This window comes from Toxorhynchites rutilus, chromosome 2 (genome assembly GCF_029784135.1).
Source record: "Toxorhynchites rutilus septentrionalis strain SRP chromosome 2, ASM2978413v1, whole genome shotgun sequence".
Classification (NCBI taxonomy): domain Eukaryota; kingdom Metazoa; phylum Arthropoda; class Insecta; order Diptera; family Culicidae; genus Toxorhynchites; species Toxorhynchites rutilus.
The window spans coordinates 267,720,035-267,792,123 of NC_073745.1; the positions used below are offsets into that span (position 1 = coordinate 267,720,035).

The window sequence follows — 72,089 nt, forward strand, 5'->3', positions numbered from 1 at the left end:
TCCTCGAGTCGAGAAAGACGCACCACGCTAGATATGGGGTACAGACTAGGGGGGCGTTGCTGATTAATGGTCAGCTGCATCCCAATAGGAAGTATCCCGTGTCGGGCACACGTACAGAGCATCGAAGACTGCGACATACCAATTATGAGAACACTTGTAATACTAACCTCGAGTCAACCGCGAGTAATCGGTTACATATTACTAACATAGTCTAAGCAAACATTGTCAAAATATTGAACTCCCGGCCCCGTTATGCTGACGCCATATGAGCCTTAATAAAATATATATTTTGGATAAAAAAAAAATAGAATATAGAGGTTTTATGGATCGATAAACGTTTCTATGGTAGTTCTACACTCCTCCCCCCTTTCTAAAGGGGGACTTTCATACAAATTAAACACAAACTTCTGCATAACTCGAGATATATAAATAAAATTGATCGCCGAATGTGTTGATGAGAGCAAAACTCGAGAAATAAACTGTCCGATTTAGGACTATCTTCATTTTATGATATTTTCTGTATAAAACATTTATTCCATGTAACGGAGAAACATGTTATTTGCAAGTGAAAAGTGAAAAAGATGAAACATCTTGATCGACCCACATGCCAAATAATCTGATATTATAATGACGAGTTTTGGTAGAAGTACTGAAATTTTATAGTAATACATAAGGGTAGATTGAAGATCAATTTATGAACAGTTCTGCGATTGGACCCATGAACGTGCGCTTAGTAAGAAAACGTGGATGTGATAACGAAAAATAAATTTTGGGCGGGACGAAGTTTGCCGGGTCAGCTAGTGGAAAATAAATGTTGATAGAAAGATCCAGGGGTTATTGCCGAACACCAAACCAACCAATTATACGAAATCTGTTCTGCTTTATTAAGGTTTAGATAAATTAGATTAAGTAGTTTGGATTATATTTTGATAATGAAAATAAACAAAACGTATTGGAACGTATTATTTTTGTATGCTTGGTAATGGTGGAAGATATGCAACAGTGCGCTTCGTGAATTGGCCATCAAACCTCATGCTTTCAGCTGCTTTCACAAAACCACGCAAAATATGTCACGAATCATTTATCCTGAGAAACACGTACCTTTTTGTACTCTTGATACGATTTGCGATTTAATGCTCCTCTAATTTACTCCAAACTTTGAAAAATCGGCTAGAAAAAATGGCTAAATGTATCAAATATACAAATATACTGGGCTAAAAATTTGCTTGCGTTATTAACAGAATCACAACAGATCTTGTAATGCACTATAAAAATCCTGTTTTTAGAACACTTTTGAAATCGACGCAAAAAAATAAATCAATTTTGTTCGTCGTAACAAATTATCCTTGTGCAAAATTTATTGCAGTTTTCAAAACTTTCGATTTACGGTGCAATGATTATTTATTGAATTATCCATCATCAAAGACGAAGGGGTAAGTTTTGATTCAAACTGAAATATCCTTGTATGGAAAGGTCCTACAGGAACATATAAGCAACCAGATGAAAGCTGGTTGATAAGGTTAATTGGATTCGCTGTTGAGCTGGTTGGCAAAAAATTGTATTAGTCCACAAAATCTTTGAAAAAACAGGAAAAAACGATTTTTTATTTCTTCCCGGCATTGTTGTTGTTGTAGCTTTAAAATGATGTACATTCCATCGATATGCGTTAGTTTTTCACGAAATTACAGCATGTCTAAAATCGCCTTTAATTTCCGACTTCGCACTTCGACTTCGTTCATCTAATTTTTTTTGTCGAGTGAATGTTATACAAATTCTGTACTAGTATGAAAGGATAGCACATTTTTTGTTATTTTTAAGCTCTTTTAATGTTATAAATTTCCAATTGAATTTTCTCAGTGTAATACAAATGGGTTGCAATTTTTTTTGGTAACAAATTTTTACTTTCCGTTTGCAACCGAAGGAAATAGCTCTCACCTCTAAAAAATACCTCATTCACTTCCGGCTTGGGATTCGCTGCACTTTACGCCACTTTTAACCCACTTTTAAAAACCACTTTTAAGTCAACTGTAAACCCAAAACATTTATAAATTGACACAAGAACTCTCGGGGCAAAAAAAAATATTACAATGTATTTGTTTTTTTTTTATTATTATGTAAGTTTGCTTTAGATATTACGAATATTCTATTAGAACACATCAAACTTTTCTTTTTTTGATTGTGTATTTTTTTGATTTTTGAGTTTATGCTTCTGGAAATGATTAATGCACTTTTGTTCTCGGCGATTATATTTTGTCCTTCCAGCACCATTACTCCACATTGCACAATGGTCCAGGAGATGTATTTAAGTGAAAATTAGCATTTAGAACTCGACGGTTATTTTCTAGACAAAAACTGTCTTCGACAAAGTTGTAACATACGATAGAGCGCTCATTTTTATGTTATCAAAAATAGTGTCGAACTATGTTTATCTCTACCTATAAAGACAAGAAAGCTAGATTTTTTATTTCATCGTAAATTTTGGTTACCCTATTTTGATAACATAAAAATGATTGCGCTATTGTATGTAACAACTTTGTCGAAGACAGTTTTTCTCTAGAGAATAAATGTCGAGCTCTAAATGCTAATTTCCACTTAAATGCATCTCCTGGACCATTGTGCATTGTGATTGGATGTCTCAATCATGTTCGTATCGCATCACTGTGTGTGTTGGATCGATAGCGGAGACTGGCGGCTTTTTTGACGACAGCGAAGTTGAAATTCGTTTGCTGCTGAAATTCTTTTCTCTGATGTTGCTGTTTTGCTATCGTACACTGTTTGTCCGAAGGTCAAATATTTGACACTGACGAATAAAGTTTGATTTGAAATTTATACAAACACTATTTTGTTTACCACACTTCAATCATCAATAGTGGCAAACAATGTCAAACATCGAACATGGAAAAAATTTACTGAAATATTGAAGGTAACCTAACCATGTACCGACAGGTTCGAAGAACAGACCGGAACAATATTCTAGGTATCCAATAATTGGATATTTGATTGTCGTGTTTTATGTCGAATATATTTGATCAGTACACGTTGAAATTTTATCTGTAAAAAACAGTCAGATATTTGGCTACGGTCAAACAGTGTACGAGGACCCTTAGGAATGACTTATGTCTGCTCGCTAGCTGGTGTGATACTGAGCCCGACAAGAGAGAGACCAAAATTTATATGGTATATAAATAAGTATGATCATATATGGTCTTCGTTTTCCTAATTTTCTTATTTAACTTAGACAGAATTATATGCACAGTGGATAGCTACGTTTGCTTTTGTAGTAGTATTTATGTATACTAATTATATTACACTGTTAGGCAAGGCGCAAATTGAGACGCATATAGCGCGAGTAACTTGGCGCGATATAGCGCCTGTTTTTGTGGCTAATGAAAACAGATAGAACTTCGCAAATTGGCCAGATGACGCGAGATGGTGGAGCGCTCGTGAGACACGACTCGCGCGACGCTGTGGCTGAACCACAGTTTCTCGTGCTGGTCATGCCAGATGTGGTAGTTGTGTTGGTGAACAATCATATAGCGCCGTTGGTTTGACACTGTATGGCTGTACTGGTCGGGTGATTGTGTTAGTAAATAAATATATCGCGCAACTCTGTGTTAATCAGTCATTGTATGCGAGTGGCATGTTATTTACACCAAACTGCGACTCAATATGCGCTCCACCACGCTACGTTTGTGGCACGTATGAGTCGTGTTGGTAGTCTCGCGTTCGCTTACGAGCGCTATACGCTTCTCAATTTGCGCCTAGCCTTACTCTAGTTGCGCTTTTTGTTCGGTAATTTCGCGCGCGCGCTTGTCACAACCACACTTACACACGCTCTCGCAGAATTTCTTCTCTTCTTTTGTACTGTAATGTACTCAAATCTAAAAAATTATTAGGCAAGTAGCAGTTAGCAGCTATCATACCACATCTTTCAAACAGTTCATTTGATACTGATATTGAGGGGGTGCAAAAAATACATACTCGACCATTTTGTGGTGGCGACCTTTTTGGATTTGTGTTGTCCATAATGTAGTGTGTTCTCCAAGTTAAGTCCATTCATAGTCCATTTTGAGACAGTATGAAACAGCCACTTTTTAGAGACAGCCAAATTAAATTTTCCAAGATCATGGAATATGCAGTTTTATAATAAAAGGAGAGAAAAAGATGTGTTCCGAACCCTACAGACTTACAAACATATACGAACCGTACAACATACCTTTCGAAAAAGAAAATCGTACAAACCATGCCTGAGAAAATATTATGAAATGGTAACCACAGCTTTTTTCATCTTTCTGACAACATTATCTAGTCAAAATAATTATTTTGGGTGCTCTAGTGGCAGTTTTTTTAGAATATAGGTTAATTGTTGTTCAGTTTATTATTAGTAATGTAAAAACAAAGCCAATTCATGTGAGTTCAAAATAAGAAAAAACAAATTCTCTTACATTTGAGACAAGATGTTAAAAAAAATAAAAAAACTCAAAAAAAGTACAGGGTCTGAAAGCTCACGCAACAAATTTTAATAACTCCTACAAAAGTGAACCGATTTTTATTTTAAAAAACCAAAATAAATCTTATTTTAGGACATTTTTTCGATAACGTGTTTGGAACGGTGAACAAAATTGTTCATGCACAACTCTTACATTACGACTTCGATGCTTTTGAAAATTTCTTGTTTAAGTTCCCCCAAATTTTGTGGTTTATTAACATAGCAACGGTTCTTCACGTACCCCCGGAGGAAGTAATCGACGACGAAATATGTTGAAATTCTTACCATAAGAGGAAAAAGTTTCATTAAGGCTTCGGTTGCTCGAGTTATACGATTTCACTAAAAATACACGTTCTTGTAAATTGTACATTTTGACACTAAAAACCATCCGATCAGACTGAACGAGTAGCCGCATATTATTGTCCCGAAGTGGGCAATGCAATGTTACCATCGACGGAGCGAAAACAACATTTTACATGGAGCTATTCGATTTTTTGCGTGAGCGTTTAACATGAAAGACCTTGTATATGCACCCCTCTGGCTTACATAGTTTTAATACTTCGTGTGATCACCTTCGGCATCGACTCAACAAGCTTGGCAGTTGTTTCCGGGGTGATTTTGTCCCTTTCAGTTGAGATTACCTACCGCAATTGCTGGATGCTTGTTGGTTTTTGCTCCTAATATTCAAGATTTACCAGAGATGCTCAATCGGATTAAACTCGGGAGACTATGCTGGCCACTTCAAAACCTTGATACTCTTTTCCTTGAACCACTGCGGAACAAGTTTTGAGGTGTGCTTCGGGTATCCGTCTTTTTGGGACGTATATCTGCGCCCCAACTTTAGCTTTTATGCAGACGCTGGTAGTTTTCGCTTCAAAATGTCCAAATAGACTTCTATGATCATGATTCCATCGATGAACTCAAGTTTTCCAACGCTGGATGTAGCTATGGATCCCCACACCATAACTCTACCTGCAGAAAAAAATCTAAGTCATGCTCAGTTGGTTGAATAATCGATGTTGGTAAAGTAACTCACCACCCCCATGCTTGACTGCAGGCCGCAAACACTAGATACTTTTCTAAACCTTCACCGGTTCGCCGCCATTTTTTTTGTGATACCATCAGACTCAAATAGCATTACTTTCGTCTCATCTGACCAAATTACCTTATTCCAGTCATCACTGGTGCATGAAATGTGGACCTGGGCTCACTTCAATCTTTTTTCGATATATTTTGCGGACAATCATGACTTCTTAAGTGCTACTCTGCCCTTAAGACCTTTCTTATGAAGGCGATTTCGTACGGATTGTGATGAAACTCTTTCAATCTGTTTCGGAGCTGATACTCCCTGGTCCAGCTCCGCTTTCTTCACGGTAGCTCTGTCAATTCGGCCTGTTGTCTCTGAAGGATGCCCCGATCGGTTAGCTGGTGAGATAGAACCACGCTTTTTGTACATCTGCACAATCCTAGCGATCATATCTGTGTGAAGCTGGACAATATCGGTAATATCACGGTTGCTTTTGCCAGTTTTGTGACGTTCAATAATCAAAGTTCGGATGTTGATCGAGATTTGTGGTTTTTTGGGCATTTTACAATTTTAAACCCGAAATGGGAATTTTGAGCACGAAAACTTCAACAGCACTAAATGACAGCTAGACACAATGTTTACACTTGAGAAAGTTGCAGAATACACACTAAAACTATGTAAATCACACTTAAACCGTAGTATCAGTTTGGGGGTGGATAATCTTTTTTTGTGTAATGTTTTACCCTTTTTCACAATTCATCACATAAAATCTCAAGAAAAGATATGTCGTATTTTCAATGACAATGTGATAAATAAACATAAATTTATAAATCATGGAGGAACACTCATCAAATTAACCTGATTTTCATCAGAAAAACAAAAAAAAATTAAATGGTAGGTGTGTGGATAAACTTTTTTTTGCGTACTGTATATAAAAGTGCTTCCGTGGCCGAGTGGTTAGCGTAGAAGAGTGCGTTTTATCACAATAAAATCATTTTACCCTTAAGAACGAAGATCAATTTCGTTAGCGCAAACATCAAATGAACTAACAACGCTTGTCAATATGTACTTGTAGAACATACGCGACTTCCATTTTTCGAATTTCCCCATTTTCCTTCAGAGTTTTCCGAAAATTTTCAATTGTCATGTTTTGTTGAAATATGTGTATTATTATTATGGGACCCCCTCTCCATTCCAGAGGAGGAAGGGGTGTTATACCATCAGAGAAACATTTCTCATACCCAAAAATCCTCACATCCCAAATTTGGCTCCATTTGCTTGATTAGTTCTCGAGTTATGCAGAAATTTGTGTTTCATTTGTATGACAGCACACCCCCCATCCCCCTCCTTAGAGAGGGGAGTGGAGTATCTAACCACCATAGAAACATTTATTACATCCTAAAACCTCCATATGCCAAATTTCGTTTCATTTGCTTGATTAATTCTCGAGTAATGCAGAAATTTGTGTTCCATTTGTATGGCAGCTCCCCCTTAGAGAGGGGGTGGAGTGTCTCATCACCATAAAATCATTTATTGTACCCCAAAACATCCACATGCTAAATTTGGTTAATTTTGCTTGATTTATTCTCGATTTATGCAGAAATTTGTGTTCGATTTGTATGGTTATGTTTGTACCAATTAGAATCATCAGCTGATCTAGAATTTTCGAGGCATTTTTGTTATCATACGCCGAAAACGCCAAAGAATTTTGAATCCTATAGTTTTGTTTACAAGTGTATCAATATGTGCTGCTGTTCATAAATATATTGCTACGTGCCGCTGTTCACAAATGTGCTGCCAGACTTTTGGCCTTCGTATTTATGAGTTTTTGTTTTGATTCTAAGTTTTGCATTATTCTTAATAATAGATGTATGTTAGTAGTCAGAAACATTAAAATAATTTTGTTCGTTCTGGTTCTTATTACATGATACAAAAAAAGATATGTGAAAATGGTTTCATGCTTTTCGGAAACCATCTGGGTATAAAACAATTGCAGAAAATATCTGAGTGAATTGGTAACACTGGAATTGACTAACTCTTTGTTAATCTCCATACTGGAGCCATGTGCCCCATTATGAGATGGATTATGAAAATGCATTTTGATATAAAAAAATTAATTTTCAACATTATTTTATTCAAACTCAATTGATAGCTCTGGTAACAATTGAGAATGTATTTTTTTGTTTTTTTTTTATCCAAAATATATATTTTTATTAAGGCTCATATGGCGTCAACCTGACGGGGCCGGGAGTTCAATATTTCGACAATGTTTGCCTTATAACTATGTTAGTAATATGTAACCGATTACTCGCGGTTGGCTCGAGGTTAGTATTACAAGTGTTTTCGTATTGAGAATTGTATTAGAGTTTGTATTAGAATGTATTAGAGTTTGTAAAATTTAAATATGTTTTTAATGCTCCAAATGTCTAATGACAGAAGCGGTCAAAGTTGCATGAAATTACGCAGTTTTTAATATATTATTATTTTATGAAGATAGACGTTGTTTTTGGTGCTACAATACATTTAATTGTATTTATAATGAATAAAGGAAGTTGGAGGCACAGCAAAATCCTGCCGATTACTGCGTTTTCCATGATTTTTCATGGTGGTGCGTTTCATCGACACGGTGCGTCTTACCCAAAGTTCCCCAATATTGATTTACCTCTTATGTTCATTGGCTGGCCGAACTTCTTAGGAATATCGCGAGCAGTGTTGCCACGCGTACAGATTTATCTGGAAAGGTACAGATTTTTTCGTTTTTTTTTTTTTCGTTACAGATTCTGTACGGTACAGAGTAGCGGTTTTCGTCAAAAAGTACAGATTGTTACAGATTTTTTCCGCGTGTGAAATTTCTCACATTTGAACAAAGCAACATTAAGGTACATGACAACTTTAACGCCACAGTATCGCATGGTGCTGCTGATCTTAAGAGCATTTACAATGCAATAATTGATCAGTTTCATAAGGACGAAATACATTGTGTTAGAGGCGTTTCCAGGGTTCTGCGAAGGGAATATACAAGATCTGGAGAATGAATTCCGTAGCATGAAGGTGAAATCATTCCGTAAGGAAATCACAGTTTCAGAAACTACGCCTCACTCCTCGGCAATTTTTTCTGAATGTAGTCAGAATAAAAATAAGTTTCGCAATCGGCTCAGCAACGATGCTGTTCATGTTTATGTTTATGTTTATGTTTATGGACAAGCCAAACCGCTCGAATAGGTCTATATAGCATACTCTTTCTAACGTATCATTCTTATCAGCCCATCGCAGCACCCGGTTATGATCTGCTGATCTTTTTCAAAGGCTTACGAACATTTTTCTATTTTGTTATCCACTCATCTTCTCGCTTTGCGATATAAAACCGATAGAAAAAGGCAAATCGATCTTAGTCTACATTGTAAAATCGAAAATACAACAACTATCCATCACTTCGAATATCGGTCTATTATACTCGAAGGAGAATAAAGTTGTGTCGTTCCAATCTCCTAATCAAAAGCACTGATTCCCAAGGTCCGGAAGGTGATCTCGTAAACAGGTGCGATAAACGTTATTTTGAGATCAAAAGATTTGATTAAGGGGGGACCCCATTCTGGAAAATCGAAAAAAAAAGAATTTTTGTTTTTTGCATTTTTGGGAAGCTTATGACCTTAGAAATGTTGTCGTAAAAGGATTTTTCGTTTCGTTCGTTTCGTTTTTTCGTTGGAAAGTTACAGCCGAAAGCAGGGCTCTGCATAGTCATAGTCAACTGAGGATAGTCAGCTGACTATCTGACTGACTATACCCGTATTCAGTTCGTAATGACTTTTGGCTTCTTACGCAGTTTCTCCGCCAAAACGACTAAACAGCCAGTCGGGCGTTCAGTCGCTATCTCCCTCTACCGACTCGACTATACCATTTCATTCTTCCCAGTCATATTGTCCTCATTGCATTTTGAAGTGACTTCCCCCAAAACGAATCCGTTTCTCTCTTTCTATCTCCCATGTACGTGGGCATGCATCGATGTTTGAGTTCAACGTGGTTTGACATACGCTACAAGTGAGCTAGATTGTTGTGTATCGTACACGAAAATTACTCACACGTATAAAATAGCGTGCAGTGTGTGCGCGCTATTTTGCACGCCTAATACTAACTAATACTAACACGAGGACCTTTATAGCATAGTTGATAAATGTCTGAGTTCGTTGGTTTGAGTTCACGATGGGTAAACAACAAACCGTCCATTGACGGGGTAACTTCTTTTTTGCATCAGAAATCATTCACGTTTCTTTGTTTTTAAGAGGCTTTAAACTTTGCAGTTCATTCGCCTCCAAAGCAGAAATCATGTTTTCGTTCCTCTTTATATGGACGTAAAATAATATTGCGTACGCGGGTATGAATTAGTGTCAGGGGGAAATGGAAGTGTGAATTGAAGTCAGTTGAATGAAGAGGTAGATTTGTATTCATTAGTCGAGTCAGTTAAAATAACCACTGACTGGACTAGTTCACCAGTCATCCTCGCTAGCCAACGCTAGTTCTTTTCATTTTCTAGTCAAGTCACTTTTTGTTTCCGGCGACTGCCGAAGCAGTTCTAGTCGAAGCGAAGCTACTGAGAGTAGAGTCGGTCCTCATTTTTCACCTTCGAAGATTTCGGGCCCTGGCCAAAAGTATGAAGTCACCTCAAGGGATATAGCATTGCTATACGAATTTTGAAACGCGCTTTTCTCGAAACCGTGTTTTTTCAACTGGTAGTATCGATATCTCAGGATCGATTTGGCTGAAGATTTTTATCAGCATGTAAAAATGGATAACCTAAGACGTTACATAGCCGTTTTTTGATATCTCATTTTTTCAATTTTTCATGAAACATATTTAATTTTTAACAAAAATGGCCGCCGTTTTGGCAATTTTTCGAATTTAAAAAAACGCTATGTAACGCTTTAGGTTTTGTTCTGAAGTTTCGAAATATTCATTGGAATTTGTTCTACGACACCCCGTTGCTTCAGAACCGATACCACCAGCAAGGTACCGATTTTCAGACAGCATCTACGCAACCAGCTGCCCACTCTACATTGTTGTGTCAGATTGGTCCCAACAAATGGTGTCGACGACGATGCCGATATCGTGCCATTTTGCAATGATTTTGTCGACCTACCCTTCGTATTCGACAACCAATTACGAGCCAACGATGTGCCAATCCGACACCACGTCGACCGATCGCAGCACTGCTTGAATCTTATTATAGCTTTGTTGGTGTTCAAGGAAATTGAAATGAAAAGTGCAAAAAAAGCGTTTTTTACAATCATTTTATTCTACTCATTAACAAAGAATAGATAAATACAAAATATTCTATATCTTTACATTCTATGACATTCGTAACGTTTGCTTCGTCACCAAAGATATCTCAACAAGTACCAAAAATATTCGTCGTAATATCCGCTTGAGATACAGCTTCTGCAGCGATTGGCTGATAGAATATGTGAAAATTGCGCTCCTCGCACTCTTATGTACCACTTTTCTTATCTCCAATATGTAGTTCAAAATGTTGCTACCCTCCTGTGCACCGGTGAAATTAAATGTCTTCGCACTCTACCCAGATATCTTCGTTGCATTCGTGCTTTAAACGACAACAGCAGCAGCTATCTTCGGGGGTAGAACCATCTGCTGACGATTGTGGTGAGATGAGCTTGTTGGTTTGGCTTTTTCAGCAATACATTCACCGATGTTGGATACGGAAGATATGGATCTAACAAGTACCACACTATCCGTGCTGAAACTTTCGCAGCTTCGACGATCGGCATGACAATTGAATGAGTACAGCGATGAATTGCTTAGCGATGGAAGAGGGATGATGGTTGATGTTTTTATCACATACTCTAGCCGAGATTTCCATACGTTATAATGCGGGAGAAAGAGCAGTAGCAACAGCTGAAATATAATAAATTTTAAAGGATAATATTCTATCGTCTTCGCCAGTAATACCATTCTGTTCATCCTCCTCAGCTTAGCCGTAATATATCGTTACTAATCGTTTCATCTTATGGACATCCCCGCTAATTAATTATTCAATCGCTGGTGTTTCAGCTGCATGTCCTCCAGGATGGATTTGGTGCATGAAATTTGTGCCGCAACAGCTGAAATAATATGAAGTTTACTTTTGAGAATAATGAAAATGTAAGCTTTCTGTGGTAGCAAGTCATTTGATTCGGAAAATTACTTTGTGCTGTTGTTACCACTCAAACACTGTTTCAATGTTTTGTTTTTACATGTAGCACTCGCTTTCGTATCTTGAATGACAGTTTAGCGAGAAAGAGAAAAAGCAAAGGTGCCGTGATGCCATTTCGCTCTGTTCAAGTTATCTTGTAGAATTATAGCTGAAACTATAGACATTGATGGCTGCGGGGGGCAAGACGAGGTCAGATTCCAGCAGTTTTGTAGCACTTTTCGTCGCACGGTCGACATGGTGTCCATAACCGCTCGAAAATGTATGAATCTGGGTGTCAACAGCGTCATAATCATTATTCGTGCACTCAAAAAATGGAAAATACACCTTCAAATATACCTTAAACAATAACCAAAATACACGAACACTTCACTTTATTCGTAATATCCGAAAAAAAATCCACGAAAATTCATTATTTTTTCGACCTTCTAAACAGAGGTCCCCTCTTAAGAATAGTGGTTATGTATAAGCATCATCAAACACACGAATGACATGCAAATGTAAATGTAGTGTTTGTGGTAAATAAATGAGTACTTTTTTGACGTAGGGTTACGTCTTTCGGGAACATATTGGGGTACAAATTAAAAATCAAAAATCGAGCACATCTTAAAAATTGTCCAATTTCAAACGCGTATTGCTCAGCCTATTCATGATGGATTGATACAATTTTTGCGTCAATCGATTTCGGCACTCCATAACAATTTTTTTATATTCAATAAAATAATATATGTCATGAAACTAACTATCGAACAATTGAAAAATCTCAACTCATATGCTAACGGAAGTACCCACATCTGATTGGTCGAAATTGACGACACATGCGGCGGTTCACTAACAGAGACATCAAAACCAAGCTGCCTGAGGGAAATCGGCATTGCTAATACATAAAAGTAGGGGGAGATTTTGTTCCCACCGAAATGTGTTCCCTAACAGAGACAGAGGTGCCCGAGAGAAATCGGCATTGCAAATATATGCACGTTGGGGGAATTTTGTATATTGCAAGTGAGTTGAGTGACACGATTTATTCTAGCAAATAAAAAAATTTGAAACTTTAATGTTAGTTGCATCGTGAAATTTCATATCAATGACCGATAGTGTATTGTGAAAAATTTAGCACAAGTGTAAGTGTAAAATTGTATATGGTAGCATTTGTGTTAAAAATGACTTGATATATGAAACGATTTACTTCATAAATAGAAACTAGGGTGTGTTCCCGCTCGAGAACTTGTCGTTTGGTTTAAGTTGTTTAAGCTGTTAAGTTGTGTTCATTTTCACCCAAGGAAAGTTCATACGGCGAGAAAAGTTGGAAAAGTAAAGAAATATCCGAAAAACTGACTTCCCATATGCTTTACATATAGTATTAGGTGTTGTTAGTCCAATTTAAATTCGCATTGGGTTGAATAAACACTTAGAAAGTAAAAATTTTAAAAGAAAATTACGTTTCCCATTTCAAATATGTTTTCTCTATATTGATGTAACATGTTTTTACTGATGAGAAAAATTGATAATTGTGTTCGGTATTGATAATTATCTTATATTACATTGGTGAGTTTTTTTTCTTTATTTCATCCATACATAACACAGGAGGCATCTCGTCTAGAGTCACAGAGGGCGGTTTTCATCATATCTCATTCCACTTCGGCACCTTCTATCTGATACACCCCATATAACGACTAATTATCATCCTTATGTCATCATTACTCGGTTGTAAACACTGGTGGAGTGAACAAACAATACCCAACAACCAAACAAAACGGCCCTTTTCGAGACCACCAAATCATTATCGAAGAGTTGATTTCTTCAAACATATCCAAAATAAAGAGATAGTCTAACGGAATCCTACTTCTATGCGGTCGTGTCTCAGACACAACCCTCCTGTGACTTTTTTTTCATTCTGATAAGATATAATTTTTCTACAACGAACATTTTCGATGGTACAGTTTTTTGGAAAAATAGTACAGATGAGAAAGATTTTTAACTCTTCTGTTCCAGATTAAAATGTGGCGACACTGATCACGAGTAATCCGATTTGTATTCATGAAAATTAGTTTTCTGTAACCTTATTTTGTCAAGTTTTTAAGTTTCTATGTTAATTTCTGGTAACTGTTAGAATAACAACTTATGTATACACGAAGGTATACGAAAAACTGCGAAAGTATGTGTCTTTTTCGCACTATTTTTGTCAAACAACTATACTGCCGTTCTATGCATAGATGTCCCATGTTACTTTTTGACAATTTACACTTTTCTTCATAAAACAATGCTTTGATGCCTAATCTTCCAGAAAAATACAAAACAGTTATAGTTCGTTCCCAGCTTTTAAAAAAAAACATCGAGCTTAATTGTCCCATGTTGATATTCTATTTGTAACTATCCCAAATACATATTTTGTGTAGATCCTTATCAAATAAATCGATTCAATCACAAGAATTTTATGTCACGCTTTCAGCAGGGCTAATTCACTCATTTCTGTTTGGAAGAACGAACTAATAATACAAAAAGTTTAACAGAACTCGTGCACACCTTGTTATTTATTTTTTTTATTCTTTTTTTCTTTCTTTATTAAAGAGATTTTCAGCTGAAGGCTGGTTCATTTTGGAACATGGGACAACTATGCGTAGAACGGCAGTATAGTTTCGTAAGGTGCCGAAATTCGTTCAGAATATAAAGTCAAATCTTCATCTTTATACAGCTGACTTGGCACCACTAAAAGCATTAATTTAGTTTCTTTTCATCACAACGGCCTCTCGCAAACAAATATCTAATCTACTCATAGGGAGGGGAAGGTGGTTATGGTGGTTATTTTGCATGCTCTTTAACCCTTAAAACGGCGTGTCTCAACGAATTTAGATTTATCGTTTTCCAAACTTTTCCAATATTCTATATATTTGCTTAGTCCCGTCATGAGAAGGCCCAAAATTGAAATGTTGGCAGGTTGCAATCAAGGTGCTTTGTTTTCCCGACGGGACATACTGCCTCTGCGGATGCTCGAGGAACCACTTTTTCCACTAGGTAGGATGTCCGACTGGCGACGGTGGCCCTGGAATGTTTTGGCTCTTGTCAGCCAAAATATTTGAACGTTAGCCACATTCAGGACCGGGCCAACGTGGTGCGATTTGTGTTGTTTTCTCCAAACCGAACCGAACCATCCGCTGTGAGATTTACGTTTTAACGTGTGAACATTAACTCCAAGGTCTGGCAAATTGTGTGTATGTCCGAGGAGACCCATTAGGCCCGTGGTTGTAAATCTCGATCCGATACCATGATAGAGAGAGAGGGAAAGGGAAAATACATTTGTAAGTGTAGAGGATAGGTGAGTGCAAAGGAATACACGATAAAACCATATCGTAAAAATATCATTTCTGGCTAAACGCAACAGCAACAACGTGACTCCTAGAGCCTGTAGCGAAAGAGACGATGGCAATGGAGGACATCCTGCTGGGAGTGTGGAAAGGAAATTTGCCTACAAAACACAATGTTGCACAGCGAGAAGGTTGAAGGTAATGGACGACCTTTTGAGGGTTCTCCTTCGATTAGTGTCGGTCGTGGTTTGGTAGATAAGAACTCTGTGGGTTGTGTCGTCTCCAGAGATAAGCATCCCGGATGGATAGATGGTGTGAAATGAATGACTTACTCAACTCCACGTATGATTCAGTCAATGGGTGAACTACTGGACAGCGAAAAATTCATTAAATAAGTTTCAATGATTCATACTTCACGGTTCGGAAAGCGCCGTCTGCTGCTAGCCTCTAGGTGCAATTATCCGCGCCAGGGTAGCCGTCATAAATAGTCGTGTAATCAAATCACTGCCTCAAACCCCGTCGGCTTTCGCGCTGTACAGTATTTATGCAAATGGCTTTATTACTCATCCCTCACCAAGGGAAGCTGTGGCTTGTGGCTTGGGAGGTGTTTGTATGGAAAAGGTGAGAGAATGATTCTCATCATGACTTCATAAAGTCGGCGTCGTTGGACCGCAACAAAGCAAAACGGCGGCGGCAACGGCAGCGGATTGGAGCTCACTCATAACGACTAATTTGCGCGGCACTTAGCGCACGAATCCACCTGTTGTCGGTGAGATTAGGAACCATGTGATCTTTTGCCGACTCGCGTTCACTGGTCACTAAATGGCAGGAAAATTCTAAGATTCACTTTTGGTTCTTTTTGGCCCTGAAAAATCAATGCTTCAGCTTCCTCTGCGATGCCGGCTTCGATTGAGGTATATATATTTCCACGCGAATCACGTGCGTTGATTACTCTCCCAAGTCATGCACGGATGTGACACACCTTCTTCAGGGAATCATTTTTCATCAAATGGCTACAATCTTACGCTCGCTGTATGCCGATATCATCTGCGACTCGGCGGAGGGACACATTCCCACCGCCTGACCGCAACCGAACGGACAAAAAAAATCACTACAGCCGTTCAGCTCCCTTGCGGCAAAATCGCTCGGTCCTCAAAGGATTCGCCAGAAACAAACACAGTGGACCGTGCGATAAATTTTAATTAAAAATTCATGCATTAAATAATTAAAAATTCATCAATGATTCGCTCGCTTCGAATCGGCGGATCGCTGTCCGTGTCCGAACTATTCCTGGCGGTATTTTTTCTACCTTTCTACCTACCTTTTATTTCCGAGAAATTGCACGTCAAATTTCTGCGGACTTTTAATTATGACTCGGGTCCTCCCCGGGACCCTTCGCGATGCTCGGGATGTTTGCAGCAGCTGCGACACCCCTCCCCGAACGGACCCCGAGGAGTCGGTAGGTAAACTTTGGTTGCCCTCCGGTACACGGTTCCGTGATTACGTGCCGAACTTTCAATTAGGACCTCAGCATTTGCGTTCGTCTGGAAGACAAATTGGGCTCTCCCTCCTCCGGCTGGGGGTAGGGACGGACGAGCATTCGCAGAGTTTTCATACAGAAAGAGACACATCTGTGTGAGGACCGAGCAAAAGGTTATAATAAAATTCAAGAATCCAGCCGAGAGGAAATCGTTTTCAAATTTTGAACGGAACACCCAAGTGGAGCTTGAGCTCCAATTGGAGAGGCTTCTTTCTTGTGGTGTTGTGATGTCTAACTTCTCAATATACGGTCACATTTCGATGTTTCTGGTGGAAAAATTGTGCAGATTTTGAACAATAATATCACTTCAAATAATGAATGGATTTTGGGTTCAAATATAAAAAATTACTAGGGATTTTTTTTTGTCCCATTTATTTATTTCAGGCTCATTGGCATTTTAGCTGTAACAGAGCCGAATTTTAATCGTGTACATGTCACATATTTATCATATCTATAATTAGCACATTACACAGTTGCCATTTTTCTGCGTTAGAGTATTCCCTTCTATACCATTCCATATGGTACACACATTTACACAGTAGCAGCCATTTAGGCGTAAGAGTTTTCTATCTGTTCTTCCATTATCCAGTTAGACCGGACAGCGGAGACAGTTGGTTGATCATTGTTGAGTTATTTATAGAACAGCAGCCCGATGTGTCTTGCAGAGCAGAGCAGTTGTATGGATGAATCGATCATATTTCGACCGTGGATCGATCTCCATCGCTGATGATTGTTGCGTGGACGTAGTTATTCTGTAACAACACAAAGATGGTCAATGAGGGCCCTGAGTTTCGAACTCACGATCGATCGCTTACTAAGCGAACGCGCAACCAATGTGGCTACGGAGGCCCCCTACTAGGGATATAATAATATAAATTTTTCACCTAACACACATTTTGTGAAATTAGTAAAACTTTCAGACTTTCAGATTTTACACGCACTCACATTCTCCCACAACGCAACATGCAGCATTTTCCATCCAACTCGAGCGTTACCTTACATGGTATGAATTCGTCCTTCGATGTCACGAGAGAGAAAGGGCATAAATTGTCCGCTCAGTGGTTTTCATTTTAAATGTAACTTAAGACAGCGATCAGCCGACACTATACATGTTTTAAAGTTGATAGTTTATTAGGAAATATTGCTGCTGTGCCGATTGCTCGTGCCGCATTCTGTGTTATGATATATGCGTTTGTTGAATATGTACACTAGGGTGGTAGCGAAAATTGTCATTTCAAATTTCAAAAACCGACTATGTACATTTTGTTTTTTTGGCCCGAAAAAATGACCTGTGCAATGTTTCAGCTCAAATGGACATAATTTAGGGGTGCCTCAAAGCGCTCAAAGTTTTGATTTTTTGATCCTCGAAAACCTTCCAAGGGAGAGTAAAGGAAATTTGGGAAATAGATTTTTTTTTCCGTTGCCAAACAACTTTAAAATGCATGAAACGCCGAGATCTGATGTTATCTCGAAAAAAAATTTTTGGGGCTGAATGTCCAAAAAATCAAAACTTTGAGTGCCTTGAGGCACCCCTAGATCATGTTCGATTGAGCTGAAATTTTGCACAGATAATTTTTTTGGCCAATAAACAAAGTGTTCATGGTTGGTACTTTAAATTCGATCATTATTTCTTCCCCATACTTTCATTGCCTCTCAGCATAAGTCCCAAAAGGTCGACTTTCGGTCAAATTTTTGAGCGCTTTGAAGTACCCCTAAACCATGTTCGATTGAGCTGAAACTTTGCACAGATAATTTTTTGGACCAATAAACAAAATGTTTTTGAAATTCGATGATGAAATTTTTTCCATACATCCATTGCCACCCTAATGCATATGTATCAATACTTTTGACCCTTACTGTGTATACCTAGTCTTTTGTCAAAATTGTAAATAAAAACATAAAAGTGATCTGCAAAGCACAGTTCGAAAATAAGGTTCTTATTGTTAACATTTTTATTTTTTTTGTATTTTTCGTTACGTGAGTGTTTTACCATCTATTGCCTTTCATTGTAACGAATCAGCGGTAAGTTTACTCATTTTTACCCCACAAATATAATATAAATAAATATAATATAATACTAATCAAGTCGGGTAAGACGAACACTCCACCGAAGGGATAGACGAACATTTTGATTTGAAAAAAAATTAATTATCTCCTCCTTCTTTCTGTTAACAGATGCCCACTAACTAAGTTTTCAAGAGCAACCGGAAGTCATGGACGAACCAGCGGATGGAAGAGGCTGTAAAAACTGTTAGGCAAGAGTCCCCCATGAACACAGCTGTGTTGAATTCCAATATTCCAAGATCAACACCCATAAGGCACCTCAAACAATCCAGTTTTTCACCACAGCTTTGACCTCTTTCTACAGTTTTCAGTCAGCAGCAGGAACATGAGCTAGTGCGACATTTCCTCGAACCAGAAAGGATATTCTACAGGGTAGCGCATAAGTCACGCAACCGATTTGCACAAAAAAAAATTTCGTATAAAAAAAATGTCTCACGATACAAAATCTTTATTCTCGAATAAAAACGATACAAAGTCGAGAACTGAACCGCTTTGGAACCAACACGCTCGATAGTTGCTGCGCGATCGTTATTTGTTTTCCTTCAGAGAGCGTTGCGTGACGCATGTGCCACCCTGTATAGGAAGTCCGTGATGGAAGTCATAAAATTGGCTTTCGAACTGGCGGATAAAACGGATTGAAGCAACAAACCAAATCAGATGGGTAAAAACTCTGGCTAGGCAGGTAATCCGTAACGTAATCCGAATCTGTCATTCCGGGTGTCGGAAGCTATTTTAGACATGAAGAAATAGTAGGCTCTTCTAGGTGATTCTAGTCGAGCTCTCTTGTTGAACAATTGTAAGGCCCATTTTAGGACCTTCAAGTATATCAACTTGAATTTCAAAATATAACTGTTCAATTAGTGTCCATTTTCCCCTTCATGTGTCCGTCTTAACGACCCTTTCTTACTTCTTCAAAGATGCCGGACATTGAATTTGCAAAATTTCTGCCTCGAAAACAATTTTTATTTCAGAAAAAGACTTAGGTTATCGATTCGCGGTACAACCATCTATATATCTTTTTTTAAATTCACGAAAAAATCCACTTTTACTTAAGTTGTCCGTGCTTACCGCCCTTCCCATATGTAAAAACTATACCTCATTATACCTCGCTCCTCGGTATAGAAACCACAGGTAACAGGTAACAGGGCACGTACCACAGAAATATACAGAACAAATTTGTGAAAAAATGGGTAGCTTCCAATTTTTGTTAATTCAAACCATTTATGAATTAGGGAATTGTAAAGCATAACATATCAAACAATTCTCAGAGAATTTCCAATTCGATTGGTATTCAAATCGTTGTCCGTTCATCCGTTGGCAGCAAAAATAGTTATCAACGTTAAAACTATTTCATAAAAATTTAACTTTTTTTTGATTTTGCATCCTTTATGAGGGACTAAATCATTATTGTAACGACGTAATTCACCAACTGGCTCGGCAACGTTAAGGATCAATGGGCCTTTTTTTGAGTAGTCAAAAGCCTCTGTGAGTAGAACTATGCAAATGTTCCATCTCAGAAAGGCATACAAACCCTTTCATCTTTTCAAAGAATGGTACAATATAAATGATTATTTAACAATTCATGATGAAATATCATTTATGCCTTTTTTTCGGATTTTTTGATAGAGAAAACTACCTCCTAGGAACTAAGGAATTGAGGATCGCGTGCATCTGAGTATTTTTGAGTTCTGAGGGAAATAGTTGAATAAAAATGAAAACCATAGATTTTTTACCAGCGTCAAACCAATATAGTTTCTCAGATTTTCGTAAAAAGTGACAGTTTCATTCCTCATCGCAAAATATTAGATCCGTATTTCTTCATTTTTTTTTTGTTAGGGTGCCTATCTCCATTTTAGGGTGGTTCGGGTGGTTTTTTACATAATAATCTCGAAATCAGAGAGGTGTTTTTTTTTCGTTTTTGTTTCGTTTCGGTCCGAAAAATTATTTTTTTGAAAAAAATAGTGCCCTTGGTCCCGAGACCATGAAAACCATAAAAACAAATACAATCAATAATAACGCAAACAAAATTCGAATTTTCCGGAGCTATATTATTTCTCCAGAGAAGACCAGCTAACTGTCTTTAATTTGATATGTCGATCGTCAGAATCGGTTCAGTAGTTCAAAAGTTATGAATTTTTGAAAAAAAATATTTGTCAAGATTTTTCGGACCACCCTAACATGGAAATGAGCACCCTAATGAAAAAATAAAAAATACGGGTTTAATATTTTGCTATAAAGAATAAATTTACCACTTTCCAGGAACAACTGAGAACCACTATATCGGTTTGACATGGAATGGCTGAATAATAAAATTAATCATTACAAAAAACAAAAATGTTGGAGATGTAAACAATAATTAAAAATAAATGTCGGAAAATTGAGTGGCATTCCCCTTTTGCGAGAATTTTCTATTAAAGATAACCTGTCATGTTGAAATTCAGAGCAAAAACACACAATGTGATAATATTGTGGTAACATATACCACAAATACATAGGTTACTATCACTAATATTAATTCGAAATAGTTGTACATTCGAGGGATAATGATTAAACATGAGTTTGCACACTACCCGTATGAAATCACGAGAACAATTATATCCTTTGAACCATGATTTGAGAGAAACTCTAGGAATGATAAAATATAGCCACCGACCTTAATCACTACCATTCCCACTTGTCTGCCAAGATTCATGTAGACGTTAACGAGGACAATGGAGATATTCATCAAAAGTAATAGGCCTATGAAATAAGAGTTCTTCCATAGCAAAAAAATCGGCTTTACCATTCCCTGGTATCGAACAATGAGAGGGAATCCATACAAAAGTGATTTTAAATGATCTATTCATTAAAACACTCAAAATCTGTTGGATTCCAGACAAGAAATATGAAGAATATCTAGACCTCAGTGCCTCTAAAGAGTTGGGAGAATCAGATAAAAAATAAAAAATGTTCGGGTGACAAGGTCTGAATATGCTGTAAGTAGTGTATATTGAAGCCAATTCCGCAACAAAAACCGAACAGGGTAAACTAGGCTTACGAAATGTGGAGAGGTAAATATTAAATACCCCAAAGCCTAAGGAAAAATTAAGGCTAGATTCATCAGTAAAAAAACATTTTGGTTGAGTCAATATGTTTGTAACTTGACAAGAATATTGCAGGCATAACTATTTGGCGGAAGTCACCTGGAATACAACTCACATAAACTTTAATTGAGCGGGCAAAACTAATGGAAGAATTGAACAAAATTAGTTAGCTAAAGTTAACATTCTTTCAAAGATTGCTTTCACTATAGAGTTGAGTGTTTCGTATCAAAAAACTGAATGATAACTCGAAAAAGCGTACAGAAAGAGAAAGTATGCCAGCTAGAATTTCTAGGCTCATTGTATGTGTTGACTGCATACAACCAAGAGCAGGGGTTCTTAAACTTTTTCGAACCAGGGACCATCTTTTCCAGAATGAAGAGATACCATCGACCCCTACAGCCAAATTTATTTAAATATTTGTCTTTAATTGGTTCATACAAAATACTTATCAATTCAAAAACTTTGCGGTTAGTTGGGTCAGAAAACTTGACATCATTTTCTCATCAATAAATAGACATAAGCTTCAGTAAATATCAAGTGTAATTCATAATTACTAAAACAAATTACAACAATAATACTTTGCACTAAAACATTAGCCATTCTTATAACAAGTCGATTTTTAGACAGCTTTGACCCCCAAAATCTGTTTTCCTTTATGTCGACCCATGGAAAACCAAGGGCCATTTTGAGAACCCCAGTCCTAGAGTAATAGGGGAACCGCGGGTAATACGGACAGTGGGGGTAATATGGACAGGTGGTTGATTTGCATAGTTACATTTTGAATTTCAGATTTCTGTTAATGAGAACACCTTCTACATGTTATTCTATAATATTTAAGTCACCCTAGGGCAATGAACACTGATCAAAAGTGGAGAAGGGACACAAAAACCGAAAATCATACATGATTCCGAGTGAGGATGTAATTTTAGCTGCTTCGATATTAAGCATTTTGAGTGGTTTAATTTCAAAATTAAAATCGTCGATGGTTATATTTCGGTTTGTGAGTTAACAGAGAAGCGATGTAAGGTATATTCTGAAAAATAAATTCATTTTTGAGTTAAAAAATTTAAATTATTGAAATAATTGTACTGGTGGGGTAAAACGGACAGTTGCCACTGGGAGGGGGATGACCTGTGAAAAGTCTGTTTAATCTGTTCCTAAGGAATTCCCTGCGTCTATGAATGGAAATCAAATCGCCAAATGTGGACTGTTTAGAAGCTGACTGGAACCAAGAGCAAAATAGTTGAGGGTCTGTCTGTTTATACTGCTGAAAAGCACGATATCACTTATAATGATAAAAAGGTGGATTAATTCGATTTTTTCATCATTTAACGGACATTCGTGATGAGTTCAGACCTTGGATGAATAAAATTATTCCTCTCGCGATCGATAAATCTCTACGCTTCATATATTACAAACCTGTCCATATTACCCCCACTACATGTCCATTATACCCGTACCAAAAAAATGTTGTACTTTTCGGTCTGTTTTAATTTCAGTAAAAAACATTGAAAAACACTTTTTTGTAAAATATTTGGCCAATTAGGTAGAGAAACAGCATATTGAATTGCAAGAAACTGCATCAATGTTTTGGGAAACATGAGTTTCCAAAGATATAATTGAAGTTCTTTTTAACAAGTCCGTTTTACTCCCACCTTCCCTACGTAAACAGCGATATTGAACTCTCTCCAGTTGCAGAATATGAGAACTGGCAGCGGACCTGTATGGAAGCAAAAACTTCCATACTCCATAACAGATAGAACGGTTGTTTTATACAACCCTATCAAATCGTCGGCATGGACCCCCCACCAAATCTCTGGTATGGGTCGGAGGAAATTTATTCTTTTTTGACATTTGTGTTTAACACATTGTCCGAACGAAGCCATGTTTCAGATAGAGGTACAAAACACTATTGATAGCTTTGAATTCTAACGAGTGGTTGCACTTTTTTCTAAATCATTGAAGCGTGGAAAAAAGATGTGGAAAATGGCATTACAGGTCGGACTCTATTATATACAATTTTGGACTCGATTATATACAGTTTGTTTACAAGATAAAGTGTCCGAAATTTGAATTCAATCTGTCCGAAATTTGATTTAGTGTCCGAAGTTTGATTCTTATTCGCTCCATTTGAAAAGCGTTTTATTCGATGATTTTATTATGTTTTCAATCAAATAGGTACCAAAGTAGAAAGCTTGAAAGCATATCGAACTAATTTATGAAAATATCTACCAAATAATACCTGTGCATAAAGTTTAGATCTGTTTTCTGCATCATATGCCTTAAGCGTCCGAAATATGATTCGGAACGGTATTTTTATTTAAAAAATGCATCCTTCGAACGTTAAGGTGGAATTGGGGTGGATGTTATATGTACAGTGGGGTAAAAATCGTGAAGATTTTGCTTGAATTTTCACCAGGAATTGTTTATATCGATATTGCAGCGAAACTAAGAAAGATAGAAGTTGGGTGTCAAAGAACAAATTGTAGAGCTAGAGCTTTAAGTTGATTGATATAAACAATCAAGTTTAATATATTTTTTTGGGATAAAATCAATAATTACACATTGAAAATTATCAACTGAAAAATATATGCATAAACACGAATATTTTTTTTTTCTTTTGACTCGATTATATACAGTGAAAAGAAATCGAAGACTGTACCGTTCTGAATCATATTTCGGACACTTTGTTCTAATATCTTGATGCTTAATTCACTGATGATATAACTATGAAATTAATATCACAATTGCTTCTTCAGAGTAATCCCTTGGTTTCACTATCACTTTATTTGAGAATTACATTTGAATTATTACATAGTAGGAAAAAATTCATCCAAAATCCAAAATCCACTTCTTATCGTTTGTATTTGATGTTTGCTTAGCGTGAGCACATATAATTTACCCGTTCATCAATTAAATTTCTCTCGTGTTTCATCAGTTCTCATCATCCTTATCAGGTTACTGTGATTGCTTGGTAAGTGTTTCGCAGTTGACTATAAAATATAATCAATTGTAATGCAATTTTCGTTCAAAAAATTACACAATAAAGTGTCCGAAATTTGATTTTTTTTATAAATAGTGTCCGAAGTTCGAATCTTATTCGCTTGATTTGAAAATCATTTTATTCAGCATATTATTTATTAAGCTTAAAAGCATATTGAATTAATATATTAAAAATATCAACCAAATAATAGGGTAAATGATCGTGGTTTGTCGGATTTTGGGTGTTTTTACGCAACAAGTAAATGCAAATCGATTTTTCTTCATGAAAACCACAAATAATCGATACGAGTTTGGGTTTGTTGAAAAGCCCCAAGTCTCTAGTTGCTAATGCTACAATGAGGTGTTGAAATTATGAAAAATTTTTATGTTTTTTAACGATTTTCCTTGAAGAGGAATTATGATCATGGTTTGACCAACTCTGATCATGGTTTGTCCAAAAAATCATCATGGTTTGACCGGTTCTAAAAACCATTTTTGAATGAAAACATTCGAATTCTCAAGTAGATGTTGCATTTATCATTGCTTGAGTTTACTTTCATTATATTGATCCATCCATAATTTAGCCTTTCTTCAGAATATTGCCTTTTCGTGGGCATTTTAAAAGTGTTACCCTAAACACACTCAACACAGAGAAACTAAATTTTTGCTACGCGCGAAGGACACAATCGGTTTCCACGCGCACCAATCGGTTTCCATAGAAATCATGTGGACAGAACAACATCATTGAATTGAACAACTCATGATCAAAATTGAGTTCATCAAAATGCGTTAATTTAATGGTTTAGCTATGTAAATCTGATACAAATGGTGTGCAAACATGATGTTTATAATATTTGCAAGTATTATAATCCAGAAAAGGTCTGAATACGTGCCAAATAATCATCTGGTGATCGATTGAAAGTTAGCTCGAATGAGGTGCGCATTCACACAAATAGAAGGTGTATTTTATAATTCTTTAAAACATGTGATTCCGTAAAAATATTCTATAAAACTACTGTAAATCATGAAAAAGGCAATTTCATTTCTATGTTTTGAAACATTCGAATACCTTATTTGACACAGGAGCGCTGAGTTCGAGCATTCAAAAAAGTGGGCAAACCATGATCATATTTTCGACTGGACAAACCAAAATGTGCATAAAGATGAGATCTGTTTTCAGCATCATATGCCTTATGCGCCCGAAATATGATTCAGAACGGTATATAATCGAGTCCGCGTTGTATCATCCACAAATATAGCTAGATAGTATACATACATTTCATGATTTTCGACTCAAATAATGCTGAAATCTTCACTCATTGCTATGAATCAAGTTTCTTTCAATTGATGCCGCTGCTCACCCGACGTCACGAGACCTGCTGTGGCCCGCGGGTGCGCAGGATGATCACGTAACGGAATGCTCATTAAATTGATACCCTGGCCAGTGGCCAAAGTGAATCAATTTCCGTCCACTTTGGCCTTTTCTGATCATCATCAGCACTTGATGCTGTATGCTCATTTGTCTTGCTAAACTGTGACCGTCACAGCTCATAAAACACGTGTGCGGCTTGGTCCCGTCGCGATCAACGGCGCGAGGTGGCCCCCGGCGAGGGGACCACATGAAGTTGCATGTTTATCCGCCGTTAGTCGTCGCGGCCCGATCAAGAAACCATGCGGCCAAACAGCAAAATAAGTAGGGAAAAAACGACAACAAAAATGTTCGTCACACGCTCCGGTCGAATACCATCGACATATTTCTCCTGCCGCTGGCTGTGAGTCGAGAAGAAATACGATCATCGAGTTAAGTTGAGCGCGTTCGAACACAAACAACAAACAAGAAACCACGGAACAGAGAAAAAAAAAGAAACCTGTCGGTAAAAATGAGACAACATTCGCGGCCAGCGCTAATTTGACACTTGACGCGGGATGAAAATGTTTGGATCAACGCAAGAGGATTAGAAATTGGACGGGAGGATGGATGCTTCCTGCGAGCTGAGTGGTGCCACACACTGGCAGACAGATGAATGAGGACAGTGGAAAGCTGTTATTTTTACACTTGGCTCAATTATTGTGATTTACTAGAGCGAATCGCCGCCGCCGCCAGCGACTGGCTGTTAGACGATATGTGTGACGAATTAGTCCTAGTTAGAGGACAGTATTGTGTGTTCAAAGGTTCACACGAATAGCGATCTATGGATCGTTTCCCACTTGGAATCTGCATCCCGGGCCAATTGAACGGAAGCGCGCCTCCCATTGGTGCAGATTGCATTTGCCCACCGTCAAATGTTTGCGAGCGCACAGATATTTCATGAATTTTGTTTTGCTGGCGTTTGTTTTTGTTTTTCTCGCATTGTCAGCATTTTTGTTGTTATTGTTATTATTCAGCTCGAGGGGGAGACTGCGACTGGTTTCAGATAGCGTGGTCACCCCGCGGATCACCGCCGGACCGCGTGCGCTCGGTCAAACGGACAAATGTGGGAACAACTGGTGATGGTGAGGACGCGTGAAAGGAAAAAAAAATTTTGGTTGGTATACATTCGGCCAAAGCTGACAAGCGCACGCCACTTGAAATGTGCCAATCGTGTGCTATGGGCGACGATTGGCGGTGACAGCGCCCAGCTCTAATGGTCACACGCTTAGGTTCCTCTCAATCCGTGTGAACTAAAAACGAAACAACGAAATTTTGCTGGCAGTTTTTCACCTATCCTGGGACTCTGCTGCGCGGGCAATCATATGACAAATGCGTATCGTGACGCCAAATTCCGCTCGGCTATTTTTCTGCTTGCGTGGGTGTTCGCGTTCTCGGACATCGAAAATTGTTAACGTGGCGAGGGTTTTGTGGGAGACTCTGTGAGAAGAGACTGTGAAACGTATTGCTATATAAAGGAGCAGCGCTTTTGGAGTGGGTTTTGGCGTGCAGCCGCGCTATTTTCGGGGGACAATTTGAATATTTTTGGAATAGATGCTATTTTGAGATTTTCGACTGGCTCCCTGTTTAAAGCTGCATGGTGCTATTGATGGATGGTGACCATCATACGCAAATCAGATGTTGTGCGAATGCTATGGAGTTACGTACCGATCGGTGATTAATTATAAATTCTGCCCAAACAACGTGATTCGAGCAACGAATGCTTAATTTAAACAATTACACATCAAAAATGAACACGGGATTAATTCTGCATAGATGATCTAACACACCCGAACACGCAGTACTATGTGTTCTTATTTTGCGGATCATTTTTAAATTAGTTTTTTTTTGCAACGAAAAACTAATAAAAAAGTTGATAACTCTGATTCATTTCTTCAAAAATAGTTCTTGTTCAAAAACAACAAGATCAAAAAATTCAAAATACGAAGATGCGTTACAGTGAATAAAGGGCGAACACGAAATTATTGCGACACATTCAACAGGGCATAACTTTTTTACCATTGGGTAAAAATCAACCAAATTTTGCACATTTTCTCATCGATGTGTATTGTCTACATGCTGTCAAACTCGAAATCGTGTTTTTCGATTCAACGAAAATGGAGGTGAACCAACGGGAGTTGAGAGAACTAATTCTTTCCAAACACCTGGAATTTCTTGACCTGTCGCACCGGCAGTTTGGAAAAATGTTGAACATTCACCATTCAACCGTCTCCAGAGTGTTGAAGCGGTTCTAGGAGCGGTTGACGTTGGACCACGGCAAAGGAGCTGGAAGAAAACCGGGACCGGAGAACAAAAAGACGGAGGGAAAGGTGAAGCGGATGATTAAAGCAAATCCCAACGTCTCAAGCCGTGATTTGGCTAAAAAAATCGGCATGTCGCAGAGCTACGTCCAGAATGCAAAGAAGAGAGCTGGACTACATACATACAAGGTACAGAACTTCCCAAACTGCGATGAGCGGCAACAATCGACGGCTGAAACTCGGGCACGGAAGCTCTACGAGAAGATGCTGACAAAATATGGCTGCTGTGTGATGGACGACGAAACGTATATAAAAGCCGATTTAAAGCAAATTCCGGGGTTGGAGTTTTTCACCGGCAAGAGCAAGTTCGATGTGGACGACAAATTTAAGAAGAAGAAAATGTCGAAGTTCGCCTCCAAATATCCCGTTTGGCAGGCCATCTGCTCTTGCGGACTGAGGAGTGAGCCTTTCGTGACAAAGGGCACAGTAAATGGCGAGATCTAGAAATCTGAGTGCCTCGAGAAGCGCCTTTTGCCGTTCTTGCAGCAGCACGACGAGGCTCCGCTATTTTGGCCAGATTTGGCATCATGCCACTATTCTAAAAGTGTCCTGGAGTGGTATGAGGCCAATTCTGTCCATTTTGTCCCAAAGGACATGAACGCGCAAAACTGTCCGGAGCTGTGCCCGGTGGAGCAGTACTGGGCAATAATGAAACGGGAACTTCGGAAGAGCAAGAAGACAGTCAAAGACGAGAAGGGCATGTTAAGAAAATGGAAAAAAAACTGAGAAACTGGTACCGGATGACACTGTAAAGACTTTGATGGCGGGCATCAAGCGAAAATGCGTTCAATTTTACACTCAAGGCTCCATCGATTAACTTTTCTTTTGATTTTTGAAGTAAATATATGTATAAAACTACCCTAAAATTTTGGTTTGATTCTAAACATTATAAGAAAATTGGCATGACATTTTCGGTGTCGCAATAATTTCGTGTTCGCCCTTTAACACGACAAAAAACATGGAAAATATCACAATTCCTCATGTTTTCAGTTAGTGATTCTTTCTTTGTTCATAATAGCTTCGGAAACTCTGGATGACATGGAGTAGATGATATTTTGGGAAGTTTTCGTATTGAGTGAGAGTTTCCGTATGCATGTTTTAATGTCCTTAATAGTGTTGAACATTCATTCATTTAACTGAACGTTGGAAACCGTGGTAACCCAAAGATTCCCATGTGAATTACGATTGAGTTTACGCTTACACACAAACAATTAGAATTTCAACATGATATTTTCATGCATTGTGAATACTTAAAAAAAGTATATTTACCGTCATTGTGGTACAAAAATGTCGTTTGTTTATTTATCGTGTATAAATATGATAATTACAGCTGACAAGTTTTTATATGACCACTAGCTGACCCGGCAAACTTCGTCCCACCCAAAATTTATTTAATCACATTCACGTTTATACTAAGCGCACGTTCATAGGTCCAATCGCAGAACTGTTCATTGATTGATTTTCTAATCTACCCTTTAAAATTACCTTTTACCATAAAATTCCTAGCACTCCTACAAAAACTCGTCATTATAATATCAGATTATTTTCAGACACCGTTCTCGTTCAAGATTTTTCAACCACTTACAAATAAAATGTTTCTTCGGAATAAATGATTGATACAGAAAATATGATAGAATAAAGACAGCCCTAAATCGGGCAACTCCTTTCTCGAGTTTTGTTTGCTCTTATCAACACATTCGGTGATCCATTTTTATTTATATAGGGTAGAAGTACCGTTCTGAATCATATTTCGGACGCTTAAGGCATATGATGCAGAAAACAGATCTAAACTTTATGCACAGGTATTATTTGGTAGATATTTTTAATAAATCAGTTCAATATGATTTTAAGCTTTCTACTTACTTGGTATTGAAAACCAAAAAAGTCATCGAATAAAATGCTTTTCAAATAAAGCGAATAAGAATCAAACTTCGGATACTAAATCAAATTTCGGACAGATTGAATTCAAATTTCCGACACTTTATTTTGTAATTTTTTGGACGAAAATTACATTACACTCGGTTAAATTTTATAGTCAACTGTGAAACACTTACCAAGTAATCACAGTAAACGGTTAACGATGATGAGAACTGATGAAACACGGGAGAAATTTAAATATTTATGAACGGGTAAATTCTACGTGCTCACGCTAAGGAAACGTCAAACACAAACGATAATGAGTAGTGATGTAAGATTTCTGCCGATTATGTTATAATTCAAATGTAGTTCTCATGTGAAATGATAGTGAAACCAAGGGATTACTCTAAAGAAGCAATTGTGATATTAATTTGATAGTTATATCATCAGTGCATTAAGCATTTCAAGATATTAGAACAAAGTGTCCGAAATATGATTCAGAACGGTACCTATCATCGCAATAGTACCTATTATGGTAATACGAGTGGGTTTTTATTAGCTTAGAAAACATATCTTTTTTTGAAAGGCTCTAATATGGTTTTTAAATATCATAAAGCTCTTCTTTGACGATTTTGATACTTGATTCCATGCTAAACATTGTTCATTTGTTGAAAAATTTAGTTTGAAAATAGTGTGTCCCATTGATGCTTGCTTCTTAGCATTTTGGTAAGGAATATGCGATTAAAATAATGAGATTTTTATGCTGTGAAGTGCCTGTTTTGATGCAAACGCAGTGTAGACGAATACATTACAACCTTCTTGATGTTGTGATTCTACCAATTTATGCGATTTTAACGAAATAAACATGTATTTTTGTATTACGATAATTGGTACAAATTTACATCTACGTGTCATTTATCGCAACATTGAATGTTGCCTTGTTCCTATTATGGTTCTAGGAAATCGCTGCAAAGCTGAAAAGTAGAGCTGCTATGCTCCTATTATGGTTGTACGTTGTTATGTTATGGTTGTTCCTCACGTTTTCACGCTGTGCAATTGCATATCGCAGGGCGCTTTTGAACACTCAGTAGTGTTGTGAAATAGCACTTTGTGTATCCGACCGAAGCATATTTGTTTGATTCACTCTGTTGAAAATTAAATCTTAGGTGAATGTGTTAATATCGTTTGTTTAGTTCCTGAAAAGAAGCGAAAACTGCATCACTACCCTCACGCCTTTGTGATTCTCCTGTCAGCTAGCAGACAGACATAGCAACGAGGAGCAGGCAGTTATTTTACAACTGGGAAGCACATGACAACAGTCTAATCTAGAGATGCAACGGATATTCGGTATCCTGCCTATTCGGTCAATATTTGGTATCTGGCCGGATACCGGATATCAGAAAAAAATAACTTCTCATTAACAGAAGATGAATCATAACCAGAACTTATAGTGCTTGTTAATTCTTTTGTGATTTGTAATTAATTAAGTGTACCCTCTGATTATCATACCGGAAGTTCTTAGTTTTTAAATTTTTGAATACAAATGTTTGGTTGATGTTCGTTGCATATTGAAATTATGTGGCACAAAATCTGTCTGGAAGGCCATGGTTATTGCTAGAGAAAGTCAATTAAGAGAATCGATCAAAGCAAAACAAAAATTAGAAAAAATTGCCGAATAATGAATAATAAATAATGAGTATTTTACAGAATTTATTGGAATTTTCAAAACTGCCTTCTGATTTGGGAATAATCGCATTATTGGAAAAGTATTCATTGAAAACAGGGAAATTTTTCATTCTATCAAAACTTTTTCCAGTATTTTTTCCTGTAGGTCATGGAGCGTTCTTAGAATCAAATGAATGCAGATTGATAAGGTTAACTGGATTTACTTTTGACTTGGTTAATAAAACACTGGGTTAATCTACGAAATCTTAAAAAAAACAGAAAAAAGTTGATTTTTTTCTTTCCAGTATTGGTATCCACTACACCTACACACAAAAAGATAGAAGCATTCAAATATTACATCTCAAAACATGGAGCTTTTAAATGTTGTATATCCCATCCTCAGGCGTTGGTTTTTCACAAAGTTATAGCGTTCCTGAAATCACTTAAAAACTTCGACTTCGCGATCCGTTCCCATAATTTTTGTCGAATGTAGAATTAACGACATGGTATTGCATACTAGGAATAAGATTTAGAGGCACAGTTTTATTTAAAAATTATCATCGAAGTATTATTTGAATCCTATTAACACTTTTTCCATGTGACACTGACTATTACCATAATAGGGACACTTATTGCAAAACTCCAGGAACATTATTACCATAATCGGTACAAGGAAGTGTCATTTTGAAACATGTTTTTGATACAATTTAGTCAAATAATCATCGTAATATCAGCGAGAATCTTCAGGAACAGAGTTCAAACTGCTAGAAAAAGTATACTTTTGTGTACTTGTATTTTTATATATGTGTATTTATTCGCAAATCTATGTAAGTTGGTGACATACCTCCTCCATAATTGGTACACTTACCCTAGATAGAAGATGATATAGGAGTGCGTTTTGTCACATTAAAAAAAATCAATTGTCATGTTTGGTTGGAATATGTTTGGTTGAAATATGTGTATTATTTTTACGGGACCCCTTCTCATTTCAGAGGAGAGAGGGGTGCCATACCATCATAGAAAAATTGCTCATATTCAAAAACCTTCACATATTAAATTCGGCTCCATTTGATTGAATAGTTTTCGAGTTATGAAGAAATTTATGTTTCATTTGTGTGGTAGCATCCCCTTAGAGAGTAGGGAGGAGTGTCTATCTACCATAGAGACGTTTCTTGTCCCCTAGAACCTTCACATGACAAATTCGGCTCCATTTGCTTGATTAGTTTTCGATTTATGCAGAAATTCGTGTTTCATTTGTATGGCAGCCCCCTTAGAGAAGGAGGAGAAGTGTCGATTCACCATAGAAACCTTTCGTGCCCCCTAAAACCTCCATATGCCTAATTTGGCTCTATTTGCTTGATTAATTATCGAGTAATGCAGAAATTTGTGTTTTGTATGTATGGCAGCTCCCCCTTAGAGAGAGGGATGGACTGTCTAACCACCGTAAAAACATTTATTGCACTCTAAAACCTTCACATGCCAAATTTGGTTTCATTTGCTTGCTTAATTCTCGAGTAATGCAGAAATTTGTGTTTCATTTGTATGGCTGCCTCCCCTAAGAGAGGGGGGGAGGAGTATCTAACCACCGTAGAAATATTTGTTGCATCCTGAAACCTCCACATACCAAATTTTATTTCGTTTGCTTGATTAATTATCGAGTGATGAAGAGATTTGTGTTTCATTTTTTGCAGAAGCTCCTCCAAAGTTCCTGGTTGAAAGCTACTGTTCCTCATTCCGTAAATCACGCCAGCACTCGCTGAAACCAAATTGTACTTTTTTCGTCACTGAAGATAATCTAGCAAAGTTAAAAGTAAAAAAAACCGTCTTAAATTGAAAAATTTTTCGTTATGGTAATTGGCAGAATATATTTTTTTTAAACATTCTTTGTCATGACATACCATGCCCCCTGTCGGTTCACGGCTTTGGCAAATGGTGTAAGATGGTGAGCTTTAACCTTTTTAGTCCTCTTTATTATGCAAGGACTTCTTACCAAAACTTGATCAATTGCCTCCTGGAAAACTTTTGAGTTAAAAAATTGCTTTATTTGCATTTGCGAGGTACGGTTATTAAATAACGAGACTGGTTACGAAAAAGAGTTATTTTTTAAAAATTACGGTATAACGATATGCTCCCCTTCAATATACTTCCCTTGGTTCCTCGCACATCTGTCCATGCGTTTTTTTTCCATTGTTCGAAGCAGTGCTGAAACTTTTCTTTTGTGATGGCGTTCAAAAGCCGCGTCGCTTTTTCCTTCGCCTCGTCCAAGATGTGTGGAATAAAGGTGTGACCGTGTCGTCAATAAGTGCGCGAGGGGAAACGGCATAAATATACAGAGGACTGTGGAGAGGGATTTAACTGCAAATAGAGATGTCTAAATTTTTCGTTTATTCGATTAATCGTGGGGTCATTTTTAAATTTAAATTTTTAATTGTCTTTCAGTATTCGATTAATTGAGCGAATATTTGTTTCTTGTAATCGAAACGAACAGTCATTTATAATAAAAAAAATATGTCATAATTTTAATAGTTACATTAAATATAATTTTGAAATAAATATGGTGTACTGAAAAGGTATTTCAGTATATTGATAAATTTGCCATTTCATGATTTTTTGAGGACGATTGAAAAGAGAGCACACCATAAAAAGGATGCACAATATTTTTATTATACCAACATAACATGTTTTCTGTTCAAAATTGCCTATTCTTCGAATGTTGTTGAAATATTTGATTTGTGTGTATTTTTCTGCTTTTTCCCTATAACTACTAGTTCAAAAAAAGTATATTTATAGAATCATTGACCACTATTATGGTATATTTTCCTTGGCACCCGGAGTTTGAATACTACTATTTTAGAACATGAGTTGAGACCACCTTTTTCAAGTCCGCATGTTACTTCTGCAGACCCTGAATTCTTCATCCCAGTATCCTCCACCAGCAGGGAATCATTTTTATGCTTCAACCGTAAATGGTTTAGCATATTCGATGAATTTCGACGAAACACCGACGGTTAAACAAATTTTGCACTGTATTTTTTGAAAAAAATGGTTCCCTTTTTCATTAATCGCGATTACTTTGATAATTATTCGATGTATTCATACTTTGATTTTTCATCATTCGATATAAAATTACTGATGCAGATTTTCGATTATGTGGATTAATCGAACGATTAACCGACGTCTCTAACTGCAAAGCGCGGGAAAAATATCTCCATTACCAACCGACACCGAGAGTCGAAAAGACTTACCTTTCAACTTTTCAATGCTCTTATTGTCACCAAAACAATTCCACACACAAAGAGCAAAAAAAAAAGATATTGCAAAATATTGCAGATTGTTTATATACTAAATCCAACATGGCTGAAAGGCTTTTTTCATAAGTTGCGCTACCGTATTGTATCTATCGTGGCCTCGTCTACGGACTGAAATCGGATACCTTTCAACACGGATTTGATCTTGGGGAATAGAAAAATGTCGCATGGTTTTAGATCTGGCGAGTACGGGGCATGTTTGAGCACTGGAATGCCCTTATCGGCTAAAAATTGCTTCACCGACAGCGCGCTATGGACAGGTGCGTTATTGTTTGTGTTTTTCGTCACACATGATTTCCGACGCGCACTACAAACCACGTTCCAATCAAACCACTGCTGATCGCAAACTACTATAGGGACAAAAACGTGTTTTCGTACGTTTATAGCAAACACTTCAAGCTACCGAACGCACTATTCGTAATGATGTCTTACTACTTAGTGTTTCCTAATAGATGAATATAAGAAACCATTGAAACGCTGCTCATATGATTACTATTTTCTGTACACTGCACTGCGATTAACGAAGAGAAGCAATTAATGTTATAATTACCTAAATTTCTGCATTTGAATCTTCAAGTAGATAATGTAACAATGAGATCAGTAGTAAAATTAAAATAATATTGGTTCCTAGCATTATAACGCCTCGAATTCGACATCGAATTATTCCACATACTCAGCATTTACTCATACCGTTGGTGTAAGTCACTCCACTATCTTTATGCAATTGATCGTGATATCAGTAAATCATGTAGGTAACATTACCAATATTTTAGATTGCCTTTAAAAATCCAATTAATCGAAAAATACGAACCTGCTGTTCTTATCATATCCCAGAGTATTCAGGAAAGAAGTACTATCTTGGACTCGCAACAAATCCAGAGCACCTTGTCCAGACATTTCGCTAAATTTATTCCAAACCTTTTTGATTTTATCCGATAACAACTGAAACGACCGACGGAGACGTTTTGACTATTATCGGAAATGTAAATACTAACGCTACAGACAGATCAACCTGGAGATTACGTCTAGCTATGCGAACAAATGTTCATTGAAACGATTGATTGTTCGCATAAATAGATGCGAGCGTTTTCCAAATGGAAAAAATATGTTTCAATCAACAAAATCTCCCAGGCTCTCGTTTTGCCGATAACATGGTTACGCTTGTAGGCAAAAAAAAACAAAAATGCGTTTTGCCAACACTAATGGTGTTGGTGGTTACGTCTCCTATGCAAACATGGGCAGATTAGTTAGTGAGTGCCGGTTACTAGATATTTAGGATAAAATTACTCACACACAAACATATGTGATTGAAAACTTTGTAGAATTTGTCTAACATTTCCACTCAATATACTCAGTATACGTTTATTGTAATCAAAAAGTAGAAATTATCTATGCACTGTAAACAAAACATGATCAGTGATACGCGATGCGATGGAACAGTTCGAAGTAAAATTGCAAATTTGAACAAAACCTTCCATTATGCGAATACTGGGACTATGCAAAACGATGCTTCGCAAAAACACATGTGTCTCTGCAACATCACATATTCATCGCAATCAAAACGTTCCGTAGGTTTTATCAGACACAGAAAAGTGATTAGAATTTCGAATCAGCTATGCATTGATTGTGATCTCCTTTTTGCGTCTCGATCTACAACTTATCGAATAATGCATAATAAAAAAAATCAAGACGCCTGCCAGACTATGCTCTGAGTGGCAGGAACGATTAGAGCAAGCCCCGGTATCGAGGTAAAATAATAAACTACCCTTTCACTCATAGGAATAGCAAAAAAAGGATGTTACCACACCCACTTAACGAAGCACAAAAATTTGCAAAGATTCGCATAACCGAAACCGCAAACCACATCGTAAAGAGTTAATCACGAACTGCGGAAAAAACCCCTTGGCAGCAAACGTTTTACAGCAAGCAATTTGAAGAATTTGCAGAAATAGGAAAGGCTTGCAAAAACTGCAGTTATTTCTACGCACGCCACCATCATCCCTGTTACGTATCTAACGGAACCCTTTGCTAATAAAAATGTTTACAATTGTTTACAAAGGCAGCCCTTTCTCAACTCTTTGCAAATCACTGCGAATTCTACTAGCGGCTAAAAAAGTACCCTTTCTCTGTCGAACCAGACGTGGGAGGTAGGTATCGTTTCGCACAAAAATATCCCGAAATGTGCCATCCCATAAATCTTGCCTGCCTGCGAAGGAATCCTTCCCTTCATCAATGGAGCCGGCATGTTCACTGCCTCCTTTCCACACTCTCACTCTTTTTCCTGACTGGTTAAAGCATATTCCTTCCCATAAACTAATAAAAACTGCAATAAATGTGTACGAATTGCAAGCACCCAATCTTCAATCCTTGCCAATAATCATATTCGCCATAAAGTTGTGAATCCTTCCCCGTTTCTTCCCCTCTCCCGATAAATCTTTTTTTTTTGCAATTCTTTAGGTTCAATTTGTGTGCCTGATTTTTATTGTCCCCTCTGCAATTAGCAAACACAACACATCCTCACTCCTCTCTCTTTACTCCTTTAGACAAGTGGCAACGAAAGGATGAGGAAAAGGATTTTTGGCACTGTCGCCTCTTTCTCTTTATTCGCACGCACAGCTACGGTAGAAAAGTGGCAGGGAAGAAAGGGAAGAGAGAAAAAGGATCTGAACATTTATGAGCTCCACGCATAGACTCCTTAGGCTTGGCTCGAGCCCCAGTGCTCGGGTGCTGGCAGCAATCCGTCCCGGGCTGAGAAGGGGTACTCACTGTCTCGCAAGGGGTTAGCTAAGACAACTTGCAGATTTTTGCATACCTGAACTGGAGAGGGTATTTTTTGGGAATATTTGCATTCGTCCCTAATCAGCGGACCGTGAGAAGTGGGAAGCAGAATTAAGCGATAGTTCGAAAGAATATTTGATACACATTTAGTATGTTGGATGGGTGAAATTTATAACAGTTCTAATTATCATCTATGCAACAGTTCGGCTGAATAAGCTGTTCATAAGGTTGACGTCCAGATCGCGCCTCTCGTAAAAATCTACTTGACTATCACAAAGCACCATCTTTCAATGGATACGTGTCAAAATTTGACAGCAAACGGTCGATTCGTTCGTGAGTTACAGCATTGAGAGTGAAGCAACTTTTATTATTGTGAAAAAAATGGAAAAATCCGAATTTCGATCATTGATAACGGATTGCTTTTTGATGGAAAATACATAGTTGCATAGTTGTTGTGTCATTATTTTGTGAGGAAACATGTCTATGTAACTTATTAACGACTATTTGTACCAAAGTACTTTGGGATTTTATAATTTCTCAATCAAGGAATCAAGAATCTTAAATTTGCGGGAGAAAATCGAAGCGGTTTGCCCCGACTCCATAAATTGATGAACTTTGTTCGCAGAGTCCAACTTGAGTTCAGAATCAACCATTGCTGAATTAAAAGGGAATAGTTATCTAGGCTTCAACATACTAGGTATACAAAGATTGGATTAATATTATGTGACGAATGTCGTACTGTTGGATTATAAAGAAGTTCCGGCAACACGGTGTGTACTTCAGCTTTAGAACGGCCTGTAAAAAATTATCTTGGTAGAAATAACTGAGTAGTTCTACCTCACCCGCACTATTCCCCATACATTGCTACTTCTGATTACAATTTGTTCCGGTTCATGCCGTCAGCCCTTTCGAAAAAAAATACAATTGTCTGTATTGTGTGTATAGCCCTAAACATGGGCCGAGGTTGCCGGGAGCTGTCCACATACCACGTGGACAAAAAAGCACGATTTTAGACTACCCCTCCCCCTCCGTGCACAAGCGTGGACATTTTCATACCTCTCCCCCTGTTGTCCACGTGTCCTTATTTTATTAGAATAATTTAGAAAATAACTGAATTGCGCATAAATAAAATTTCAATTCCATTTAAGGACCCCTGTCTAGAAGGTCGAAAAATAATGAATTTTCGCGATTTTTTCGGGTTGTTAGGAATAAAATGAAGCGTTCGGATATTTTGGTTATTGTTTAAGGTATATTTGAAGATGTATGAAGCTGGATGCGTAGATGCTCACGATTGTTATACACTTTCAATGAAATGTGCTGCCATCACATAGAACACATATTCAATACTAGAAAATTAATTACGTTCACAGCATAATTTCAGAAGTGTGCTCATTCAATCTGGAGATCTTAAAGATTACTGAGGCGTTGGCAGTAGCAATAACAATCTTTGAAGTGGATAGCATATTGAATCATAAGATGTATTCCATCAATGCCGAACTTTTCGAGTTTTTGAAGCGCATAAAAATGAAAACAGAATAGTTTTATATGCATGGATTATTTTCATCTATTAAATATAATTTCAAGAAAATAAAATAATAAATAGGGAGCATGCACTGATATCTATTGATCCTTTGTCAAGATTGAGGAGTAAAGGGTCGAAACTTTTAAGGGATTTTGGAACACCTGTAGCTTCGATATAGATGATGACATGAAGATAAAAAAAATACAGCATTTTCAAGCTACAAATTTCTAGTTCAGGGATATCCTATGTACATATTTTTAGTGTGATGTGTATAGGCGTTGTAGACAAAAGACACTGTAAGAAAAGATAAAGCGTTTTTTGTTTGCTTTCAAAGTTTCTATAGTTTTTAAAAATAAATGCCTGATAACAATCCAATCAACCTGATTGTTTCGCTTCCATTTGGTTCATAGAAAATTTCAGTAGAACTATTTAATACAGAGGTATTCTATATCAAATGAAAAATTATCCTTTAATTTTGAATTAGGAATATTTCATGAAATAATGAACGCACAACAAATCGATGGTCAAATATGCCCACCGCAAACTTGAAAATATTTTATACAAGGTCCAGTTGTGGCTTTGACGAATGCATGATTTTATAGCAGAGTTATAGCGTTTCAAAAATCACTCAAAATTTTCGATGTCGCATTTTGCTTCTCTATTTTTATTTTTTGTCGAGTGTAGTCCTTTGCCCACTTCGGAATACGATCGGTCATAGGAAACGTCGGTTCATTTACACACTCGATTCACTTTTAGTCGTCAGCGCAATACGAAACTGCTGATCCGGAATATTTAGGTAATAGAGGATCATAAAAAATCTTCCTCGACTATGGTCAAATCTCAACTACGAAAGAATTATTTACCTTTTCCTCGAGATCGGCTTTTACCTTAAACTGACTTTAATTCGAGAAGAACACTGCTCATCACAATTCAATTGCTTCCATTTGAGAAAATTTTGCATAAAATTCTGTTGTGAAACATTAAAATTAGTGGAAGATAACAAGAAGGATAACAGTTTGGTGTCAAGGAAGGAATTGTAGAGTGGTTGGAGAGCTTTAATTTAGTTGATAGTTTAGCATGCACTTTTGGAAAATTAACAAAAAACACAATATTTTAAATTTGTACTTTTCGCTACATCTAAAAGTTACTTGTTTTCATTAATTTAAATGTTCTACAACTGCATTCAACGCAAAATTTTCTAATCTTTCAAATGAGCTGCATAATTATTCTATATGTGTTAATTAATTTCATTTTGAATGAATAGGTGGTTGTATTTAAAAAAAATCTTCCTTTCTACGTGGACCCACTCTGTACCCCCTCCCCCTCTCCATGGACAAGCGTGGATATTTACCTACCCCACTACCACCCCTAAAGTTATGCACGTGGTATGTGGACAGCCCCTAGCTTACGATAGAGTATACTTTAAATAATATAGCATTATGTTTTAAGTTTTAAACAAAGACCTTTTTTATAAAAAGTCATGCTTTTTTTTTCAAAGTCATGCTTGTGTGTCCAATAGATTATGGTTTTTTGAAAGGAAGGGTCCAGATTTTTAAATTCACATATCAAGAATTGAGGTTGAAATCTCGAACTTATTATTCGGTAGATTTTATTCTTAAGTTTTAGATTCAAGGATTTAGATTTAAGATAGTCTGCTTCAGATCCGTGATTTAACTTTGAAATATTAATTAACATATTGTAGGAATTGTATTTTATGAGTTCTCTTTCGCGGCAGATTGAAATGAGAAAACAATATTCGAGTTTTAAAATTTTTTAGGAATTGATTTTTTTCAATGATTTTTTCCGAAAAATTCTGTGATAATCTTTAATGAAAACCAAAATAATTTCCTACATTCCATTCATTGACCAAAATTTCGTAGGTCTAATAATTTTTTAGTAGTTTTTTCAACTTTTTTTCGGAAAATCTTAACTTAAAAACTATAAGATCTACAAAAAGTTGGTCAGAGAATGAAATGTAGGAATTTACTTAGGTTTTCATTAAAAATTATCAAAAAATATTTTGGAAATTAAATTTAAAGAAATCAAAGAAAACATGAAAAAGTTGTTGTTCGAAAAACTTTTTCCCTGTAAAAGTGCCCATCTTCTGATGTATGGACGACTTGCTGGAAATTGTAAGGGCTATTCATATATGCATTTTTAGGAATTTAAAAAAATACCTTTTTGAGAAAAAATCAATTTTAATTTTTTAAATAACTTTTTGTCACCGAAATTTTTTTCCAAAAAATATTTGGTATTTTTTGTGAAAATTTAAATAATTTCCTACATTTCATCCTTTGATAAGAATTTTGTAGGTGTCATGGTTTCTAAATTATAAGTTTTTGTAAAAAATAAGAAAAAAAATTTGTTTTTTTCCAAAAAGCAGTCTAATTTTTTTTCGAATATTTAAAGTATGCAAAGTTGCTTAAATGACCCATGTCTTTACACCCACAACGTTTCAGTACTGTCTGATATGGTGCTACCAACGGCCAATCGAGTTGGCATGAAATTCGTCTATTCTAGGTATAACAGACATTTCAATGATCTGTCAATGTCAAAAAGTTAGTCAAACTCAACATTTCCTTCTTGATAAAGTACACGAACAAGCAACGCAAAATGAAAAAAAAGAAGAAGAAAAGCAATATTTTCCTGTGGCCGAGTAGTGGAAAATTGGGTTCAATAGATCGATCGCTGTAAACAGGCCCGAGTTGAACTTCAATCAGAATAAATTTGAATTCGATATCTCATAAAACCTATAAAACAAAGACACGTTACAATACTGCATAAGTTTGCAGACGATATGCAGTTTATTATTACTTTTTCATGAAAAATATAAACATTCGATTTTGAATTGCTCATTTTTCTGATGGATAACTATATTATAGATATACAGATTTTGAATTTTTTTATCATATTTTAGGTTTGGAATTATGAACTTATTATTTCAGTCAGTTTCATATTTTTTAATCATGAATTAAGATTTTGGTACTTTTTTTTTTCTTTATTAAAATAAATTAGGCTCAGCTGTTCCATAGGGCAAATTTTGACCAATCAACCATTATAGTATATACATAACATAAACTTAATAATAAAAAATTAGCTTTGAGGAAACGATTACCCGCGGCTTACTCGGGGATAGTTCCAAACACACTCACACACATACTTTTCAAAAATTCGATAGCTTTCATTCTCGCATACAAAAGGATGGACGAGGGAAGGGGAACTAACTAACTTTCACTAAGTAATACTATGTGTTGGTCTATAGAAGCAAAGCAAACGATGTACCAAATTATAGTTGAATTTTAGATTTCATGATGAATTCGTGTAAGAACTTCATAGTTTGAATGTTCTTGTTTCCAAGAATATCTCGAATTGGTTGAACAGGAATTCCGGTCCGAATATTGGTTCGATACACCCCGTAACGTTCGCACTCCCAGACGAGATGGTCAATGATGGCCTATCTCTTGCCGCAGTCGCAGAGATTCGAATCGGTGATGTTGATTCTGAAAAGATGACCGTTTTGAGTATAATGATTTGCCATTAGACGACTCATATTTTTTGTGAACATCCGTGAAGAAACGACTTGATCGAACCAAGGTTTTGGTTTAACGGAAGGAAGAATACTGTAGCAGTATCTACCAAGATCACTTGCAGACCACCCTTGCTGCCATGACTCAAGTGCCCTAATACGGAAGGATTTTGGTACTCAGATTGTCTGTTTTTGTTTTGAAATTTTAGATTTATGGAATTTTATTTTACGAATGACATGCCGCTGTGGGATGTTGAAATAAGAGAAATCAGTGAATAATCAGTTGAATTATCAAATCAGCAATAAGTAACAAGTAACGTTATTTCGACTGACCTCGACCCCTTCTTCCATCACGTGCTACGTAATATCCCAAGCCTAAGAGCATCTCCACGATAATTTTTTTTTTATATAATAGCTCGAAAGCCCGCTGTCTGAATCAAATATTGTGTTCCGCAAAGCAACTTAATTTTTTTGTAGATATATTATTTTTGTAGAAATCCGATTACTTGGCGAAGTTACAACTTCTCTTATTATTTCTATCATAAAAGCTTCAAACTATCAAGTCAATTCGCCTCTACTCTTGGAAAAGGTCATATTGAAAACTGTCGATAGGGAGTCCTGGGGTTGAACTTATGATCATTCGCGATCCCTTCCGAATAATAAGATCCAAGTCTGAAACATAACCATTCGTTTCTGCAATCAACTCCTAGTTTGAATGAAAAAAAAAATTGCCAACCATTTTTTGTGGTCCGAAAGAGTCAAGTTAATCGAAATGAAAAATGAAAAATCCAAACTTATAATGGCTGCAGTCAACAAGGGCCAAATACTTTTTTCATGCAACTTACGTATCAAATGGGAAATCCCCTTCCTTCTGATTATTTTCTCTTAAATTTAGTACTAACGGTTGTTTATGTTGTCATTACAATTATGAGTACTCCATAATATCAAAAAATTGAATAAGTTAAAATACTTTTTAAGTTTAGCGCTCCGTATCCTGGCCATCATGACGTCTAAGACCAGCACCAACAACGCCACCTGGTTGTCAGCAACAAAGAAAAGTTGACCTAACTTGAATTTGTTTGTCACATTATCATATTATATGCAAACATATTCTGTCATATATAAGTATGCAATGATAAATTCCGTAATCCGTTTAATTGTTGAAGATGAACAGTGAGTAGTTCAGAGGTGTGATTTGAACAGAATCTCTGTGCGTTCACCTAACTGACCGTGAGAGAGCAAGACGGCAAAAGTAACACGCTATTTCGCATCGATCCTGTTCAAGGGTCGATGACACTTACGCGAAGTGGTATAGCTCAGATACAGTAATGGTACAGGATTGGCCATTCTTCACGATCGTACAATTTTGGGTTTAGGTAGCCTTACAGTACAGTACAGTTTCCGTCGCGGGTAAAAATCTCATACAATATTTGTAGATAGTGTAAACGCCAAAAACGTTACAAAATGGCGCCCAACATTACGGAATTAGAGTACCAGCACTTGCAGCTGTTCCTTCTGGGTGATTTCCTGCTGCTAAGACACGACCGGCCTCGACTGACGCTTCCACATAAAAATTTACATTTTGACCAAGTACTTCTTTACAGGTTAGCCACCTTGCCCTCGGTCTCCTTCATCAGCTTCTGCTGCACTTTATGGTCGCGTAGCACCATTGGGCGGCTGGTAACAGGCTTCCGTTCGAGGCTCCTGTCTTTTTACAGCAGAGAGAGGATAATGACCCATTCCAGCGTGACGTGACAACTCTCTGACTCACTAAAAACAGGTTTTTTCTTGTTTTCATGTATCAATCACACGATTTCCGAATGGTAAATGATTTTAAAGTGAAATTGAGGAAATTTCCTATAGGAATCTTCAGTTGGAGAATATTTTGCAGTTGAATTCGCTTGTTACCAGCCCAATACTTTTGTGACGTGACAACACCTGTCTTTTTGCGGGTTCCGACCTTTGAACATTAATGTTGTATTTTCAGTTCCGTTTCAAAACATACAAATAAACTTTGTTCTATGATTTGTCAATGAAAGATGAACGTTGATTCCTGTATACTCAGTTTTTCAAAAAACTCGCAAGAATATGCATTTTGACGGCATGCATTTTGTGACGTGACAACGCGCTCTGTGCGAATAAACGGTCTCCACGAAGCGTTGTCACGTCACACAACTAATAAGCTGTATTAAAAAAGAATTTCACCGTATTGTAGCAAGCGATATACTATTTTTTATGTTTTTTATTACTCTGAATACTTCTTACTCTCCTCTAAGATCTCCCCTTCCCCTTCCAAAAGTCTATAGGGGAAGGTGGTCCTAATGCAACCGGTGGTCCTGAACCTACCCTCTTTTGTATTGTGTCAAATGAAAGATGTCATAACGCTGACAATTTGATAATATGGTGACTTTTTCTGGATCTCTTCATTCTAGCTTTTTAGCGCCATTTAACGTTTTCATTCCTTCAAGAGCAGAGATGAAATATAGTCGACCTGTATGCAAAATGAGTTCTATGTTCTTTTAGATTGTGAAACATTGCGGAACAAGACAATTTTAATTGTTTATGGTATGTTCATCAAAATAAAAAAAAAAATAATAATATAAATTTAAATCTAGCTGTTACCTGTAATACACGGTATGCCTTTATTTTGGAAAAGTCGGGGTGGTCCTAAACCGACCTCCAGTATCGTTATTGTTTAACACGTTCACTCCAGCGCTTGCCATCAATGGCTAGCACAATCCTAGTTCATCGAGTGGCGCTCACTACAGGGGGAACACATTTGATTTTGCTATCAGAAACTTTTGATAAACTCTTTGACGTTGACTTTGATCGTTGATCGTTGATGTTTGCGTGTGCATTTGTATGTGCACTTTCTTTGTATAACTCCACACACATCGCTCTAAGGCTTTTCACTCAAACATTATCTCCTTCTCACTTAAATCCTATCTCTCACTATTGTCTTATATTTGCTTTATACTTTTATTCAAAAAGGGTTTTATTCATTTCTCGTCACTCCACGCGTGCATCCGCGTCGAGTGTCATACAAGAACTGTCTTAATGCTAGTTACATGTGTCTTAAGCTAACTTAGCCAACAGTTTGTGGAGAGTTTCATTGGGAGGAGCCAAGTCGATTTCAAAGGGGAATAGCCAATCAATCGAATGCAGTGTTCGATGTGAATGGTGTCAAGAAATAAAATTGCTTACTGCGCTCATAAGCGCGCATATCGATTTCATGGGAAATCGTAAAGTGTCACGACGACTTTGTGTACGGTCGCGTATTTAATCAGAATAGAACTGGGTTTGTTTTGGTTTCTGGTTTATTGCCTTTAGCTGCGCGCGACATGATGTAAGGGTGCATTCATATCGCCCGCGCATGTTGGCATGGACGAATGTGGGAGAAAAACAATTAACGAAATAATGCAGTTGCGCTTGAGGAATGTTTCGTGGGAATCGTAAATTGAAGTGACCACGCATGAGTCATTTATTTTGAAACAATCAACTGCTTATGAGGAGAAGGATAATTTGTATATTGGGAGTTTTAAGATGGACTTTGGAACGGGGTTTGAAATCATACTACACCATCCCTCTTTAAGAGAATGATGTAATGCAATGGAATCATTCTTAGTATTCAGATTATGGATTAATTATTCCTTGGCTTCTCTCAATGTTACAAATATTTTATAGACTTTTTATAGGTTTCTAAACTTTTATTTTCCAAAGCTGTTGGTATATTGTAAACAATGGTATGTGGTTTTGTATAATATTGGTAATTTGATATATTTCTAAAGATTTCTATAAATAATTGTAATATAATTGGTTTTTGCGAATGAAGTAACTTCTCTAAAAATGAATGTTGTTTGATTTTATATTTTTATCAATCTGTTTTTGTGTACTGTCTGTGTATGTTCTGTTTTGGGGTTCTGAATCCTGCAGTTTGTATCTAGTATTTCTTGAACTATATATGGTCCGTCATAGAATGGATCAAGTTTTCTTCTGTTTTCTATTTTTAGATAAACTTTGTCGTTTACTGTTAAATGAATTGGATTAATGACATTTTCTGAGTTTTTTGCTCTTTGAATTTTCTGCTCAATTAATTTGGTTCTTGCTATTTCATTAGATCGTTGTAATTTAAATTTTAGTTCTTTACTATATTGTTCAAAATTATATATTGGTTCAGTTCCTTTTTCAAATAATTCTTGTGGTAATTTAGCTTTAGTTCCAAAAATTAATTCATGAGGGGTAAATTCATGGTGTGAATGTGGGGTTGTGTTATAATTGAAAGCATAGAATTTTAACCATTCATCCCAATCCGATTGATGTTCGTTAACGAAAGATCTCAGGTATTCATTTAAACATCTGTGATTTCTCTCCAAAGAACCAATCGTCTGAGGGTGATAGGCTGTACTAAATTTTTGTTCAATTTTAAGCATTTCACAGATCTGTTCAAAGACTTCGTTATTATACTCAGTTCCTTGATCAGAACGTAAAGTTAAAAATGTTCCGTAAGTTAAAATAAAATTGTCTACTAATGCTTTAGCAATTACGTTTGCTTCTTTAGTAGGTACTGGAATTAATACGACATATTTCGTTAATTCGCATTGAATACTAACTACATATCTATTGTTGTTGTTACTTTTTGGTAATGGTCCAACTGTATCTATTGAAATACTTTCGAATGGGTGATTTGGTGTTGTAGTAACTACTTGTTTTTCTTTTGTATGCTTTATGACTTTGTTTCGTTTGCATAATTCACAGGCCTTGATGAATTCTGCAATCGATCTTTTCATATTGCTCCAATTATACACTTCTCTAATTTGAAGGTACAACTTATGTTGACCAATGTGACCTCCTGTAGGGGTGTTATGGTAATCATTCAATACTTTTTGGATGTCTTTTATTTTTGTTAAAAACATTGGTGGATTGTAAATAATAATTTCTATTGAATACACTTGAGTATTCGCTAATATTTTAAAGTTTTCAATTGATATCATTTTAAATATTTCGTCTTTTGTCGACAGCGCTAATTTCTTTTGGTTCATTTTAATCATTGTTCCTTCTATTTTCAGAAGTGCAGATTCTAATGTCTGACTTCCATGTAAAATTTGTTGATGCATTTGGGCAATAATTTTATTGTTTTTCTTTAAATAAAATATCATTCCATATTTGTCGACGCGTGTTTCGAGTTTAATTAATTTCTTCGTTTCTGATGGATTATTTGTCATGTACGTAGAGAAGTGATCAGTTTCTCGTGGTACAGAAATTTGATTATCAGATGTTTTCATATTTGAATTATTTTTCGAATTACGAGTCATCGCTCTTGTGCTTACTCCTAATATATTTAAATTTTTTAATTCATCAGAGGAGGTTACTATTCTTGATAAAGCATCTGCTCCTACATTTGATTTTCCTGCTATGTATTCAATTGTAAAGTCATATTCTTCTAAATCAAGACGCATTCTAGTTAATTTTGAAGTTGGATTTTTCATACCGAATAAGAAAACTAACGGTCTATGATCCGTTTGTACTAAAAATTTTCTACCGTACAGGTAAGGTTTGAAGTAATTAATAGCCCAATGTATGGCTGTTAATTCTTTTAGAATCACTGGTTTATTCTTTTCACCAGGTGTAAAAGTTTTGCTTGCAAAAGCTATTGGTAAATTTCCATGTTGTGTTTGTTGAGACAATACAGCTCCACAACCTATATCTGAAGCATCTGTTGTTAATATAAATTGCTTCGTAAAATCTGGATATTGTAATAATCTTGGTGACATTAATGAATTTCTTAGGGTGTTGAATGCATTTTGACAACTATTGGTCCATATAAATTGTGAATTTTTCTTCAATAGTTGATTAAGGGGATTTGCTATTAATGCAAAATTTGGTACGAATTTACGATAATAATTACAAAATGCAACGAATCTTCTAACTTCGTCTGCATTTTTAGGAACTGGATAATTTTGAATAGTTGAAAATTTGGAATCATCTGGTAACATGCCATATTCTGTTATTTTATGACCTAGAAAGGTAACTTCAGTGCTAAAAAATTTGCATTTCTGCGCATTTAGCTTCAAATTGTAATATCTTAATCTTTCAAAAACTTGATTTAGATTTGAAATATGATGGTTTACAGAACATCCTACGACTATAATATCGTCGATGTAAATGAAAGCTAATTCTGGGGTTAAACCAGCCATTGCAATTGTCATCATACGTTGAAAACTGTTTGGACTTATATTCAATCCAAACGGTAATCTTGTATATTGATAATGTCCGTTTTGTGTTGAAAATGCCGTAAATTTTCTAGACTCATTGTCCAAAGGTATTTGATGAAAACCTGACATGAGATCTAATGTTGAAAAATATTTTGCTCTGCCAAGTTGATCTAAAATATCGTCAATTCTTGGTAGAGGAAATTTGTCTGCTAAAATTTTTTTATTTAGTTGTCTAAAATCAACGACTAAACGCCATTTTTTGTCATTATTTTGGGATTTTTTCGGTACTAGAAGTATAGGAGAGTTGTATGGTGAAACTGAAGGTTCCACTATATTACTCTCTAACATTTTGTTTACCTGTTGATTAATTTCGGTTTGTTGCGCATGAATCGTCTTGTAATTAGGAATATATACAGGAACTTTATCACTTAGAACAATGTTCTGTGAATAGAAATTGTTTTGAGTAACATCCTCCTCTGGAAGACAAAATATGTCTTGATAATCATTAATTAATTTTTTAAATTTATCTTTAGCATATGGAGGAATTTTGTCCGTGTTTATGCTTTTAAAAATCTCTTCGGATCTCTTATTATTAATATTTTTGGTATTTACATTAAGAATAGAATAATCGTTTAAAATACTTAATGTAGGCTTAAATTTAGAATAATGTATGTACAAAGGTTTATTCGTAGTATTTACAAATTTTACATAAGGCTTTAAAGGTGAAATTATAGTGTTACCACAGAAAACTCCTGGGTAAATTTCTTCTGAATGGACTACCATATCCTCTCTAATGTTTAAATATGGTATCCTTCTGATAACTTCACTACGACTTGGTAGCATGAAGCCTTCATTTAAGTTGTCTTCTATTGGTACTGAAATTTGTATATTGGCTATATTAAATGTAAGTAGCCAATGTTAATCTCAAATCAAAAATAATCTATTAAACATTTATAATTTATTAAAAAATCTCGACCTAGAATACCATCAGCCGTAATTGGTAAGTCTGCGGTAACTAGGTGAAAATCGTGATTTAAAGTTAATGTATTATTAAAGCATAAAGATGTATTTGTTAAACCTAATGTTTCTACACTATTTTCCGTAATGCCGGTTAATTTAATCTTATTGTTAGTATTTACATGTTGATTTGGGAGAATATTTCGTGCTTTGAACAACGAAATATCTGCACCGGTGTCAATGATCAAGTTGCATATTTTATTTCCAGTCATGTGCACTTTGACTTGGATAAAATTTGATGCATTTAAATTTAATGTCAAAATCGGTATGCCTGTCCGTAACAATTGTTCAGTTAGTCGACATCTGTTAGCAATTGTTACTGGTTGGCTAAAAAATAATCGGTATTTGCTTGATTGTTCCCATTATTTGCAATATTGTTGTTGAACGGTACCATAGCTTGGCAAGTATTATCTGATTCGTTTTGTGGGTGAAATCCATTATTGTTTGCATGATTATTCAGTCGAGGAATGTCTTGCTGATTTACTACGTACATTCTCGCTGGTACATTATTTCTATTGAAATTTCTGTTAACGTTTCTGTTTTGATTTTGATTGAAATTTCGTTGAAAAGGGTATTGTTGTAAATTTTGATTGAAATTTGGTTGTTGTCGGGAATTTTGGATTGAATTTCTATTAGTAGGATACTGATGGTTAATGGGATATTGTCGGTTGAGGTTTCTATTGAGGTTATTTGGATATCTTGCTTGATATCTTCCATGGAAATAATTTCTTTGATTATTTCTTTCATAAACCATAGGGTTTCTGTAATTGAAATTTCGGTTTGTGTTATAATGATTTGGTTGTCTAGCCTTAATCGACTGCAGTACGACTGCGTTTGAATCAGTATTGTCCTTTTCATTTTCTACCATTACGTTGATGGCCTCTTGTAAATTGTCGAATTTGCCAATTTTCAGCATCATTTTGGTCTCTCTGTTGGGTGTTTCTTTGATAAGTGTTTTGATCGCTACCTTTTGAGACATTTTCCTTGCGACTGTGTCGGGAATTTGTTCTCTTATATAGGTATCTTTGAGCTTATCTGTCAATTCATCGAGTTGTTTAGTGAATTTCTCGATTTCATTTGTCGATTTGAGTCTCAAATTCATCAGATTAGCTAAGGCTATGTCTGAATTTGATTTCTCTTCGCAATTTGTTTGGATTTTTGCGACTATTTCGTCATAATCCGTTGGAGATATTGAGAATAAATTTCTCGCTTTTCCAGTTAATTTTGTTAGTATAATTTGAATTGCGGCTGCTTTGCTTTCGATTGGAACTATGGTCTTTGCCAAGTTCACCGCGTCTATAAATGATTTAACACCACTTGCGTTTCCGTCATAAGTGGGTATCAGCGTTGCTAATTCAGCGGCTGTTTTAATATTAAGAGCCATGTTGGATACTTTGTGTATTTTAATATACCAAATTAAAATTTTTGTCAATATTTTAAATTTAATTTTTCTTTGTTTTAAATTAATTTCACTTTTCACTCTCAATAGTGAATCGTCAGTGCTTAATTTATAGGGTTTTAGTAAACCACTTGATTTACCAAGTGTCTCTGGTTCACTATCGTATTCCCTTTGTATTACTTCTGATTCATCTAAAATTTTGATGGCCTTCTGATATATTTGTTTCAGTGCACCATAAGTTTCAACTTCGTCATTCCAGACCTAAGCTCCAAGTCTATACTCGAAAGATTTTAGTATTGTTCGATATTTGGCTAAGTTTTCTTGTAACTGTTGCCTTTTGACTTCAATATTATGTAAAGTTCTTGGTCTGTTTTTATTTTTGTTCAAATTCTGATATCCCTTTTTCAGATATGATTCAATTTCTTTGAGTTGTTCCATTTAGGAAGACTCATTTTTATTCATAAATTCTCAGAATTTTATCTTTTCGGACTAATGGTAAGAACAAATTTGCGAAAAAATATATATATATTATTTTATTGATTATTTTTCATTTGCCTTCTATTCCTTTTTGCTTCGGCCAATCTTTGTCGTCTTCTCTCTTTCTGGCCGGGAAGTTTTAGCCACGTAATCGGATCACATCCGGGTAATTCATCTATTCTGTCTAGTAATTCTTCATACGATTCGAGTTTAGTATTTTCTCCAAATACTACTATATCAGGTGCGAAAGCTCCTTCGCCCTTTCCTTTGCTTACATCGGCTAATAATTTCAGAAAATCTTCAAAATCGTCTTTAATCATTTTTATAAGATTTTTGAAGTAGAGGTAAAAAAAAATAATATATAATTTTCGTTATATTATTTTCTTATGATATTATTTCTTTGCTGTAATTTTTGTATATTAAGTTATTCTATTAGCGGCCATTCATATATAGTCTAAAGCTTTAGGCAATTGATGCCATAGTTTGTGCCGACTGTGCAGCTTTCAGTGCTTCTTTACGTACACACTGCTTATAATTCTTGTATAGTTTAATGAAAGCAAATATTAATAAAATCGCAAGTATAATCCATAATAATAACTCTTGCGTTTCGTGGAATAAAGTGTGTTGTTCCACGTGGTTTAGGATATTTACTTGTGGGTCTCCTGTATTTTGAATAGTTTTCTTGTCAAACAGGCCCATTTCTACTTTCTCGAAGCATATTCAATTAATTACATGCATTGTTTTTCATTATGCATTATACATTATAGTCATTGGTAAATGTATCGAAATTTATTGTTTCTATACCGAATATATTATTATCAAAACTCATTATTTGGAAATAATTTTTATAAATACTTTGTAACCGAGGGTATGTAATTCGAACACTTCATAAAGAAACATATAATCATTCTAGCCTATGCGTTCAGTTCGATAAGTGCTGTACGTTTTATTTTGATATACATCAGTTTCAATTGCTTACTTCATATCGTCGGTTTCATTCCAGATTTAGCTCCTTCTGCTCTCTGTTGGTCCCGCCTGTCAGTTCCTTATTGCTGACAATGGTCTCGCCTTCCGATGTTCCTGCTTCTGTTCATTTATCTTCGCGTTACACTTTCCGCTGCTGCTCTTGCTGTTTCTCCTTATTAAGGTTAACTTTTCATTTTATTCACATGGGAAAATAAGTTGTCTCTGTTGATTTTCTCCCAGCACTTTTGGTTTGATCTTCATTGAAATTATTTTCGTAAGGAGTTTTTTTTTTTTTATTTTGTTTCCCTCCTATTCAGTGTCAGTATTTATATTACACCGCTTTTCTGGCACTTTTCCGATCACATTGTTTGTAACACTTTTTGAATTTCTCCCAGCACTATTTGTTTAGATTTCGCTATTGTTCCAATGTTTGCTGTTCGAATTATCACTCGCCTGTTGGCACGACACTTAATATTCACTATTTAAGCTTGTCCAGTTGTCCATAATAAATATATATTTCATATATATTTTTTTTTCAGTCTGCGCTAAAGTTGATTACACAAACTTCGGGGATTTTTCTCCCTTTCCTTAACTTTTCTTCTCATACTTTTATTTTGGCTTTTCCATTGAGCTGTGGCGGTAATTGCACTCAAGTTTACCACTCGCCATGTAATTATATAGTTTATATTGTAATGCCAATAATATTGTTCACATCACCAATATTGTTCATCACACGCGGCCTTGTACTTATTTTCAATATTCTTCACATAAATCACTTCCGAAGATTGCAGGTTTAATTTCACGGTCGCCATGTCTTATATTTGCTTTATACTTTTATTCAAAAAGGGTTTTATTCATTTCTCGTCACTCCACGCGTGCATCCGCGTCGAGTGTCATACAAGAACTGTCTTAATGCTAGTTACATGTGTCTTAAGCTAACTTAGCCAACAGTTTGTGGAGAGTTTCATTGGGAGGAGCCAAGTCGATTTCAAAGGGGAATAGCCAATCAATCGAATGCAGTGTTCGATGTGAATGGTGTCAAGAAATAAAATTGCTTACTGCGCTCATAAGCGCGCATATCGATTTCATGGGAAATCGTAAAGTGTCACGACGACTTTGTGTACGGTCGCGTATTTAATCAGAATAGAACTGGGTTTGTTTTGGTTTCTGGTTTATTGCCTTTAGCTGCGCGCGACATGATGTAAGGGTGCATTCATATCGCCCGCGCATGTTGGCATGGACGAATGTGGGAGAAAAACAATTAACGAAATAATGCAGTTGCGCTTGAGGAATGTTTCGTGGGAATCGTAAATTGAAGTGACCACGCATGAGTCATTTATTTTGAAACAATCAACTGCTTATGAGGAGAAGGATAATTTGTATATTGGGAGTTTTAAGATGGACTTTGGAACGGGGTTTGAAATCATACTACACTATCAAACTTTTTTTTTATTCCTCTTCGCGCACCCATGGTTATATGCCAACATTACCATTCACGATCGTATTGTGGGATTTCATGCCATTCCCGGTCTTTTATTTACGCTTTTAACGAACCGGAAGTCCCCATCCTCGATTCCAAAATGGCATCGGAATACGATATTCGACTTCCGCTGGTAAGCCCATATCGTATGGGGTTTCCATATTTTTAGCATTCAATACTACCATCAGCAAACCGGAAGTTACAATAAGATTATATCTTAAATTATGAAATCTACGTTCATATATTGTTGATAAAACATAGGAGAAAGGTGATTTGTATGTTTTGAAACGAAACTGTAATTAATCAAATTAAGCATTAATTTTCAACAGTCCGAAACAGAAAAAAGTCAGGTATTGCCGCGTTAATATTTGACAGACAACAAGCCAATCTTGGGGGTCTTCGTAGCCACTTGGTTACGCGTTCGCTTACCAAGCGATCGATCGTGAGTTCAAACTCAGGGCCCTCAATTGACCATCTTTGTGTTGTTATAGAATAACTACGTCCACGCAACCATCATCAGCGATGGAAATCGATCCACGGTGGAACAAAGATCGATTCATCCATACAACTGCTCTGCTCTGCAAGAAACATCGGGCTGCTGTTCTATAAATAACTCAACAATGATCAATATCAACTGTCTCCGCTGTCCGGTCTGCTGAACAATGGATGAACAGAAAGAGTACCCTTACGCCTGAATGGCTACTACTGTGTAATTTACCATAATGTAATGGAACAGAAAACTTAACGCCTAAATGGCAACTACTAACTACTGTGTAATTCACAATTCATAGAAACATAAACATATGTACATGTACACGATTAAACCCGGCTCTGTTACAGCTAAATGCTAATGAGCCTAATAAATAAATGGGATAAAAAAAAAAAGCCAATCTTGTTGGAAATTTTCTTAATTTTATTATAACATCGTTTAGTTTTGTGTGCATTATTCATGAAAACGCAAAAAAAGTGTTTGTAGTGAGTCAAAATATTGTTACGTCACACTGAAATGGATCGTATACTTTTCGTGACGTGACAACAACTTCTGGAGACAGTTGATACTCCTCTACTTGTGGACCGATCTCAACCAAATTTTGTGGGTTGTTGACCTTCATTGTTTGCTCAGAGAAACCCAAGTATAAAAATGTTTGAACCTATGTTCATCTGATAAACCAAAAAAACGCTCTATTTTTGTGACGTGACAACGCTTCAAAATACCTGTTTTTCAAATGCTTGTTTCTCATAAATTACAAAATGAAACGTAGGTCTACCCGCGGCTCTTCAAACAAACATTTAATTACCCATTCAATGGAATATAGCCATTGAAGTTTGGTTAAGCATGTGCAGAAATATCTCAAGAAACATAAAAAAAGTGAAAACCTAAAATATTTTAAATATTATTATTTAGTTTTTTAAACTCGCCTCTCTCAAAGGTTGGTACATAAAAATTAAATTTGTTACAAAAAATTTATGATATAACTAGTGCTTATTCAAATAACGTTTTCAATTTTCTCCTAAAACTAGATTTGAAATTTGATTCTCTGGTGCATAACCTCATGGAATGGGTCTAATGAAAGTACCGGATTGAGTTCATCCGACGAACACGAAGTGTTTAAAGATGTTTAACTTATTCGTACCGGGCTGGAGCTGGCAGTACGAACAAAGCATCGAGCGTTATCGCTTGACCATTTTCGCCATGGCTCTTGCAAATGTATTGGTAAGGGCGTCGAATTTTTTTTTGTAGAAGACTTAATAAACGTAAGATTCAATGAAAGTTTGTTCCATTGATTAGCACACAATCGCTAATGTAGTGCGTAAATTCGAACAAACCGAATCCGTAGCGGATATTGTGAAACCTGTGCATCATCGTAATGTGCGTTCGGCCGAAAATATTGCTGCTGTTGCTGCCAGTGTGGGGGATGACCCGAATGTTTCAATTCCACGGCGTGCTCAGCAATTGGGCTTGTCAAACACATCATTGTGGCGAATTTTGCATTTGGACTTGCACCTACATCCATATAAAGTCCAACTGGTACAAAAATTAGAGCGTGGTGACCATGGAATGCGTCGGGCATACGTCGATTGGGTGAACGAACAACAGCAGCAAAATTATGAATTTTCGCATCAATTCAGCGATGAGGCACATTTCGAGCTCGGTGGCTATGTGAACACCCAAAATTTCCGTATATGGGGCTCAGAAAATCCACACGTGATTGTTGCATCCGCCAAAAGTCCCTTTTTTTGCGCATTATGGTCTGGTGGAGTCATCGGGCCGTATTTCTTTGAAAATGAGGACGGCGAGACGGTAACTGTGAATGGTCAGCAGGACGGCGCCACGTGCCACACAACACGACCGAACATGGTCATATTGCGAACGAAATTTGAGGGACGCATAATTTCGCGTTTTGGTGATGCCAATTGGCCGTCCAGATCATGCAATTTGAACCCGATAGACTTTTTTTGTGGGGTAATGCGAAAGACCGTGTCTATGCCAACTCTCCGCAAACTCTTGAACATTTGAAAGACAACATTCGTGGAGTTATGACCGAGATACCGCCCCATATGCGCCGAAAAGTCATCGAAAATTACCTGTTCCGGATCAAGGTGTGCGAGGAAGCCCTAGGTGGACATTTGAATGATGTTGTATTTCACACATAATGGCATAAACCAAACTTTAATTTGAAATAAAAGTTTCATCGAAATTCGAATTCTAAGTGTGTTTTATTTCAATTTACTTTCGGAATTTAAAGTTGGAAAACCCTGTAGATCTGTTTTTCATCGCCATCCGAAATAAGTTTATTTTTAATGCGTACGTTATTTAAAAACCTGGAAGGAAACTAAGTTGTAGTTTTGCTTGATTAGATTTAGAGTCATTTACCAGTGTACACCATTTGTTTTTTTCTGGTTTAGTGCATAATACTACGTCTCTAATACTGAAAATTGAAATAATCAATGACGAATATTGCAAAAAGGCAATGCAATGCGTTTAATGATGTACTGAGGCTTTGGTTTTTTTTTTATTATTTTCCATTCAAAAGACTCTTCAACTTCATACCAACATTGTTACAATCTCCTTACATCCCATCCTAATGAAAATGTGTCACCCTTCTAAACTCGAGTCTACCGCGAATAATCGGTTTCCTATTTTATTCACCATAGAATTAAGGAAACATGTTTACATTTCCTAGTAAAAATATAGTTGAAAGCTTGGCTCCTTTAAACCTATGTAACTGAGACTGTAAAAACGGAATTATAAAAAAAACTTCATACCAATGGCATTCCACCCCAAGTTTCTGCAATTATCCCAGAATCGTGATACTGAAGTTGCAAATGCTTGTTTCATTTTTAACGCCATTCTAGTGGTTCACCATAATGATCCGCTTAGATTCATTCGCCACCACACATGTGATCCCGCCATGGTGGTTTCTTCTTGAACCACTAACTATGGCGTCTTACTGGTTGGCTGGAGATGCCTGCTGGAACCGTTCTGTTCCAGGGTTTGGATTTCATGAGAGCGGTTCCACAAGCCAAGCGTGTCGAACTGCTCGTTCTGTGTGCTTGTAAGCTTGAGTGTCACATTGTTTATACAAAGTTGAGAGAATAATAGGGCGAAGAAGGGTTCCATATGCTACGGCAGAGCTCTGAACAATGATCAACACATTCCAGATTCCCGACTTTGACGCGTCTAATTTTTAACGACTCCCAAACTGGCATACCAATTTGACGGCCGTCATCCCAACCGACGGATCCCTTCGGCATTTGAAGCGAGGAACAAGCCACACATAAAACGCCATCGTTATGACTCCAGAGGACCTGTTGCATGCCAAGTGTTTAACAAACACATTCCTTTCAATCATATAATTCACCCGACGCCGCCGAGCGCTTCTCTAGGTTTGTTTTTATTGGAATTTTGACGGATCGTATGATGACGTTCAGCGTTCGGCGTTCAGGCCCAGCGCAAAACACCAAACAAACCGATGCATGAATCGACGATAGGGTCGATGTCACTTTGCTTCGCTTAGAATACGGCTTAGTTCGCCTTATCTCGTGTCGAGCACTTCGCGCGCGCGTTGTGCAGTGCCATTGGATCGCGTTTTATCGGCCTTTCGGAACGCGTTTTTATCGCGCCTTAGGAATTGCATCACAAGGCGAAAATTAAACACGATGAAGCACCATATTTTCATTTTTCATCATTTAACGACGATAGTTTCCTTCCATAACCTAGTTACGGGGTTGAATTTCATTAATTGTTGAGGGAATGATGAATCTACTTTTTTTTTCGTTTCTCACTTTCGATTCTCGCAAAAAAAAAAATCGGTACATCCTACACTTTTTCTTTAAAAAGGCGAAAAATGCAAGCCAGACCGCTGAAAATGTGAATGGTGTTTCTGGTGCGGGTGGATATTGTAACAGTAAAAAACGTACAATTTAATATTTTTTTTATTTTTTCCTAATGTTTTAATTTTTGATTTTTTTTTTTCATTTTTCTTCATATTTTTTTTAATGCAATACATTAAATTAAGATCTCTACTGTCAACAAATGGACCGTTTGGAGTTAGCGATTGACCAGAAACGTCCTGAATTGGTCAACAGAAGAGGTGTTTTGTTCTATCAGAACAACGCAAGGTCACACAATTCCGAGAGCTTGATTGGGATGTTTCAATGCATTCATCATACAGTTCGGACCTGGCACCAAGCGATTACCACCTTTTTCTCGCATTGCAAAATTTCGAGAGTGATAATAAATTGGGATCATGAAGCTGCCTTTAGAATGGCAACCAATTTTTCAACAAAACGGGGCATATTTGACTCAAATCGGACAAGAAAGAAATCTTCCGAACACTTTATTTTTTAAATGTAAATTTACGGAAATTTAATGTTATATATGATTGAATAATAAAAATTCTGACTTTCTTTTGGTTATAGGCTTTATTTCAACATCATTTACAGCTATCGATGCACCCTATAATTCATAATACTAAGCATTTGCAATAAATGTGACTGTCACAACCAGTGATAAAATATTTGCGTTAGTAAATTCCGTAATAAACAAGCATCGTGTAGTGTTCAGTTTTTGTAGATAATAATAGTTCACAAATAGGAGTACAAGGACAATCCAATTCTGGAGCTATAATAAAGAAGGTCCATTTGTTAAAAAATGCTTGTAAGCTCTTTTCTTACAAAACGTAGGTCCGAAAACGTATCCCAAAATCAGTGGAAAATCGTAACTCAAAAACGAAAAAAATCACTTTGATTTTTAGATATGTTTTGCAAAATATCCTCAACTTCCAAGAAAAAAATATAGACAACCTATTGCCCCTGGTCCCGAAACCATGTAAACTATAAAATACAATCAATGATTACGAAGCAAAATCCATTTTTTTGCGAGTGTTACATTTTACCAAAAAAGACTAAAGGGTGTGTCACATCAAATTGCATCACGGAAAAAACGTTGTAGAAATTTAATTTTTAGGAATTATATCTTCAGCTTTCGCTTATAATCAGATAAGAGTGTATAGATCACGTTGGCCATGCTTCACTGTCAATTTTTCGTAAATTTGGAAAAATGTCGTCGAACGAAAAAGAGCGTCGTGAATTAATCCTGCGCACACATTTCGAGAATCCGGAGTTGTCACATCGGGACATCGGTAAGATGCTGGGAATCGTCCAATCCACGGTCAGCAGAGTACTAGAACGATACTTCGAGAACCTAACCATCGACCGGAAGGTGAAGAACGGCAAAAATGGATGCTCCGTCAGTGAAAAAGATCACAAGCGCGTAGTTAAGCAGTTTAGACGTGATCCGAGAAGTTCGGTCCGGGATGTCGCCAATAAGCTGAATTTGTCAAGTTCATTCGTCCAGCGGACCAAACAGCGGGAAGGCCTGCGTACATACAAGGTTCAGAAGGCTCCTAACCGCGACGAAAGGCAAAACATGGTGGGTAAGACGCGAGCCCGGAAGCTGTACACCGAAATGCTGACGAAGCCGCATTGCCTGGTAATGGACGACGAAACCTACGTCAAAGCGGACTTTCGTCAGCTGCCGGGCCTGTTGTTCTTCTCCGCAGAGGACAAATTCAGCGTTCCGGAGGAGATTCGCAAGCAGAAACTATCCAAGTTTGCCAAAAAGTACATGGTGTGGCAAGCGATCTGCTCTTGCGGAAAGCGGAGCGCCCCCTTCGTGATGACCGGCACGGTAAACGGCCAGGTTTACCTTAAGGAGTGCCTACAGAAGCGCTTACTACCACTATTGAAACAGCACGAGGGCCCGACCATCTTCTGGCCGGATCTCGCTTCGTGCCACTATTCAAAGGACGTGTTGGAGTGGTACGAAGCCAACGGGGTCACCTTCGTGCCAAAGGAAATGAACCCGCCCAACGCGCCAGAGCTTCGCCCAATAGAGAAATATTGGTAAACCTGCCCGTTTACCGTGCCGGTCATCACGAAGGGGGCGCTCCGCTTTCCGCAAGAGCAGATCGCTTGCCACACCATGTACTTTTTGGCAAACTTGGATAGTTTCTGCTTGCGAATCTCCTCCGGAACGCTGAATTTGTCCTCTGCGGAGAAGAACAACAGGCCCGGCAGCTGACGAAAGTCCGCTTTGACGTAGGTTTCGTCGTCCATTACCAGGCAATGCGGCTTCGTCAGCATTTCGGTGTACAGCTTCCGGGCTCGCGTCTCCCCCACCATGTTTTGCCTTTCGTCGCGGTTAGGAGCCTTCTGAACCTTGTATGTACGCAGGCCCTCCCGCTGCTTGGTCCGCTGGACGAATGAACTTGACAAATTCAGCTTATTGGCGACATCCCGGACCGAACTTCTCGGATCACGTCTAAACTGCTTAACTACGCGCTTGTGATCTTTTTCACTGACGGAGCATCCATTTTTGCCGTTCTTCACCTTTCGGTCGATGGTTAGGTTCTCGAAGTATCGTTTTAGTACTCTGCTGATTGTGGATTGGACGATTCCCAGCATCTTACCGATGTCCCGATGTGACAACTCCGGATTCTCGAAATGAGAGCGCAGGATTAATTCACGACGCTCTTTTTCGTTCGACGACATTTTTCCAAATTTACGAAAAATTGACAGTGAAGCATGGCCAACGTGATCTATACACTCTTATCTGATTATAAGCGAAAGCTGAAGATATAATTCCTAAAAATTAAATTTCTACAGCGTTTTTTCCGTGATGCAATTTGATGTGACACACCCTTTACTACACTCATAAAAATCAATCCAGCACACTCTCTTGTTTGTTTTTCCTCATCTAAACAATGTTCATAAATATTATTTCAAAATAAATAATTATGTTCATAATAAATGAAGTACCTGTGGCGGGATCCCGTTGTTTAATGTTTAGCAATATCCGTGTTGTCCCATCAGAGTGGCCGGGGATTTTTCCGCACTACGTTGAGACAGAGGACGTTGGAAATGTTCGGAACGTTAAGAACGTTAGTACCATTGAGGAAGAAGACGGAGAGCGACGTATGAAGTATGATTCCAGCAATATCTGCAACAACATGCTGATTGGATCTACACACGTGCTCATCAGCCGGTGATTTAACAAAATTGATGACAATAGCGTGATTGTCATTTTGCAATCCACGCAACATTTGGGATTTGAAGAATTTTCAAAAATTCATTGTGCTCATTCTAAAAAGCTTCCAGTTCACCGGTTATGAGTTTGGATATTTTTTGTACAAAAGAGCTAAAATTGCAATCAAAAATAGGGGATGAGGGCAAAAATGTTGGGTTGTATGTATTCTTGAAGCCAAATTTGAGACAAAAATGTGAAAAATAAAAACTATTCAGATTTTTTTTTTCTGCATAGGACCTAATCGGTAACAAATATTCGGTAAGCAGTACCCCAGCTGTATCATATAGTAGTTCACGACCTATTCCTACCATGTTTTGTGTATAATTTTATACAAATTGGTCGAGCCGTTTTGAAGGAGTTCGATCACAAACATCGTGATACGAGATTTTTTATACATAAATATATAGGAATTATTGAATTAAATTTCTGGCTTTCGAGCTATGACTGTTTGATAAAAAGGTCAATGCTTGTTTATATGCTCTTATTCAAAAAGCTATTATTGGAATGAAAATTGTAATACAGGTCGGACTCGATTATCCGGAGACTCGATTATCCGGGATTCGATTATCCAGAATTTTAGACTCGATTATCCGGAGTATTTTATTTTTGATTTTCGAAAATGTTTAATAATTTGTATAATAATTCCATATTGAATAGCTAATATGGGTATCAAAAGAAAGGGCTTGATTAGTAGAACACATTTATTTATGAAAAATGCAAATCCAACATGGTGGCCACTACAAAATGGCGGATTTCATATTTTCTCAGAACCCCATCAATATGGGTATCAAATGAAAGAGCTTGACTAGTAGAACACAGTTATTTATGAAAAATGCAAATCCAAAATGGCCGCTACCGCAAGATGACGCCATATATATTTTTTTCACAACCCCATCAATATGGATATCAAATGAAAGGACTTGACTAGTAGAATATAGTTATTTATGAAAAATGCAAATCTAATATGGCGGCCACTACAAAATGGCGAATTACCTGTTTTCTCAGAACCTCATCAATATGGGTATCAAATGAAAAGGCTTGCCTAGTAGAACACAGTTATTTATGAAAAATGCCCAAAAATGTATCAAAAGAAAGTTCTCGACCAGTAGAACATAACAGATAATGAATAATCCAATTTCAAGATGGCCGCAGTCCCCAAACAACTAATTACTTTTGAATGGTTTCATTCAGCTTGACCTGTTTCTATGTATGTTTGAATGTTTGTTGGGTTGTCCCATATTAATAGAAAATTGACCCTATTCCTGTTGAATGATTGATCTGAAATTTGGAACATACATTTAATTCTACTGTCATTATAAAACTGCGTATGCCATGATCTTGAAAAATTGAATTTGGCCGCCGCAAAAAAATGGCTGAATGGCTTGATTTGGAGAATACACTACACTATGAACAACATAAATTCGAAAAGGTCGCCGCCACAAAATGGTCGACTATGTATTTTTTTGCAATCCCCTCAATATTGGTATCAAATGAAATGATTTGACTAATAGAATACAGTACAGGTCGGACTCGAATATATACAGACTCGATTATATGTGATTCGATTATATACAATTTTGGACTCGATTATATTTAGTTTGGAAAAACATATTTTTTGTTATACTTCAAATGTGGCTTATTTCATGAAGAAATGTTACCTTTCAACGTTTAGGTGAAGTTTTAGTGGCTATCACATGTACAATGGGGTAAAAATCGTGATTTTTGAAGATTTTGCTTGAATTTTCACCAGGAATTGTTTATATCGATATTGCAGCCAAATTAAGATAGATAGAAGTTGAGCGTCAAAGAACAAATTATGGAGCGGTTAAAGAACTTCTCTTTAATTGATAGAAGCAATCTAGTTTAATGTAAATTTTTGGGATAAAATTAATAATAACACATAAAAATTATTAACTTTTAAGTGTTTCACTTCCAAAATGTTATTAAAATTCACTTATTTAGTTGTTTCACTACTATATCCTGTACTAAATTTCCTAATCTTTCAAATGAAAGCATCAGAATCGTCTTACGCAGCGTACTTTTTAATCTAGAGCCAGTTTGAAGCAACAGAGTCCGAAACAAAAAAAAGTTCTATAACTTTGTCATTGTTGAAATTCGAACATATGCGTAGGAGGATTTTTTTCATCAAATATGATCGTCTATCACCTCCTGAGAGAATCTGGATAAATTACTTTTTTCCATGTGAGAAAGGTGTTTTCTTACTTTAAGGGGATGAATCAAAAATCAAATTCCTCTTTTATTTTCAAAAAACGAAAAATACATGCAAAAAAACAAACAAAGAAAAAAATTGTTTTGACTCGATTATCCGGAGGATTCAATTATCCGGAGTGAAAACAAATCAATACTCCGGATAATCGAGTCCGACCTGTATAAACATTATTGCGTTGCCTCGAAATGAGGATCGTCCCACTGAGTCTGAGTCGCAGCAAGCAAGGTCACCATTGACAGAATTCTAGTGAATAGTTGATTCATTTTGTTCCCTCTAATTCTCCTTTTTTTGTCCAATTTATTGTTTTTTTTTTTGAGTATTTATAAAATAATAAAGCATAAACATAAAAGAGATTATAGGAGCAGATCAAATACTTCTTAAATGATTTAGATAAAAATATGGAACAATGTCCACGTGGACAACAGGGAGAGGGGAACATGGTTGTGCACGTAGGGAGAGGGGGTAGTCTAAAACCGTACTTGTTCTGTCCACGTGGTATATGGACAGCCCCTAACAATATGCTTCTGGTCATTTTAGATAGATTCTAGAACAAGGTGATAATACTTACTTATGAAAACAATACATGTTTGTTGAGTCAACCAAGGAGGATAATAGACTTTTTTTAAGTAAACGCGTCAATTTAGATTCAATGAAAACCGGTATTGATTTCAGTGACATTATCAAACCAGTGATCCTATCTTGTCCATGAAAACCTATTTTTTATTTGATATGAAAACTAGAAAAAATGCTTCATCTTGTTATCAATTGGTTAGCACATACAGATCATTTGATTTTTCAAACCGTCGTGACAAGAGAAGCTTGAAAACGAACACATTTTTCAAATTCAATACAGAGGGAAGGCCTTCAGTTTGTCCATATTGGTATACAGACACGAGTGTCGTACCTGAACGGGTTAATCCGGCGGCTCATGCAAGGCGTCCTGGTGAGTGACTCTAATCAAAGCCCACGCCAAAAGTCTTCCAATAAAAAGCTAATCCTTTTAGGACCGCGTTTGACTACTGTAAGTCCGATCGTTGCTGGATTGGGTGCATCTCGGGTGTATCATAAACTGGTAAAAGGATTAGCATACAAACAGAAGTCCGTCCAACAGGATTAACCCTTTTCAGTCTACTTGAGCCAATTTACTCCTCTCTGTGGACGATCGTAAAGTTGAACGATTCAACCCTTTCACCACTGGCCCATTTTTATTGGTCTAATGAAAGAGTTACACTTGGGCCGGTACCCGGTAGTAGTTCCCGTGCCGCTTAGCTGATTGGATTGTTCCTACCGAAATTGACCTATAATGAGATTAACCCATAGCACTAACCCCGGGGAAGCAGCTTAACCCTTCCGTAGGGATACTTTGGGTAGCGCACGCCCCAAAGCAGTAGCAACGAGTGCTGGCCAAAACAAACAATGGGCCGGCCAGGGGTCAAACCCTTTTGCTGACTTGTTTCCAGTTGCCAGCAGGTCGAATTTGCGCCAAATTTTATTGCACTAAACGGTACTAATCCAGTTAACCCTTTTCTTTGTTAATTAGAATATTCAGCCCACGAATGACCATATTTCGGGGATAGACAAAGGGAAGGGTTAACCGAAAGTGTGATCGCTGGACCAGAAGTTTTGTTTGGTGGTTGTAGACTAGTTTATTGCAGAACCCACGCCGCGTGACAATTCCAGGAATCTGAATCGTTGATCTGCGAGTTAAGCGCGTACTTTTCACAGCAGGATTAATGACGGCATGGTTAAATGGATTATTTGTCAAAGATTCTCCGAAGCGTAAATCATTCGGAACACAGAATATTTTTATTTGGAAATGAGTGTGTCGGACAGAACTTGAATAAACGCAGCCTTCCTCACAGGCTTCCAAAACTAGATATTCCTCAGAAGAGTGTTTGCTTATTTATTTACACAACAATGGTACACCGTTATTATCAATCTATAAAACGTTATGATTACAATTTGGCCATTAAACTGCCTTCATTTCGCTCTTTTCCAAACTCTTCCGTTTGAACTAGGACAGATCCATAAAGCTCTGGCCCTGATTGCCCGAAAGCGAAAGTTAAAGATTGAGATGAGACAAAACTACCAATAAATTTATGAGCAATCCGCCTGCAAACACTCAATCCTTACAGTTACTCGTTCACCTTGACGAACCGGTTACTTGTCACGTGTCCTTGTGAGAGGCCAGCCATTCTCGAGCGTATGAAATAGTTGTCAACCTAACTGTCCTTAACGGTGACACAGTCCCAGGCTTTCGCCCCCGGCTTTACGATATTCGTCGAATTTAGGTGACAACTTTATAGCAGCGTTTTTCCCTTTAACTCCTTTCATTGCTGTGCCCCTCGAGGCGAAAAGGCTTCTCCGAGAAAAGAGTTTGAATCCTTTTCTACCTCTTTTTGCAAAGGGGGAAAAGGGAATCCTTTCTTTTCTTTCATTCCTCATTGTCTGCATGCTAAATTTGCAGTTATTTTTGCGCACGTTCAAGTAACTGTTTGCATGAAACGGTACAATTTGGCATCATTTGAACGGATCCTGGAGTGTTAGGTTTCGGGTTTATACTATATGTTTCATGCAAATGGGACATAATAAATCTTGACCATCCAGCTCTATATTACCTTTTGTAAATTATTGTTTAATCACGATTTTATTATCTTTGAAAAACTTACGAATATCATATAAATAATTAAAGTTTCGAAAAATTCAATTAAAATTCTTTTTATTCGAGACAGTGTTTATCAATGATTCTCGTTGTACTCACAATGAAAATATTTCAAAGATGAGATTGAACTAACGTATTTGAAAGCACTATCTGTTTTTTTCTTTCACTGAAAAGTATTCAATCGTTAAGAGAAAAAAAATCCATAAGCTTCGTGTCCTTGTCGAAGTCACAAATCCTAAACAATCATTCAAACCCTCATTCTCTCCAAAAGGGTACAGTTACATTGTCGCATGGTAAGTTAACTGCATATTGCAACAGCAAAAATTTAACAAAAACCTACCATCCAATAACGGGTGGCATAAAAAAAACCTATCGAAATTGCAACCCTAATTAGCAAAAAAGTTTTCTGTGCAATTCTATGAGAGAGTGAAGCACCGCAAATAGAAGGATAATAAAATATTTGCAAATGTTCACCTAACGGGTTTTCATCCTTTTTTTCCGTTTTGTGCGAATGTCGCCTCGAAGCAATAAAAATGTTATGTTAGGTTTTACAGTATACATCAAATGCGATCGGTAGGTACAAGGCCCAAGTCGTTCATCTTTCCCTCTTACGGAATATGGTCGATGAGTTCCGCAGCTAATAGTACTTCTAAGAAGCAACTAGTTCTAACTTCAAATCAACCAGAAAATCACAAATGTTTTTTTTTCTATTACATGCGAAATTAAAATCGACTATTTTTATATTTCAATAGCTGACCCACCAAACTTCGTCCCGCCCCTAAATTTATTTTTCGTTATCACATCCACGTTTTCTTACTAAGCGCGGTTCATGGGTCCAATCGCAGAATTGTTCATCGATGAACGAAAATCAATTTCGTTAGTGCAAACATCAAATGGACTAAAAACGTTTGTCAATAAGTAATCCTATGTCAAGATCCCGTCCTAGAAAATAAAAAGTCCTAGAAAATAAAAGCAGTTAAAAACATGGATTGAGGGAAATTTGGTCCATTGAATAATTTTTTGTAGTTTTTTTAACGACATACAAAATAGTCAACTTTATTAACGCAAACATCAACTCATTGCATCTCACATGTGTACGTAATACTTGGATCGCATCTATGCTTAGTTGAATCTAATGAATTTCATGCTTTAGTCTCGGTTTTGACATACACGTCTAACACAAACTGTCGGAACAATCGACCATATCTATATCGGCTTTTGTTTTGATTTTTGTTCTATTTTTCATGCCAACATATCTCTACGTTCAAACCAATTTTCTGAGTCAAAATCATTCGCGACTAGCTATGAAAAACCGCATATATACCTAAATGAAGAAAATCTGGTGATGGACTTTTGTGAAGAATGAGCACATTGTTTAGAATAAAGACTATGAATGATAAAATAAGTATAAAAAACTTTTTAAGTTAAACGGTTTAATTGTGATTAAACATAATAATGAACTAAAAGCTAGAAAATATTTAGGCAAGTAGCAGTTAGCAGTTATCACACTTATCCTTCATTAGTCTAGGGCATTGATAAGACTAAAATAAAATCGTGGGACATATGATGAAGTCGCTAATTGTGGATAATGGAGATCCAACGTGCTCCAGGAAGGGGGTCAAATTTCTATTAATGTGGGTCAGCGCTACAGACAAACATGTTACAAACATACAAACATACAAACATACAAACATACAAACATACAAACATTCAAACATACAAACATACAAACATACAAACATACAAACATACAAACATACAAACATACAAACATACAAACATACAAACATACAAACATACAAACATACAAACATACAAACATACAAACATACAAACATACAAACATACAAACATACAAACATACAAACATACAAACATACAAACATACAAACATACAAACATACAAACATACAAACATACAAACATACAAACATACAAACATACAAACATACAAACATACAAACATACAAACATACAAACATACAAACATACAAACATACAAACATACAAACATACAAACATACAAACATACAAACATACAAACATACAAACATACAAACATACAAACATACAAACATACAAACATACAAACATACAAACATACAAACATACAAACATACAAACATACAAACATACAAACATACAAACATACAAACATACAAACATACAAACATGAGCCGTGGAGTTGCCGGCCTAGAATAGCACTTCGGGTCTTGGTCCCTGTCCCTGTCGTATGAGGCGACTAATCGGGTGACAACGCGAGTAAGGGCGCGGTAAAGCCTATTGGAGATTGCACGGGGGAAATACCGTGTACAGGAGCCACGAAAGGAGTGCCAAGCACATCAGGATTGACGCCAGTAAGATCCTGATTACGACATACTGGTTACGACATAGAAAACGGACACGATACGGAAACGATTTCAACACGACGCTAAAGGCTGACAGTCGTGCTATCCTGTTCCCTGAGTAAGGAAGGGTGACACCTTCCTGAAACGGCGTGTAGGCTAATAGTGCGATTGCCCCCGTCCCGGTAATAACTTGGCAAGTCTTCGGGTACGTTCAATGCTCGTCTAGGCTCAGGCACTAGGTACTAGGCGTCAGATGTCACATTCCTGACTTGCGCTGATCTGGCTCTGAACACGGTCCCTATGAAGGACCGTGTCAACCCCTGCATGGCCTCACTGCTTGCATAGACAACCATGGGATCACTGATAGCGACTATGTACAACGAGCGGAGATAGCGGCCCGAAGTTGGGACCCAACAGACATGAATATCATCGAACAATTCAACAGACGAAACGACGGTAATGAAGACACACCAACGGGAGAGGCGAGCGTGTTCGCAAGGAGCGGTAAGCTCCAGAGATCACCAATTCGCAACCAGACAACCATAGCGAATCCTATAGGACACCAACAGCATCCACAACAAGGAGAGACTAGCCTGATACAAGTGCATAAAGCCAACACCACCACTTCTTTAGAAGGGCTGCAGGTCGGGAGGTCAAGCTTGATGGAGGTCAAGAAAAAAGTGAACGAGCTCTACGAGTTCATTAAGGACAAAAACAATGTCCATACTAAGATCAAACATTTAGTCACAAGCATCAAATCCGCCGTTACGGCTGCTGACCGCGAACAGAAGGAGATGATCACGCGAGCAGAGGTTGTTGAAAAAGCACTCGCTGAAGCAAGGGAGAAGATGTCCGTCGAGATACAGGAGACGCCTAAGACGCCACGAAACCCACGATCGGACAAAAGGAAGAGGGATACCCCAGGGGATGAAGAAGACCTGAAGAAGGTTAAAAATGACAACGTGGAAAACAAAAAGGAAGGTGAAGGCAGTGGATGGCGAACTGTCGAAAAACAGACGGAGAAACGGAAGAAGAAAGAAGAAAAGAAGAAAGGTGTGCAGGAGACAAAAAAAACCAGGCCCAGACGCGAGCGAAGTAAGGGAGATGCTCTGATCGTCGAGGTGAAGGAAGGAGTGACTTACGCATCACTCCTGCGGAAAGTGAGAGACGATCCGGAGTTGAAAGAACTGGGAGAGAATGTGGTGAAAACCAGGCGCACCCAGAAAGGAGAGATGCTCTTCGAGCTCAAGAGGGATCCGGCGGTCAAAAGTTCAGCCTTCAAGGAACTGGTTGCGAAGTCACTCGGTGAGGAGGCGAAGGTGAGGGCTCTATCCCAGGAATCAGTGGTCGAATGCAGAAATCTCGACGAAATCACGACAGACGAGGAGTTAAGGCGCGAGTTAATAGAACAGTGTAAGCTGGACAATACACCAATGACGATCCGTATGAGGAAGGCGTATGGTGGCACGCAGACGGCGTCGATACGGCTCTCAACAGTCGCAGCCAATAAGATGGTAGAAACGACCAAAATAAAAGTTGGCTGGTCGGTTTGCTCGCTGAAGATGGTGCCCCGGGTGGCCAAGCGGATGGAGAGATGCTTCCAGTGCATGGGCTTTGGACATCAGGCAAGAAGCTGCACAGGCCCCGACAGGTCTGAACTGTGCAGGAGATGCGGTGAGAAAGGGCATGTTGCGAGAGACTGCACGAAGCAACCGAAATGCTTGCTCTGCAAACCAGAGAACGGCAGCGACCATGCGACAGGAAGCTTCAAGTGTCCCTCGTATAAGAAGGCGTTAGCAGAATCGCAGTAACGGAGATAATTCAGATCAATCTGAACCATTGCAACACAGCTCAGCAACTGTTGTGGCAGTCGACAACAGAGACAAAATGCGACGTTGCAATCATAGCGGAGCCGTACCGAGTACCCCGTGATAATGGCAGCTGGGCGACGGATAGCTTAGGGATTGCTGCAATACAGGTGATGGGCAGATATCCTATCCAGGAAGTGGTTGGAGGTTCACATGAAGGTTTCGTAATCGCCAAAATTAATGGAATCTTCATGTGTAGTTGCTACGCACCCCCGAGATGGACAACTGAGCAATTCCACCAGATGCTAGACGCAATGACCGAGGAACTAATCGGTAGAACACCGATCGTCATTGGAGGCGACTTCAACGCGTGGGCGGTGGAGTGGGGAAGTAGATGCACCAACATCAGAGGGTACAATCTACTGGAAGCTCTAGCAAAGCTGGAAGTAACGTTACTAAACGAAGGTACCACTAGCACTTTCCGGAAAGATGGGCGCGAATCCATCATCGACGTTACTTTTTGCAGTCCGTCGCTGTTGGCGAGTACGGAGTGGAAAGTGTGCGAGTCGTATACGCACAGTGATCACCAGGCGATCCGGTACAGAATCGGTCAACGAAACCACGTGCTAGTTCGGAGGACAACAAGCGGTGAGCGGAAGTGGAAGACGAATGCTTTCGACAATGACCTTTTCGTCGAAGCACTTCGTCTAGCTGGCGGAGCTTCAGATTGGAACGCAGAAAAGTTGACAGATCTACTGGTGAGAGCATGCGACACTACCATGCCGAGGAAAGTTGTACCAAAAAATGGAAGACGCCCAGCTTACT

General features: G+C 37.2%; 1 long non-coding RNA gene across 1 annotated transcript; it reads right to left on the minus strand.

The window, feature by feature from the left end:
* Positions 1-10,991: 10,991 nt before the first annotated feature.
* On the minus strand, positions 10,992-45,807 carry LOC129771052 (uncharacterized). Its single transcript, XR_008742267.1, has 3 exons — positions 45,697-45,807; positions 11,478-11,629; positions 10,992-11,423 (listed from the first exon to the last, which is right to left on the minus strand). It is a non-coding gene; the product is annotated as an uncharacterized LOC129771052 (long non-coding RNA).
* Between the last annotated feature and the right edge of the window lie 26,282 nt (positions 45,808-72,089).